This window comes from Rhinopithecus roxellana, chromosome 19, assembly GCF_007565055.1.
Source record: "Rhinopithecus roxellana isolate Shanxi Qingling chromosome 19, ASM756505v1, whole genome shotgun sequence".
Taxonomy (NCBI): domain Eukaryota; kingdom Metazoa; phylum Chordata; class Mammalia; order Primates; family Cercopithecidae; genus Rhinopithecus; species Rhinopithecus roxellana.
Window position 1 is genome coordinate 51,095,522 of NC_044567.1, and position 72,089 is coordinate 51,167,610.

General features: G+C 41.8%; 2 protein-coding genes across 7 annotated transcripts in view; both read left to right on the forward strand.

Annotated features, from left to right (window-relative positions):
• The first annotated feature begins 9,148 nt into the window (after positions 1–9,148).
• On the forward strand, positions 9,149–45,321 carry LOC104675111 (C-C motif chemokine 2). Of its 5 annotated transcripts, none has more exons than XM_030924010.1 (3): positions 9,149–9,411; positions 44,308–44,419; positions 44,795–45,321. In XM_030924010.1, the coding sequence occupies exons 1-3, from the start codon at positions 9,183–9,185 to the stop codon at positions 44,898–44,900; spliced, it is 447 nt and encodes a 148-aa protein (XP_030779870.1). In that variant the 5' UTR covers positions 9,149–9,182; the 3' UTR covers positions 44,901–45,321. The 5 variants fall into 5 exon arrangements, with proteins under 5 accessions (XP_030779870.1, XP_010377874.1, XP_010377871.1 ...); XM_010379572.2 differs by lacking the exons at positions 44,308–44,419; positions 44,795–45,321 and adding exons at positions 10,183–10,300; positions 10,693–11,175 and having other exon boundaries at positions 9,251–9,411; XM_010379569.1 differs by lacking the exons at positions 9,149–9,411; positions 44,308–44,419; positions 44,795–45,321 and adding exons at positions 25,117–25,222; positions 26,004–26,121; positions 26,543–26,661.
• Positions 45,322–70,936: 25,615 nt separating this feature from the next.
• Positions 70,937–72,089, forward strand: part of CCL8 (C-C motif chemokine ligand 8) — a 3,026-nt gene continuing 1,873 nt past the window's right edge. For both annotated transcript variants that reach the window (XR_004055143.1, XM_010379567.2), the window contains exons 1-2: positions 70,937–71,065; positions 71,757–71,874. Coding sequence is in view for 1 of the 2 variants with exons in the window: in XM_010379567.2 (XP_010377869.1) it covers positions 70,990–71,065; positions 71,757–71,874 (194 nt within the window). In the remaining variant the exon portion in view is untranslated. The remainder of the gene's footprint in view (positions 71,066–71,756; positions 71,875–72,089) is intronic.

The following is a 72,089-nucleotide window of genomic DNA, read 5'->3' on the forward strand; positions in this document are numbered from 1 at the left end:
ATGGAAAAGGCATGAAGATAAAGGAAAGTTCCAGTTTCTGAAAGAAGCAGCAGGAAATCAAGGATCTAGATTGAACCATGACCCTCAACAGGAGCGAGCAGCTCTTCTGAGTCAGGAAGGAAGAGCTGTGATCACGTGAAGATGGAGTTAAGTTTTGATATGAGCGTGGGATGGGCATGGAGAGAATTCTTATCTCACAGCCTCTGCCTTCACTGGGGAGGAGGCTGTCTCCTGAGAATGCTGAAGCCTGAGACAGGAGCCCAAGATGCTAGGGGAAGGGTGAAGGTGTGGAATGCCACTGTGGAGTATGGCAGGGCCAAAGAACTAGGGGCACTTTGCGGAACAGCGGCAGCACTGAGGAGTCTGTCGCATCTGCAGACCTCTTGTCCTCAAGGATATCCAGGCCTTCCAGCAAGTCCGACAGCCTGGGAGTGGTCAGGAATCAGGGGGAAGATGATCCGATGACCTGAGTTTGGGCACTGGCAGGTGGGGAGATAGAACTGTAGAAATGAGAGCATCTCTATGCTGGTAGGAGAGTGGTCAACACTGGGCTGGACTGGGGAGGAAAGGAAGCCAGGTAGGGGCCAAGGGACCTGGAGGAGCTGATGCAGTAGATTCAGAGTTGCTGAAGGGGAAGGAAGTAGAAGGCTGTGGTCAAAGGACTGGATTACTAAGTGGAACATTACAAAATAAAGAAGTTCAGGGAGATTACGAAGTCCAAAGGGTGGTCATGCAACAAGGCTGATATGAAGTGGTGATAAGTTCACTTGAAGGGGGACCCAGAGGAAATTAGAGAATTTATATTCCCTAAACATTTCCTTCCCTTAAACTTCCGCTCATTACCAAGCCTTCCATTTACAGCGTGGGTGGATTTGACCTTGAAAGGGGAGCCTTAAGATGAAAGGAAAGGAAAATAAGCAGGAGAAGAAAAAGCCCGGATTTCAAGGAAAAAAATACTTGGATGGTAGAGCATACAGAAGATTGGGCTTGGAGTGAGAACACATAAATTTAAATCCCAACCCCAATTTCTCTGTCTATAAAACAAGAAAATGACACCAGTGTCACCTACATGGCAATGCCCTATGGGAGTCACATGATTTAATGAATCATAGAGTACACATAAGGAGTTGTGGTTTTTGGCGTCTCATGACCCACAATTTTAAAATCTTTCCTTGTTAACTGCACAGGTGTTCTAGAAGATATTCAGTAAAGATTTAAAATTAATGTTTATTGTCATGAAATCAGAATTGCATAATGACAAGGCTGATGCTATAATTTTGGAATACAAATACATCCTAACCGCATTGGAAGCAGAACATGGGACAAACGTGGGCTAAGGTTATGCTACAGCAGTGAACTAGCCACAATAAATAAATACTTGTGTGCCACTGGTATAGTCCTTTTTGTCACCTCAGGGCCCAAATAGTTCATATCTCTCTCATTATGTTCATTTAATTCCCAGGTCTCTGGGTTGTCTGTATTAGGAGGAAGTCTAGTAATTCATGTTTAAGCCCCCTCCCAATATCCTTACAGTGCCCCAGAACCTTGAGGACCTATTCAGTCAAGCTGAGAAAGCTCTGCTGCTGAATTTCAAGCGAAGTGGAAGCTGGGTAACCTGACCCTCTTACCAGTGGCCAGGACTCCTGACTGTCATTGCTTCTGTCACTGTCCCTAGGGTACCTATGGATCACTGGCCTTACACCACCTAAAGATTTTCCTGTTCCTTGCTCTCATGGTACCTCCTCCAGCCTTGGCCCCAGTGTCATCCTTGGGCCTCTAGGTTTCAGCCTCTTCAGTTTGCACTTGCAGGTTTGACTGTTGCTCTCAAAGCAGGACTACTGCATCGACACGACAGGTGCAGAGGTCTTCTCGCCTCAATTGTCACCCACTGACTTCTCTGCTATGGCCTTGAACTCAGGCGACCAATCCAGTTGGAACTTCCCCAGACTCTCCGTGTCTCATAATTTTGGACTCAGAAGAAAAAGCCTAAATTTCTCTCCTCTCAAGAGATCTCTTGGTCCTTGAGCAAATGTATCCATTTCATCTCCTATCTCCAATCTTTAGGCCCCCAAAGGTTTTTTTCTTCCTTTCTCTAGGACAATGAGTGCCTATTTACAAGTGCCTGTTTCTCCTTGAATAAGGTTTCTATAAACTAAGAAGTGTTCCCTAGGGACAAAAGTAACTGGCACTCCTGTTGGAAAATGTTAAGATCTAGGTCACTAGACACTTCCCCCAACAGACACACACACACACACACACACACACACACACACACACACACACACACACACACACAGAGCTTGTCTGCATTCTAGCACTGGCATTGACACTAACTCTATAATCCTGGGCAACTTTATTTCCCCATCTTACATTAAGCAGTGGTGCAGGGATTTTCAACTCTGGGATCTCTATGACACCTCCCAGCTCTGATTGTTTCTTAATTGACAGTTATTGAGCACCTGATGCTAGGTGCTCATGCTGGTGATGCAGGAGGAAACTAGACAGACAAAAGTCCTTGCTCCACATTGTCTGACACCTACACGCCTGCTGTTCGGACTCCATTACAAACAGCTCCAAGGGGAACAGTGCACTTGTAAAGTTTCTCTGATTGCCGTGGTCACATCTGTGAGCAATAAATAAGTTGCAGAGTTGAATTATTTGGTAATGCTTTGTTTTGACTCCCTACACTTAAGTCAGAGATGTATATGCTTTGGAAAACTATTTCCCCTGACCCACCTCCCTCCCTAGACAAATACTATTTGCATTTTTATCCAGCTTCCCTCTTCAGACTCTAATTTACAGTAAAGGCAAGAGGATTTTTGAATGGAGCCAGTGCTTCGCAATGTGGGGCTCCACCAGCTAGCTGACTGAAATCTTTAATAAAGAAGCTTTTTAAGTGGCTGAAGTTTCCTCTTTTTGGCATGCAATATTTTGCAACCAAGAGGAAGAAACATCATCCCCAAGGAAGAATCCATGTGGCCCCTGAAAATCACTCTCTCTGCTAGAGGCTCCCCACTCCCCAGTGCTCCCCTCAGCCCTGCCACTATCACTCCTGCAGATGGAAAACGTGAGGACCTCAGAGAACCAAAAGTCTTGCTTCTTTACTAATTTCCCTGTCTGACGTTAACTCATCCTACAATTCAGATATCTAGGGGACATGACTTGAGATTCTTGAACTGTTAATAATTAATTTAAATTATATTTGTGAAGAACCTACTACGTGAAAGATTCTGTACCAGGTGCTGGGGTCCAGCATGGGCAAAGTCCTCAAGGTGGAATGGAGCTATGGTGTGTTCTAGAAGCAGAGAGTGGGGCTGAGGGTGACATGAGGTGAGGAGACAGGAGAGGGCCTGGCAGGGTGGGATCTTCTGGTGAGAGCTGGCTGCTGTGTGAGGAGCTGAGGCCCTGGCTTGATTCTGGGGTTACCTTCTTTGACCTTCACCTTTTTGTCATGGGCAGACAGAATGGGGATAAAGTTTAGGAAATGAAAACATCACTATGCATTGTATAATAAAGATGGCCAACACATTTTCATAGCAAGAAATAACAGCAGAAACTTGCAGTGGGCCTCAGGACTATAGGAATCCAATGCCCAGAACTGGTGTGTGCCCTGGGACATCCCCTGAGAAGGCATGCCACGAGCCCTCAGACTGACACAGCTCTTTACAAGTTGCTTACAGAGCACTCTTGGTTTATTAATTCATACAAGTCTTATGACAATGTCAGAAGCAGCTGTCTTACTAATCCCCTTTGACAGAAGAGGCCCAGAGAGGTCAAGGGACTTGCTCAAGGCCACACAGCTAGAAAGAGGCAGAGCCAGACCTCTGGCCCTGGTGTTCTGACACCACCCGGGGCTCCTTCTGTTATTTTAGGCTACCTCTTCTTTCTCTTCTGTCTTCTCTTCTCTTTCCCTTCCCTCTTATTTCTTTCTTCTTATCTGCCTGTACTTACTCCTGTTGGTGCCTCCCAGCTCAGCCAGCATAGCCCTCTCTTCAAATACCCTATGCTTCATTCTGGGGTCCCAAACACAGTCTGACAATCATCTGAGGGGGCTGTGGGAGGACATAGAAAAAAATACAGCTTTACATAGAAAAAAAATGCAGATTGTAGCCAGGCGCAGTGGCTCATGCCTGTAACCCCAGCACTTTGGGAGGCCAAGGCAGGCAGATCACCTGAGGTCAAGAGTCCGAGACCAGCCTGGCCAATGCAGTAAAACCCCGTCTCTACTAAAAATACAAAAATTAGCCAGGCGTGATGTCACGTGCCTGTAATCCCAGCTACTCGGGAGGCTGAGGCATGAGAACCTCTTGAATCCAGGAGGTGCAGGTTGCAGTGAGCAGAGATAGTGCCACTGCACTCCAGCCTGGATGACAGAGTGAAACTCTGTCTCAAAAAAATAAAATAAAATAAAAAATGCAGACTGTGATTCAGCAGGTCTGGGTTGAAGCCCAGAACTCTCTGATAAATTCAATGGCACTTATCTACTTGGAGGTCATGAATGCCTTTGCTAATCTAACAGAAGCTACAGACCCTCTCTCCAGAAAAATGCACAATAACATAAATGTGGAAGACAACTCCTGATGGATCTGGAAGCCTATCCAAGAGCCACAGACAAGAGTCCTGGTCTGGACAAAATGACCTGCTCACTATTTTCACACCTGGCCAGAATTTCCTATCCAAAGACAAATGTTAAGGTTGTTCTAACAGAGCCATGCACCAGCAGCCATAGCATCACCTGGGAACTGGTTAGCAATGCAGAACCTCAGGCCCACCCAAACCTACAGAGTCAGAATCTCTAGTTTAGCAAAATCCTAAGAAGATGGTAAGCATGTTACAGTTTGAAACCTATATAAGTTTGCCCAAAATGTGACCCCTCCTCCACCCAACAATCACCCGAGGTTCACAAATCTGCCCAACTCTTGAGCCCATCTTAAATGTACCAACACGAACCTTCCCTGGGCCCCTCAGCTGGGACTCTCACAGCTCTGTATCTTTCTGGTTAATGCAATTATTCTGTTCCTTCAGATGACCCCAGCACCAGTGCTAAAGGAGTCAACAAAAGGCTATTGTCAAAAAAAGTGTTTCTGTCTCCACTCCATCTGATCTCTGTTTCCCTAAGACCTGCCCGTCCCCCTGTCCCAGTTCGGCACCTTGACCCCTCATCACACTGCTCAGGCCACCTAGTACAATGCAAGCCCCAAATGAGGAAAGTATTTTCTTCCCCAATGTGTAACACAAAAGTGCTGTAGAGTGGCTCATGCTGCCTTTAGCCTAAGAAATTACTTAGCTCCTACCCACCACCCACATCAGCCTCCTCCACTAGGGCTCAGGTGCTAATCTGTGAGGGCTAGCTCAGAAGATAATCTAAAGAACAAGCCTCTTGCTTCCTCAGGCATCACTACTATTCACCACCATCACCCCCACTCACCAACTCAGGCCACTTCTCTTTCTGTTCCCATATGCTATGCCCATTGCCACCCCTATTCCCATGCTCAGGAATATTCTTGGCTACTGCATGCAGTTAGACCAGGGGCAGATCCAATCCAGAAAGCAAGAAATCTTAGATGCTGGAAGCTTGGGGTCAGATTTATTCCTAAATTCAGTCCTACTTTCCATGGATTCTTACTTTAGCATCTCTTCTGAAAAGGAAGCATCATGTCTGATTCACTTCTCCCTCCCTGTGCAATCCTCTACCTGGTGCTCTGCACAGGGTATGTGCCAACTGTATGAATGTTATAATAAAGAGACAGTGCAGTAGATGACAAAGGGCACTACACTGAGAGCCCAGAAATAAGCAAACCAGTACAAATATAGCCATTTGTCTTCTATCTCACCGTGGGCCTGCCACTACCCTGTTCATGGCCTCAGTCTCCCCACCAGAGAAACAGGTAGATGGTCTCTAAAGTCTCATTCATTTTCTGATATTCTGTGGAAAAATTAAAGAAGGATTTTCATCCTTGAAAGGAAAAGGATTACAGAGTAGCAGCCCTGGGAAAATGGGCTGTGTTCTACCTGGAGCTGAGCTAAGAGCGAACTTGGAGGAGAGGCCTTGAAGGGGGTTGTATAGAAAAGATGTGGTGAGTGCAGAGCTACGGTACATCTCTCTTGAAGGCTGAGCGAAGGGAGCAACAGCAAGGGAGCCTGCACTAAGTGGGGAGGGACAAGTGAACTGCAGACGTTGGTGGGGCCCAGGCAGTGGCTTCAGATCTTTCTAGAGAGCTCACTTTTACTTCCTGTTTTTTTCACCCCTGACATTGAGTGGGAGTCTGCAGCGATGACCAAAGTACATGCAGAGGATCCTGGTGGTGAGGTCAGACCCCGGGAGGAATGAAGAAAGCATTATTCACCAAGAGGAACTTTTCCATTCCTTATCTATGAGTTGATGGAGAGGAGGCCCTGGGGTAACTGGGGATTCTGGACAGCATCAGAGCATTGACCCTCACTTTCCCTGTAGCCCCTCTGGGGGCCTTTCCCTTGTGTGTCCCCAAGTGAGAGCCCAAACCAGACTTGTGCCAGAACCCAACCAGGCTTGTGCCGAGATGTTCCCAGCACAGCCCCACGTGAGAGCTCCCTGGCTCTGGGCCCAGCATCTGGAATGCAGGCTCCAGCCAATTGCATTCTTTTCTATGGGATTTGGGAACTTCCAAAGCTGCCTCAGAGTGGGAATTTCCACTCATTTCTCTCACCCTGGCACTGACCTCCCAGCTGGGGAGGGCATCTTTTCTTGACAGAACAGAAGTGGGAGGCAGACAGCTATCACTTTCCAGAAGACTTTCTTTTCTGATTCACACCCTTTCACCTTACATGTGTTCACTATCTGATATTTGCAAAGGCAAAGTCCCTTTCCAGAGACGACGACTCCTCCCTGAAGTAGGGACATGCTTCCAACACTCAGAAGCCTGTCTAAACACTCAGCCAGCAAAGCTGGGAAGTTTTTCTCTGTGACCACGGGCTAATTAGCCTCTTTCTCTGGATTGTGGCTTTGCCAGATAAAAAGAAGTGGCCATGCGACAGGATGTCTGTAAGCCCATTGATTCCGGAATTCTATGAGTGATGTTGATGTGGCTAAGTCAGGAGAGGCTTGTTTAAAGATCTCAGCGTCTTTCAGCTTGTTAACCTAGAGAAAACCTGAAGCATGATTGGATTTTAAAGGGAAATGGAATGCGGTCCACCAAGTTCATGGTAAAGGAGGCACTAACAGATTAGAGACAGGTTTCCTTTGATATGAGGAAAACTTCTTGGAAGATGAGGTGAGATGGTCTAGGAAGAAATTCCTACACAAAGCTGCACAGTCTCTAGTCCTGGAAACATTTTATTCATTGGATAAGAATGGATTGAGGCATGAGCAGAGGACTGAGCCAAACACAGAGACGTTTCAACACTGGTTGGGGAGAAAAGGGGTAACTAGTGAGATTCAGGCAGAATGAGAGTAAGGCTCCTCAAGAGGCACAAGCAAAGCAGGGTTCAAGTTGATTTATTCTGTCTTCATCCTGCCTTTTCGTAATTCGACCAGAGTCTGAAATGGCCACTCCATAGAGTCCTTGCTCTGGGATTCTCCAGGAAACCAATATCCATCATGAGCCATCAAGTGTAGTCCCAGGAAGAAGAGATTCTGGAATCGGAACGTCCTGGGTGGGAGTCTCAGCCACATCTACTATTCTGTCTGAGTTCCTGGACAAATAACTTCAGTTTTAACCTAACGAAAGTTGGGTTGGTTGGAGGACTAAGCAGGCAGTGCTGGAAAGTATGTCAGCACCATACCTGACTCCCGGAATGCACTCAACAATGCCATTACTGACCACTTACTAGGAATAAAACCATCATTTGTTGAATACAACCCATTTCTTTTTACAAGTGTAGTGACGAGTGTTTTCTTCCAAGAAACCCCATGCATTTATAGACATTGCCTCAGTGACCCATTATGAAACAACAGTCACTAGTCTTTGCATGCCCATTGGGTAAGGGCACTGCGAGGCTCAGGAGGAGGCAGTGGGCTGGGAGAATCGAGAGATCAGAATTTTAAACTCAGCTCAGCCATTAGCATGCCTCAAGTACTCCTATCACATTTGTAAGAAAAAAGATTTCACTGAAATGAATTCCAAGGTCTTTGGGTTTTTATTAGCATGCTTCTGTAGTTTCTGAGGAAATCTAAGGCAAAACTGAAGAACGAAGCCAGGCTTTCCAGTTCCCGAAATACTCCTCCTCTGCTTACTCATGTGCCCTGGAAATCAAGAAGGAAGCCGGGGGAACAGCTGCCATAACCAGGGATGAACTTCTTGTCCACTGCTGCCTGCTATGCTAGCAACAGCCTCGTAACTCATAATCACTTAGCCATGAGGAATGCTTCTAGACTCTCCTTTAGCTGTCTGCCCATTAGGAAGATGCTGAAGACAAAGAGAGGACCCAAGCAGGCAACTAGTTGGAGGACTTGTGCACGTTTCCTTCCGGCAGTATGTCACAGAGGTGGCAGCCCACTGGAGACAGGGCTGCCTGGGTTCTCCGCTCGAGGGCACCTTGAGCAGGCTATTTAATCTTTCCGTGCCTCGGTTGCCTGATCTTGCCTGATCTATAACATAGAAATTAGCAATCCCTACTAGATAAAGTTGGGAGATTTACAGACTTAATATTTGTAAAGGGCTAAGAATATTCCTGGCAGAGAAAGCACTCTGTGAGTATGACACCAGCATTTCTTCTGTAGCACTACATGATGTCTACGGTTTTGTCCAAGTCTGAAACCCTAGAACTCTTAGAATTCGGTTCAATGTTTACACAACCCTACAGTTCTGCTAGGCTTCTATTGTGCTACTATCCTGCATTTGAATGAGCAAATGGATTTAATGCATTGTCAGGGAGCCGGCCAAAGCTTGAGGGCTCCTTCCTGGCTGGGAGGCTCCTTGGACTGTGGCATGAAGGTAAGCTGGCAGCGAGCCGGACATGCTTTCATCTAGTTTCCTCGCTTCCTTCCTTTTCTGCAGTTTTCACTTCAGAGAAAGCGGAATCCTTAAAAATAGCCCTCTTAGTTCACATCTGTGGTCAGTCTGGGCTTAATGGTACCCCATCCTCCCAATTTGCTCATTTGGTCTCAGCAGTGAATGGAAAAAGTGTCTCGTCCCTTTCCTACTTCCTGGAAATCCCCAGGACGCTGCATTTGCTCAGCAGATTTAACAGCCCACTTATTATTCATGGAAGATCCCTCCTCCTGCTTGACTCCGCCCTCTCTCTCCCTCTGCCTGCTTTCAATAAAAGGCAGAGACAGCAGCTGGAGGAACAGAGAGGCTGAGACTAACCCAGAAACATCCAATTCTCAAACTGAAGCTTGCACTCTCACCTCCAGCATGAAAGTCTCTGCAGCACTTCTGTGCCTGCTGCTCATAGCAGCCACCTTCAGCCCCCAGGGGCTCGCTCAGCCAGGTAAGGCCCCCTCTTCTTCTCCTTGAACCACATTGTCCTCTCTCTGAGTTATCATGGACCATCCAAGCAGACGTGGTACCCACAGTCTTGCTTTAACGCTAGTTTTCCAAGATAAGGTGACTCAGAAAAGGACAAGGGGTGAGGCCAAACACACAGCTGCTGCTGGGCAGAGCCTGAACTAGAATTCCAGCTGTGAACCCCAAATCTAGCTCCTTCCAGGATTCCATCTCTGGGACACACTCAGCACAGTTACTCTCCCAGCTGCTTCCAGCAGAGTTTGGGGATGAGGGTAATCAAAGAGAGGGTGGATGTATAGGCTGTTTCCAGACATGCTGAAGACCCAGAATCTGGTCTGTGCTTCATTCACCTTAGCTTCCAGAGACAGTATCAGGGAAACTCATGAAGCGGTATAGACTATTCAGAGCCTAAATGGAGACTCATGGCGGTGCTCCCCAGCTGTTCTTCCCTGGCGCTGATCATCTGGATTATTGGTCTGTCTTAATGGCACTTGTAGGTATTATCTGGCTTTAACAGCCCCTCCTCTCTGTCCATTATCAATGTTATATATCCATTTTACATCATAGGAAACCAAGTCATTGGGTCAAAGATCACATTCTAGCTCTGAGGTATAGGCAGAAGCACTGGTATTTAATGAGCTCTTTCTCTTCTCCTGCCTTCCTTTTGCTTTTTCCTCAGGACTCTTTTCTGCTCTTAAGATCAGAATAATCCAGTTCATCCTAAAATGCTTTTTCTTTGTGGTTTATTTTCCAGATGCAATCAATGCCCCCGTCACCTGCTGCTATAACTTCACCAATAGGAAGATCTCAGTGCAGAGGCTGGCGAGCTATAGAAGAATCACCAGCAGCAAGTGTCCCAAAGAAGCTGTGATGTGAGTTCAGCACACCAACCTTCCCTGGCCTGAGGTTCTTCCTTGGGGAGCAAGGGACAAGCCTCATAAACCGAGAGTCAGAGAGTGCACTGTTTACCTTAATATACAAAGGTTCCCAATGGGAAAACTGAGGCACCAATTGAAAAAGGGAACCCCAACATCACTCTCCACCTGGGTGCCTATTCAGAACACCCCAATTTCTTTAGTTTGAAGTCAGGATGGCTCCACCTGGACACCTATAGGAGCCTATAGGAGCAGTTTGCCCTGGGTTCCCTCCTTCCACCTGCCTTCCTCCTCTAGTTCCCATGGCAGCCCATTGGTGCAGAATGGGATGCAACTCTAGGCCAAAATTGCAGAGGAACTTCATCTAACTCTGTCCTCCCTCCCCACAGCTTCAAGACCATTGTGGCCAAGGAGATCTGTGCTGACCCCAAGCAGAAGTGGGTTCAGGATTCCATGGACCACCTGGACAAGCAAATCCAAACTCCGAAGCCTTGAACACTCACTCCATAACCCAAGAATCTGCAGCTAATTTATTTTTCCCTAGTTTTCCCCAGATACCCTGTTTTATTTTATTATAATGAATTTTGTTTGTTGATATGAAACATTATGCCTTAAGTAATGTTAATCTTATTTAAGTTATTGATGTTTTTATTTTCTCTTTCATGGTACTAGTGTTTTCTAGATACGGAGACTTGGGGAAATTGCTTTTCCTCTTGAACCACAGTTCTATCCCTGGGATGTTTTGAGGGTCTTTGCAAGAATCATTAATACAAAGAATTTTTGTTTTAACATTCCAATGCATTGCTAAAATATTATTGTGGAAATGAATATTACGTAACTATTACACAAAATAAATATATTTTTGTACAAAACCTGACTTCCAGTGTTTTCTTAAAGGAAATTACAAAGCTGAGAGTATGAGCTTGGTGGCGACAAAGGAACATGATTTCAGAGGGTAGGGCTCACATTTTGAAGGAGTGGGAATGTGGATTGGCCCCGGTCTTCTCCACTGGGTGGTCTCCTCTGAGCATCCATAAAAGAATCTTTATGTCAGGCCAGTTAGGCATTAAAACACCACCCTTCCAGTCTTCAACATCAAATGCCCAGATCCCAATGACCCTGGTCACCCATTTAGCGAGAGCCCAAACCCCATTCCTTTTCTCACAGACCCAGACCCCTGCATGCAATTCTTATCACCATAGATAAGATGATTAGATTGAAGTTTCATAGAGATGATGAGACGAACTCATTCTTTGTGAATGAATAAGGCTTTTCCAGAAAAATTGTAGGATCATTAAGAAAGGAAAAAGAAGAGTGGGAGCAAATACCTGGCAGTAGAAATGGTGATGATGTATACATCAAGGAGGGAGAACACCAATGAATCAGATGGGAATTTGGGCCCATACCAGCGTCAAGGGATGACACGTTAGAAAGGAAGGTTGAGTCAAGGGATTTGAATGTTAGGGTGAAGAGTTAGTACTCAACTTTGTTGGTTTAAAGGAAACGTTGAGAATCTTCAGTCCAATGAGGAGGTATGTGCCATGTTTAGAGATGCAGAGATAAGTTTCAGGAAATATAACTTGTTGATTTTACACATACACAGAGAAATAGGGACTAGTGAGAAGCTATTGCCATGGTCCAAGCAAGAGATGATGAAGGCCTAAATATGGAGCCCAAGAAGCAGCACTGGAGAATAATGAACCATGCAGGGTGAAATGCTGCATGTTGTAAATGGAGGAGAAAGACCTGTGACTTCAGACATGAAAACCTCATCTTCAAACCACATTTTAAGGCGGCAGCTTCCCTGAAACCAGAATGTGTTTCCCTCCATTACTATCCCCCCCATCCCAATCTCAGGAGCCTAGAATCATCCATTTAAACAGATGAGCCTCCTATTCCTAACTATCCACTTAATGTGTTTACTCCTTTGCATGATATTTGTCCCACCTGTGAAGCATTTGGCCTGTTTGGGCACCCACACCATCCCAACACTCAGGAAAGCAGATGTCTTGCTCTATTGAATAAACTGCATGGTTGTCAACTTCCCAATCTGATGGGGAAATGACCACTGTGTCAAGCTAGAGCAGACAGTGCTTTTGGCAGCATGAGGTGCTGGGGACAACTTTGACTGGCAAGAAGCACACTCAGGTTCTCACCCCAGATCCAGCACTGACTCGCTTTGTCAGTCAGGACAGGTCAGATATTCTGAGCCTACATCGATAACACAGGGATGATAATGTGTTACAAACAGGAACCTAGAGGAAGTTAGGTTCCCTTCTGGATCTGGGAGCACATCTCTTGGAAAAGTTCCATTTCTACTAACTGGAGTTGCAGAGGGAGAAAGGGGATTCTGCTTCTACATTCCTGGGCCAGTCCAGGGTCACTGAATCAGACTATGGAATCCCTTCAAAGCTCCAAGTACCCTGATACATCAGTCAGCAGACAATTTATTGGCAGCTATTTAGAAAACTCACTGACCCTCGCTCCAGGTCAAGCAGGCTTCCCTGCCTCTCCTCTACCCCTACATTCCCTGGCCTTGATCATCAATCAGGAGTGAAATCCCAAATTGCAGTAGATGCCAAGAGGCGAAAAGAGAATAGAATGCAAACAAGTGAGACCTCATCATATGGCTTCTGAGCAGCAGCCCTGTGACACCAGGCAGATTTGATGCAGACAGTCTGGAAGGAGAGGAGGCAGACGAAGAGGGGATCCACGTGCTCAAACCCCAAATCAATCTGCTTACATTCCCCTTGCAGGTCACATCTCTTCATTTTCAGGAAATCTTGACTCCTACTCTTTTCCACCCAAGCATGGAATTCCTTGCTCCTTGCATGATGAAACTGAACACAGGGCATTGGCAGTGGTGAGACTCTGTTTTAGAAGAGAGTGCCAAGTGCAATGCATTCCTTTCCTGTTGCCGCCGACAGTCAGTTCCAGGAAATCTATGGTTTTTATGTCATGCTCAAAATTCTCCCAGCTTCTGCTCATTATTCAGATCCAAAGCCATGTCCACATCTATAGGTGTTAGTTACAGAAGCACCATATTTCCAGGTACCAAAATCTGTATTAGTTTCTTACTGTTACTATAACAAATTACCATAAGCTTAATGGCTTAACACAACAAAAAATACATTGTCTTATAGTTCTGGAGGTCAGAAGTGATAATGGGTCCATAGGGCTATATTCATTCCTTCCAGAGGTTCTAGGGGAGAATCCATTTTCTTGCCTTTTTCCAACTGCTAGAGGCTACCTGAATTCCTCAACTCATGTCTCTTCCTGTATCTTCAAAATCTCTCTCTCGCTCTCTCTCTCTCTCTCTCTCACTCCTTTTCTTTCATAGTCACATCTTGTCTCTGACTCTGACCTTCCTGCCTTCATCATAAAAGGTGATTATATTGTGGTTATGCTGAGCCCATCTGGATAATCCAGGATAACATCTTCATCTCAAGATTCTTAAGTTAATCACATTTATAAAATTTATGTTGCTATGTCAGGTAGCATACTTATAGAGCATAGGGATTCTATTAGGATGTAGGCTTTTTTTTTTGGAAATGGAGTCTCGCTCTATTGCCCAGGCTGGAGTACAGTAGCACAATCTCAGCTCACTGCAACCTCTGCCTCCTGGGTTCAAATGATTCTCCTGCCTCAGCCTCCCAAGTAACTGGGATTACAGATGTGCACTATCGCATCTGGCTAATTTTTGTATTTTTAGTACACATGAGGTTTTACCGTGTTGGCCAGGCTGGTCTCAGGTGATCCACTTGCCTCAGACTCCGAAAGTGCTGGGATTACAGGTGTGAGCCACCTCGCCCGGCCACAAGGATGTGAGCATCTTTGGGAGGGGGACACTACTGAGACAATCACAGCCAGGAACCAGGTGAAGATTTACAATAGGTAGTTGGACGCTGTGACCTGGGCTTTGAGATCTGTATCTGGTTTGGTAACTAGATTGTTAGGTAAACTTTTGCAAGTCACCTTTTATCTGTGGGTTCATAGGCTGTGGATTTAATTTGTGCATTAAATGCTTCCTAAGTGACCTAAGGTACTTTAGAGTCACCTGAGGTCTTTCCAAAACATCATGACATCCTCAAAGATTCTGATTTTGAATGTTACAATCGGGGGAAGGTTCCTCTTCCCATTGGTGTATTTTACGAGTTCCTTAGAAGATGGATACTGGTGCACAGATGAGTTTGATGCGATGTGCTCCTCAGTTCTCTCATATTCAGGTCATTAGAGCTGACAGCCAGTCCTGCTAACCTCTGACTTGTGTTTTCATAGTGTCCTCTGTTCTGACCTAGCCTTGGACCAATTTCCAATCAGGAACAAAAGGGAGCATAGAGTCCAGACATTTAGGACATTGTAAAGTTTGAAATACATCTGCTTCACCATCCCAGGCAGTGGGATGGAATTTTTAAAAATGATTTGAACAACAAAATATCCATAAAACCTTTCAGTTGGACAGAGTGGCTTCAGGAAGAGAGTGGGTTAACAATGTGGCATTCCCATCCTAGCCTGGGAGCCTGATCCTAAAAGACAGTTATGGATCGGGTGTGGAGGAAGCACAGAAATATGCCAATCTCTATGAGTAGAAAGAGATTTTACATGTCTTTACTGGTAGATTGGAACAGTGCTAGTAATTTTTTGAGAAAATTATGTTGCCAGGAAAATCAGAAGCCAAGACTGAAAAAGCCTTTGACTATTCTGTCTATAAAACAACTTCTGAATCTTCCATGAGGTAGAAACAAGCCATGATGGCCACTGAATGAGGGCATGTCCACTGAGTTCCATGTACAGTGTGGCCAAGGAGAAGAAATGTACAAGCAAAGGCCTCACAGAAGGTGGATCTGGGGACCTGGACAAGGAAGCCCTTCCTGCAAGTGAGATCAGAGCCCCTGTTCCTGTTCCAGCAAGAGGCCCTTTTGATGTCTACCAAGCAGTATATCAGAATTGCTACAAATCAGTCATTGCTGGGTGTCTTCCAGACTTCCTTGTCCAATGAGAATGCTTATTTTAAGCATCTTCTTCCTATTCCACCTTGTAAATGAGTATTTAAATTGAGCAGATAAATTGTTCATTTTAAAAAAGTACTGCCAATGTTTCATTTGGAGGCTATAAAATTCATTTCCATAAGATATCATTATCTCTTTTTTAAAGTTTTTAATTTTGAAAAATTTTGATTAAAAAACGCATACCATGAAATGTATCATATTTACCATTTTTAAGTGTATACTTCAGTATTGTTAATGTTAATATACTTAACATTGTTGTACAACAGATTCCCAGAATGTTTTCATCTTGTAAAACTGAAACTGCATACCCATTAAACAATACATGCTCATTTCCTCCGCTGCCCAGCCACTGGCAACCACCATTCTACTTTCTTCTTCTATGAAATTAACTTACACAATATGTGTCTTTTGGTGAACGGTTATTTTATTTAGCACAATGTTCTCAAGGTTCATTCATCTAGTTAAGGCATGTGTCAACATTCCCTTACTTTTTAAGGTTGAATACTATTCCACTGCGTGTATATACCACATTGTGTTTATCCATTCATTCAGTGATGGACAGCTGGGTTGTTTCCATCTTGTGGTTATTGTGTATGATGCTGTTCTGAATGTGGATATGCAAATGTCTCTTCCAGATTCTGCTTTCAGTTCCTTTGGATATATACCCACAAGTGGGATTGCTGCATCATTTGGTAATCCTATTTTTATTTTTTAAAAGATCTACCGTACTGTTTCCATAGTAGCTGCACCATTTTACATTTCCACTAACAGTAAACAAAGGTTCCAGTTTTTTCACATCCTTGTCTTCGCTTGTTATTTTCTGTCTTTTTGATACTAGCCATCCTAATGGAGGTGAGGAGATATCTCCCTATGGTTTTGATTTGCATGTTTCTAGTATTATTGAGTATCTTTTCAGATGCATGTTGGTCATTTGTATATCATCTTTGGAAAATGTATATTGAAATCCTTTGCCTATTTTTAACTGGGTTATTTGTTTTTTATTGTCGATGCTGCAGAAGTTCTTTTTCTTCTTTTGAGAAAGAGTTTCACTTTGTTGCCCAGGATGGAGTGCAGTGGTGTGATCTCAGCTCACTGCAACCTCCACCTGCTGGGTTCAATCAATTCTCATACCTCAGCCTTCTGTGTAGCTGAGGTTACAGACATGCACCATCATACCCAGCTAACTTTGATTTTTAGTAGAGACTGGGTTTCACCACTTTGGCCAGGCAGGTCTCTAACTCCTAGCCTCAAGTGATCTGCCTGCCTCCCAAAGTGTTGAGATTACAGGCATCAGTCACTGTGCCCAACCTGAAATTATTTATATATTCTAATGTTAACCCCTTATCAGTTACATGATTTGTAAATATTTTCTCTCATTTCATAGATTGACTTATCATTCTGCTCATCGTGCCCTTCAATACACAAAAGTAAACACTTTTTTGATGTAATTCCATTTATCTATTTTTGCTTTGGTTGCCTGTGCTTTTGGTGTTATATCAAAAAAAACCAGCTGGGCGTGGTGGCTCACGCTTGAAATCCCAGCACTATTGGAGGCTGAGGCAGGCAGATCACTTGAGGCCAGGAGTTCGAGACCAGCCTGGCCAACATGGTGAAGCCCCGTTTCCACTAAAAATACAAAATTAGCCAGGCATGGTGGTGCATACCTGTAATCCCAGCTACTTGGGAGGCTGAGGGAGGAGAGTCACTTGAACCTGGGAAGCAGAGGTTGCAGTGAGCCAAGATCGTGCCATCGCACTCCAGCCTGGGCAAAAAGAGTGAAACTCCATTTCAAAAAAATTGTCAAATCCAATATCATAAAGATTTCCCCCTATTTTCTTCTAGGGGGTTTATAATTTTACATCTTGCAGTTAGGTCTTTCATCCATTTTGAGTTGAATTTTGTGTATGATATAATGTAAGGCTCCAGTTTTGTTTTTGTTTTTTGTTTTTTTTTTGTTTTGTTTTGGAGACAGAGTTTTACTCTTGTTGCCCAAACTAGAGTGCAATGACGTGATCTTGGCTCACTATAACCTCCGTCTCCCGGGTTCAAGCGATTCTCCTGCCTCAGCCTCCTGAGTAGCTGGGATTACAGGCATGCGCCACCACCCCAGCTAATTCTGTATTTTTAGTAGAGATGGGATTTCTCCATGTTGGTCAGGCTGGTCTTGAACTCCAGACCTCAGTTGATCCACCCCCCTCGGCCTCCCAAAATGCTGGGATTGCAGGTGTGAGCCACCATGCCCAGCAAGGGTCCAGCTTTAATCTTTTCATTTGGATATCTAGTTTTCCCAGTATCATCTGTTTAGGAGACTGACCTTTCCTTACTGAGTGGTCTTGATATCCTTGTCAAAGATCATTTGACCATATACAAGAGATTTTATTTCTGGGCTCTCTATTCTATTCTATTGGTCTATATGTCTGTCTTCATGCCAGTAACACATTATTTTCATTACTGTAGCTTTGTAATATGTTTTGAAATTGATAAGATGAGACCTTCAAGTTTGTTTCTCTTTTTCAAAATTGTTTTTTACTATTTGGAATGATTTGATATTCTATGTGAATTTTAAGATGGATTTTTTTTTTTTTTTTTTTTTTTTTTTTTTTTTTTTTTTTTGAGACAGAATCTCGCTCTGCCTCCCAGTCTGGAGTGCAGTGGCCGGATCTCAGCTCACTGCAAGCTCCGCCTCCCGGGTTTACGCCATTCTCCTGCCTCAGCCTCCCGAGTAGCTGGGACTACAGGTGCCCGCCACCTCGCCTGGCTAATTTTTTGTATTTTTTAGTAGAGACAGGGTTTCACCGTGTTAGCTAGGATGGTCTCGATCTCCTGACCTCGTGATCCGCCCATCTCGGCCTCCCAAAGTGCTGGGATTACAGGTTTGAGCCACTGCGCCCGGCCTAAGATGGATTTTTCTATTTCTGCAAAAATACCACTGGGATTCTGGTAGGATTCCATTGAATCTGTAGATTACTTGAGTAGCATTGTTAAGTTGTCAATATTAACAATATTAATTCTTCCAATTCATAAACCTAGGATGTCTTCTCATTTATTTGTATCTTCTTTAATTTTGGGCAATATTTTGTAGTTTTTGTTGTTCAAGTTTTTATTTCTAAATATTGGTTAATCCCTAATATTTTATTCTTTTCAATGCTATTGTAAATGGAATTGTTTTATTAATTTTCTTTTCAAACTGTTTATTGTTCATGTATATAAAATGTCTGATTTTTGTGTGTTGATTTGTTGTGTTGTATTTGTACTTTGCTGAATTCCTTTATCAGTTGTAACAGTTCTTTTGCATGTGTGAAATTTTCAGGGTTTTCTACACATAAAGTCATATCTTCTGGAAAGAAATAATTTTACTTCTTCCTTTCCAATTTAGATGACTTTTTTTTCTTGTTTGGTTCAGATGGGTCCCATTCCAGTGCTATATTTGGCAGAAACAACAAAAGCAAGAAAATGCTTTCAGTCTTTTTCTACTGCATATGATTTTAACTGTGGGCTTTTCATACATGGACTTTACTATATTGAGGTGGTTTCTATTTCCACACTATTTTCCTAGTTTGTTGAGTATTCTTATCATGAAAAGATGTCGAATTTTGTCAAATGCTTTTTTGTCATGAATTGAGATTGTAATGTAATTTTTGTTCTTCATTCTGTTAATGTGGCATATTTCACTGATTGGTTTTTGTATGTTGAATTATCCTTCCATTACAGAAATAAATCCTACTTAGTGATAGTATATAATCCTTTTAATATGCTTTTGAATTCGGCTTGCTAGTATTTTGTTGAGGATTTTTGCATTAATATTCATCAGGGATATTTGCTGATAGTTTTCCTTTCTTGCAGTGCCTTTGTTCAACTTTGGTATCAGGGTAATCCCTGCCTTATATAGTAAGTTTGGAAGTGTTTCCTTCTCTTCAATATCTTGGAAGAGCTTGAGGAGTATTGGTATTAAATCTTCCTTAAATATGTGGTAGAATTCTCTAGAGAAGCCATCTGATCTTGAACTTTTCTTGCTCGAGAGATTTTCGATTACTGTTATAATCTTTTCACTAGTTATAAGTCTGTTCATATTTTCTGTTTCTTAATAACCATGTGTTTCTAGGAATTTATCCATTTATTACAGGTTATTCAATCAGTTGGCATACAATTATTCATAGTATTCTCTAATAATCCTTTTTATTTCTGGGGCATCAATTGTGATTACATCAATGAAAGATGTAATCACATCTTTCAATTGTGATTTTCATTTGTGATTTTAGTTGAGTCTTCTCTCTTTTCTTCTTACTTAATCTAGCTAAGGATTTGCCATTTTTGTTGATCTTTTCAAAACAACAATTCTTAGTGTTGTTGATTTTTTTCTTCTGTCTCGTTTATCCCTCCTCCATTCTCTATTATTTTCTTCTTTCTGCTAGCTTTGGGTTTAGTTTGTTCTTTTTCTAGGTTCCTCAAGGTATAAAGGTAGTTTGTTGATTTCAGATCTTTCTTATTTTTTAATGTAAGCACTTACAGCTATACATTCCTTCTTAGCATTGCTTTCTCTGCACTACGTAAGTTTTGTTATATCATGTTTTTAACTTTTTATTCTGAACAAATTTTAGGCTTACAGAAAAGTTGCAAAAATAATACAGAGAGTTTCCTTATATTCCTTGCTCAGCTCCCCCGACACTAACCTCATATTTTCTTCATGTCTTGTAAACTTTGCTGTGTCTCTGTTCTATATATATTATGCAGTATGGCATCTGAGTCAAAGGGGCAACCTCATTTGAGTCATGTCATCCTCATAGTTGAGGGATGGTGGAGGAATTCATGAGAATATTAACTTCCGCTCAGAGATGACATATATGACTTCTGCTTACACCCAATAGGGCAAAGTTAAATTACTGGTTGCACACAGAGAATGTCCTCACTGGGCTGAATGACCAAAATCCCACTGAGACCCAGAATAATTCTCATCTCAAGTTCTTGCAGGACTTCTAGGACTTTACCTAGGTCCCTTCTTTCTAAGATACTCATCTCCTTTCCTTATATCCAGTGCAGTATTTCCTGAAAGTCAATCCCCCTTTCAATGTCTCAGTTTTGAAAAAACAAGACAGATTTAGGAACAACTTGTTCAGGAAGCTATCAGTATCAGTCTGAGTCCCTCCCTAGTATTTCTTCATCTACTACCCATCCTTATTTCCTAATGTTAATAATAATGACAGCTAGCACTTACTGAGCACTAACTGCACTCTGATTATTTTCATTTAACTTTTCATTTATTAACTCTTTCTTCACAACAACCAAGAAAAGAAGTTACTTTTATTGTCTCTACTGTTATAGATGTGGAAACTGAATAACAGATAGAATAAGCAGTTTGACCATGATTATGCAGGAAAACCAGGCAATGATGCAGGCAACCATTTCTTTTTTTTTTTTTAAGAATATAATTTTGAGTTTATTTAAGGCATGACATTTCCATTCCCCACATTTGTGCAGCCTCCCAATTTCTACATGTCCAGCGCCAACCCCTCTGAAGCCATCTGTGATGATGACCCTCAAGTGGCCAGTGATCTTGCCTTCCTGAATGTCCCTTAGACTAAGTAGTCTCCACCATCATATCTAGAACTTGTATTTTTCTTTTTTCATTACACATTTAATAATTGGCCAACACAGCACTTTACATAATGAGAAAGTATTTTCTTATTTTATCTGATTGAAAGCTTCCATCACCTTTGGAAGGGAAATATGGCAGTTGAACATGGACCAAAATGTCGCAGGAAATAGGAGGCAGAGAAAGGCATTTGCTGCTCAGTTCCAGGAGTGGCAGCTGAACGACATGCTTAAGAAATGGTTGCCTAACCAGTTGAACATGGACCAAAATGTCGCAGGAAATAGGAGGCAGAGAAAGGCATTTGCTGCTCAGTTCCAGGAGTGGCAGCTGAACAACATGCTTAAGAAATGGTTGCCTAACCAGTTGAACATGGACCAAAATGCCTAACCTAGGCAACCATTTCTTAAGCATGTCGTTCAGCTGCCTCTCCTGGAACTGAGCAGCAAATGCCTTTCTCTGCCTCCCATTTCCTGCGACATTTTGGTCCATGTTCAGATAACATAGAACAATGTGGCTCAAAGGAAACCTCAGCCTATCAAATTAACACCTGGCAAATGTAAGGTATGCATGGGACCATTACCTGAATCTGTGCTCATGGCAAACATTGCATTCCAGTCACAGCACCATGAACTCAAACTCAAAGCAAGCCCTCACAATGCTCTCCAAGACATCTCTTTGGGCTGCCCTCACTAGTCAAAAGAGTTGATATCTGAGTAGCACCCTATAAAGTGTATTGTCTATGGTACACATAACAAAATAGAATAGTGGTTACCTCCTGGCCCCTGGTGACCACTGTTCTATTTTCTGCTTCTATGAGTCTATTTTACGTACCTCATATAAGTGGAATCATTCAATATTTGTCCCTTTGCCACTGACTAATTTCACTTAGCATAGTGTCCTCAAGGTTCATCCACTTTGTCACAAATGGAAGGATTCCTTCTTTTTAAGGCTGAATAATATCCCATCGTGTGTATATACCATATATTCTTTATCCACTCATCTATTGATGGACACTTATGTTGTTTTTATAACTTGACTGTTTTGAATAATGTAATCATAAACAGGGAATGTAGTGGCATGCCATATTAAAAACAGTGAAAGAAAAAATCAATCAACAATTCTAGATAAGGCAAAGCTACCCTTTTCAAAAGTAAATAAGAAATGAAGACATTTCAGCCTTCCAAAAAATACTAAAGGGAGTTCTTCAGGCTGTAGCAAAAGTAATTCAAAGAAATAAAGAGCACTGGTAAAAGTAACTACATAAGTAAATATAAAAGACAGTATAAATACTTTTGTTTATTTGTTTAAAATTATTTTTTTCTTGTATCTTATTTAAAAGGCACATGCATAAAGCACTAGTTATAAATCTCTATTTAGGGGCACACAATGTATAAAGGTGTAATTTGTGACCATAACAATGTTAAGATGAGGACTGGGATGGAGCTATATAGGATCAAGTTTTATACACTATTGAAATTAAAATATTAATCTGAAATAGGTTGTTATAAATTATGATGTTAATGATAGTCCCCAGGGTAGCCATTAAGAAAATAACTCAAACATATATAATAAAAATGGGAAATACAATGGTACAGTAGAAAATATTTATGGTTCATAAAGTAAAGTAGTAATTAAAAAGTGAGGAACAACAGAGACATAAATATATTAAAAAGGGAAAATATCAGATGGTAATCCTGCTTCATCAGTAATTACACTAATGTGAAAGGATTAAAATCCCCAACTAAAAAGCAAAGGTTGAGTAAATGAATTTTTAAAATAAACCAACTACATGCTATCTATAAGACACATGTTGTAAATTTGAAATCTCAGATAATTTGAAAGTAAAGATATGGGAAAAGACACCCCATGGAAATGATAATCAAAAAAGAGCTAGTGGCTATACTGTTAATAATATCAGACAAATAAATTTTAAGACAAAAATTGTTACTAGAGACAACGAAGGACATTCTTTTGTGACTGAGGGTTAAAAAAATATATTTTTTAATCTGGAAGGAAATTAACTGCTTACATCTTCTGATGTTGATAATGTACAATAATTTGGTTGTTTTATAAGTGTTTCTAATTTTGCCATATTTTTACAACCAGCTGATATTGTCTTTAAATTATTTTAAAGTTTTTACAAAATTCTGCAACAATTCAACAGTCTCTCATTTTTACCATTCCCAGGTCTTGTGGGTGATAGGTACAGGCCTTTCCATTATAAACATATAATTTCCATTATAAACATATAAGCAGGCATTTTCTCTGGGATCTTAAGCAGGAACATCTTGGGGCACTTCACTTAAGGATTTTCTGAAGGAGAAAGGTTTAACCAACTGGAACCCATGAGTACTTCCTTGAGCTGCTGACCAGACAGATCCAGGAAAGGTAACTTCTGGGCAGGACCTCTATGTTCTACTACAACTTTGTGGATCATTCAGCAGGTTATCCATGATAGTTGTCTTCCAAAATAAAAGAAAAAGGAAGAAAAGTCAAAGGAAAGGGTTCTGATTTATAGAAGCATCAAGTGGATGGAACATACACCCTGGGTTAGAAAATATGCTGTTCTAATGTGTTACATTAGAGTGAGCTGGGAAGACTCCATAAATAAGGAGATAGAAAGTAGGTCAACTATTCACCAATTTCTGGAGCTGGGAGTAATAACAATTTGAAAAAGAGCTAATTGAGGGAATGAGTAGTCTGAGCAAAGTCATAGGGGTAAGATAAAATGACGTAAAGTTAAAACCAGAATCAAAGCCTTGCATTGCTCCCAAATTAATATTCAAGGCTGTATAATGCTCAATTTTCCCATTGAATAATTTTCCTCTTTTGCATTCCATGTCCATGATGCATGGCCCAGTTAAAGGCATGAGGACCCCACACATGGTCCCTCATCAAACCCCTTTTCACTGATATCAAAGGCGATTAGTTGGTGACTTTGTAATGTGTATGTGAGATGAGGAGCTGGATTAGTGTTTTCTTTGTATTCCGGAGATATGTGTGTGGGAAGAAGGACAAGAAGTCTCTCATCTCTGATTCAAATTGAAGGTTTCTGATTTTGTCCATAAATTTGCCTTCCCTGTATTCTTTTTTTTTTTTTTTTTTTTTTTTTATTATACTTTAAGTTCTAGGGTACATGTGCATAACGTGCAGGTTTGTTACATATGTATACTTATGCCATGTTGGTGTGCTGCACCCATCAACTCGTCAGCACCCATCAATTCATCATTTATATCATGTATAACTCCCCATCTGTTCACAGTTAATCGGATATTTTAGAAACACAGTATTCTAAGATCTTTATATGCTGTGCAGTTCTGATAGCCTATAAAGCAAATAGTGGCTTTAAAACACATCCTCAAATTCTTTTATACTCCTCCCATTAAGAGGTGTGACTATGATCCCAACCCTTGCACCTGGGATCCTTAAGCCATCATGCACAATATCTAACCATGTGGAGGGACCACTGGAAAGATCACACAGAGAGAGAGAGAGAGAGAGAGAGACAGCTGTTGAAGTCCTCCCAGCCCAGACCCCAGACATTGAATGAAGACCTTGTGATATATTCAAGAGAAAAAAAAAAAAAAAAAAAAACGCAGAAAATTGTTACTGTTTTAAGTCACTGTTTTCAGATAGATTGTTATGCAGCAATAGATTACTAAAATAGACACTACTTTTAGGTACTATTATTCTAAGAATACTGAATTCTATTTTTCTGCTAATGTTCTATTATTTTACTTTTCTCTGGGTTTCAGAAAGCCACCAGGATTTAAGCCATGAAGAATCTTTGAGTCCTTTGTGGAGTTGAGTCAAAGTCTGAGTGTCCTTTTGTGGACTCATGTCCTAGGGATGCTGCTCCAAAGGGAAAAGGATAACATCCCTTGTATATCTCTGACTTCGGTATCCCTGATTCCTTCCTTTTTCTGTAGAATGTGTCTCATTTCAGAGAAACTGGTCTCTTAATAACAGCCGTAGTTACATACTGCAGTCGGCCTGGACATAGACCCTACCTTACCTACCACTGCTGGTCTTAGCTGAAAAACAGGCTAACCTCGACTCATACTCTCAATTCCTATCCTCCCACTGAAGTGCAATGACTCAGCAGATTTTTTACTCCACCCTAGGATCCATCCTCTCTGCTTCCTATAAAAGGCAGAGACAGAGCCGCTAGAGGAGCAGAGGGGCTGAGACCAATCCAGAAATCTCCAGTTCTCATGGGGAAGCCCATGCCCTCATCCTCCAACATGAAAACCTCTGCAGCACTTCTGTGTCTGCTGCTCACAGCAGCTGCCTTCAGCCCCCAGGGTCTTGCTCAGCCAGGTAAGGTCCCTCTCTCCTTCTCCTTGAAGCACGTTTCACCTTCTCTGGGTTATCATGGACCAGTCAAGAAGACATGCTACCCACGGTCTCACTTTAACAGCTACTTTTCCAAGATAAGGTAACTCAGAAAAAGAACAAGGGGTGAGCCCAACCACACAGCTGCTGCTGGGTACAGCCTGAACTAGAATTCCGACTGTGAACCCCAAATCCAGCTCCTTCCAGGACTCCAGCTCTGGGAACACCCTCAGTGCAATTACCACCCGAGTTGCTTCCAGTAGAGTTTTGGATCGGGTGATCAAAGACAGGGGGCTTCTGGGGATGAATGTGCAGGCTGTTTCCAGATACCGGGAGTCCCAGAATCTGGTCTGTGTTTCATTCAGCCCAGCTTCCAGAGACTGCAGCTCCGCAGAGGTGGTAGGTATCAGAGAAACTCATGACCAAGCATAGAATGCTCAGAGCCTAAAAGGGGATCCATAGTTGGGGTACCCTTGCTCTAAGGAATTGGATTATCATATTAGCCCCTCCTAACAATGCCCAGAGTAGTCATCAATTCCTCTTCCACCTGTCAACTGGTGATGGTGCATCACTATTTCATAGTCCACAAAAGTGAAAGGGAGTTTATGAAATGCCTTAAAGGGCAAAGACACTGGACTTGGGATGGGCAGCTTTTGCCTCTACCTCCTTTCTCTCTGACTCTTTCTTCTTGCCATTCCCTATTTTACAAACAGAAAGACCCAGGACACACCCTCAATGGCCTTTTTTTCTTGTTGTTTCATTGCAGATGGGATTAATACTTCAACTACCTGCTGCTACAGATTTATCAATAAGAAAATCCCGAAGCAGAGGCTGCAGAGCTACAGAAGGATCACCAGCAGCCACTGTCCCCAGGAAGCTGTAATGTGTGTGGATGATGACCACCCACCCCTCATACCTCAGTCCTAGGTTCTTCCCTGGGCAGCGAATAGGACTAGTATCAAAATGAGTTGGAATCAAATATTGTGATGCAAACAGCATCTCTAATCTTATCCCAGACATTTTCCAGTGGGAAACAATTCAAGAAAAGAAAGTGGCTTCTCACTCTCAGCTCCCTTTCTAGCTATCACTTCAGACCTCAGTTCCTTTATCCTGGAACCAAGAGGGATTCACTTGGGCTAGCAAAAAGAGCTGCTTCTCTGAGGCCCCTTCCTTTAGTTTACCTTCTTCCTCCTCCATCCCTGAGGCACCTCCATCAGCCAGGCTGATGAGCTAGACAGCGTTGGTCACACTCCCAGGCTGAACCCTCAAGATGTTCCATCTAACTGTCTCCTTTCTCCTCCACAGCTTCAAGACCAGACTGGGCAAGAAGATCTGTGCTGACCCCACACAGAAGTGGGTCCAGGAATTTATGAAGCACCTGGACGGGAAAACCCAAACTCCAAAGCTTTGAACATTCATGACTGAACTGAAACCAAGCCATGACTTGAGAAACAAATAATTTATTTATTTATTTATTTATTTATTTATTTTTATTTTTTTAATTTTTTTTATTATACTTTAAGTTCTAGGGTACATGTGCATAACGTGCAGGTTTGTTACATATGTGTATTTGTGACATGTTGGTGTGCTGCACCCATCAACTCCTCAGCACCCATCTATTCATCATTTATATCATGTATAACTCCCCAATGCAATCCCTCCCCCCTCCCCCCTCCCCATGATAGGCCCCAGTGTGTGATGTTCCCCTTCCCGAGTCCAAGTGATCTCATTGTTCAGTTCCCACCTATGAGTGAGAACATGCGGTGTTTGGTTTTCTGTTCTTGTGATAGTTTGCTAAGAATGATGGTTTCCAGCTGCATCCATGTCCCTACAAAGGATGCAAACTCATCCTTTTTTATGGCTGCATAGTGTTCCATGGTGTATATGTGCCACATTTTCTTAATCCAGTCTGTCACTGATGGACATTTGGGTTGATTCCAAGTCTTTGCTATTGTGAATAGTGCTGCAATAAACATATGTGTGCATGTGTCTTTGTAGTAGAATAATTTATAATCCTTTGGGTATATAACCAGTAGTGGGATGGCTGGGTCATATGGTACATCTAGTTCTAGATCCTTGAGGAATTGCCATACTGTTTTCCATAATGGTTGAATTAGTTTACAATCCCACCAACAGTGTAAAAGTGTTCCTATTTCTCCACATCCTCTCCAACAACTGTTGTTTCCTGATTTTTTAATGATTGCCATTCTAACTGGTGTGAGATGGTATCTCATTGTGGTTTTGATTTGCATTTCTCTGATGGCAAGTGATGATGAGCATTTTTTCATGTGTCTGTTGGCTGCATGAATGCCTTCTTTTGAGAAATGTCTGTTCATATCCTTTGCCCACTTTTTGATGGGGTTGTTTGTTTTTTTCTTGTATATTTGTTTGAGTTCTTTATAGATTCTGGATATTAGCCCTTTGTCAGATGAGTAGATTGCAAAAATTTTCTCCCATTCTGTAGGTTGCCTGTTCACTCTGATGGTAGTTTCTTTTGCTGTGCAGAAGCTCTTTAGTTTAATTAGATCCCATTTGTCAATTTTGGCTTTTGCTGCCGTTGCTTTTGGTGTTTTAGACATGAAGTCCTTGCCCATGCCTATGTCCTGAATGGTACTACCTAGATTTTCTTCTAGGGTTTTTACGGTATTAGGTCTAACATTTAAGTCTCTAATCCATCTTGAATTAATCTTCGTATAAGGAGTAAGGAAAGGATCCAGTTTCAGCTTTCTACTTATGGCTAGCCAATTTTCCCAGCACCATTTATTAAATAGGGAATCCTTTCCCCATTTCTTGTTTCTCTCAGGTTTGTCAAAGATCAGATAGCTGTAGATGCGTGGTATTATTTCTGAGGACTCTGTTCTGTTCCATTGGTCTATAGCTCTGTTTTGGTACCAGTACCATGCTGTTTTGGTGACTGTAGCCTTGTAGTATAGTTTGAAGTCAGGTAGCGTGACGCCTCCAGCTTTGTCCTTTTGACTTAGGATTGTCTTGGCAATGCGGGCTCTTTTTTGGTTCCATATGAACTTTAAAGCAGTTTTTTCCAATTCTGTGAAGAAACTCATTGGTAGCTTGATGGGGATGGCATTGAATCTATAAATGACCTTGGGCAGTATGGCCATTTTCACAATATTGATTCTTCCTATCCATGAGCATGGTATGTTCTTCCATTTGTTTGTGTCCTCTTTGATTTCACTGAGCAGCGGTTTGTAGTTCTCCTTGAAGAGGTCCTTTACATCCCTTGTAAGTTGGATTCCTAGGTATTTTATTCTCTTTGAAGCAATTGTGAATGGAAGTTCATTCCTGATTTGGCTCTCTGTTTGTCTGTTACTGGTGTATAAGAATGCTTGTGATTTTTGCACATTAATTTTGTATCCTGAGACTTTGCTGAAGTTGCTAATCAGCTTAAGGAGATTTTGGGCTGAGACTATGGGGTTTTCTAAATATACAATCATGTCATCTGCAAACAGGGACAATTTGATTTCTTCTTTTCCTAACTGAATACCCTTGATTTCTTTCTCTTGCCTGATTGCCCTAGCCAGAACTTCCAACACTATGTTGAATAGGAGTGGTGAGAGAGGGCATCCCTGTCTGAGAAACAAATAATTTATATACCCTGTCCTTTCTCAGAGTGGTTCTGAGATTATTTTATTCTAATTCTAAGGAATATGAGCTTTATGTAATAATGTGAATCATGGTTTTTCTTACATAGTTTTAAAAAGTTATTAATATTTTAATTTAATCTTCCATGGATTTTGGTGGATTTTGAACGTAAAGCCTTGCATGCATATGTCATCTCAGTCCTGTAAAAACTGTGGCATGCTCCTCCCTTCTCTACCTCACGGTGGTATTGTATAAGTCCTTGCAAGAGTCAATGCAAAGATTTGTTTTAATTGTTAAGATATGATGCCCCTATGGAAGCATAATGTTATTATAGAATTACATATTTGCATATGTGTGACTCCCAAATTTTCACATAAAATATATTTTTGTATAACAGCTGACATTCATTGCTTTTTAAAAAGATAAAGTAATAAAGCTGGTGGGGGTAACAGGGTAACAAGGTGAAGGGCATGGTTGCAGAGGTCGGGCTCACATTGTGGGGAAATGAGCACATAATGGACTCTGGGCTTTCCCCCAGGCCAGACTTATCTGCATCTTAGGGAGAGGCAGCCGCAGGCTGGGGCGAGATGAACCCACCCCTCAGTTCCAGATCTGACATCCCCTTCAGCCACTTGTTCAAATACCTTCCTTCCCTCTCAAACTCATTCTTTTTCTCACCATCCCACACTCTACCCAAAGGCCTCTCCTCTCTTCCATTATATCAGCCTTGTAACTGGCTGGTTTTCCGCCTTCCAATCAATTCTCTAGTCTCGTATAACACAAATGTCACTTTCATTAAAAAATCGAGTAGGAGAGCAACAGATGATTGATTTCTGCCACCACTGGTGTTCAGACCAAGTCCAACATTCCTTTCTACCCCTTCTTCAGCCCACCAGTTCTCACCCCCAAACACCAAAGTCAACATTAACAATGAGATTCAGAAAATGTGAATAATTATTGAGTTCATTCAAGGACAAAGCTTGAGGGTGGCCACTTGGAAAAGCATCAACTCCAAACAAATGGAAAGGTTTCAATTACATAGGTAAAGACAGAAGTTCCAGCTGGATTACAACATTTTTTGTACTAGACAAGGTGCATACGCCACAGTGATTTGATTGGTTACAGGTTACTATGTTCCAAGGAAGATGATTTACTATTCCTTGAGGAGAGGTAGTGATCTGAGGGGTCTTACTTCTGCCATGGCTCAGTCTTCTTAATTGTTTACAGGAAAAAGCAAAAGGCAAAAGTTGTAGGTGCATGCTGCACGACTCAGATTGCATAGCCACATTCCTCTCAAGGCTCAGAATAATTAAAGTCCTAATAGCTTTAAGTTTAAATTATCTGAAGTTTGAGTTATTTAATTTCACACCAATAAGGAGGGTAATCTTAAATTCCAGCAGAGAACAACCGGCAGGCAGACTAGAAGTAGGAGTGAATGAATAGATGCTGTGAGACACAGTGAGCCCTCTGATAAATGCGGATGTTAAGCAGAGTGTCTGATGGTAGGACAGGAAAGGAGAGAAGGGCTACATGTGCTCAAGGCCAAACAGACTCTGCTGAAACTTCATTTTTGAAAAGTTATAAAATCATGTGTTTTCATGCAGACCTTGTACTCTTGGGCAGAGAATTAGAAAGAACAGGAACAGAGATGCTGGTATGTAACTGGGTATTGAGTTCAATGGGATTCAAAGATTAGGCTAGTTACACCAGTAATGTGCCTAGTAAATTTAGGCAAGTTACTTTACCTGACCAAGCCTCCATAGATTGAGATGTAGAGTAGATCAATGAGTCATATTCGCATCAACATCACTTAGATACTAATTAAAAAAAAAAAAACAGATTTCCAGGTACCATTAGTAAAGACTCTGATATGGATTGTTGGGTGGGGAAAGTGTCCCTTACACATTTTTAACTATTTCTTAGTCATGTCTTGGGATCAGTGAGTTTCCCTGATGCTATGTCTTTCAGATCAATGTAGTCTCCAGGCTTGACCTGTGAATTCTGGCTTAGGCATAAGGAGTGTTTTTTGCTGGAACTTTCCCACCTCCTAGACTTTGCTGCTGGACATGTGCCAGTCCTAAGTAGCAGAGACTGCAAATGCCCCCCAGATATCTGTGGGCTCTTCTATATTCTCCAGCCTAAATTGCATTTACCCAGGGGCTGTGTGATTGAATTCTAACTAGTTGGGTGAGGGCTAAAATGATATAAGCCACTTTCAGACCGTGTCCCTATAAACAGCTCTCTCTTCCTCTGTTGTGGTAATGTTAAGGATAACGTGTCCCGTATAGCTCAATTTCAAGATGGAAGCAGTCTGTATCCCCAAGTAACAGGTCAACTGGCCTACCTTGAACTGTGACATGAAAAAGAAATAAACATTTGCTGTGTTAAGCCACTAAGGCTACTTTGGAGCCTAGTTTAACCCTGATTAATAGAGGAATTAATAGCACAATCATGTGCTACCATTAAGAACGTGAAATGTGTAGCATTAACTAGATATTTAGTAGCAAGCAGTGAGGAAGCTGATGTCACAGTTTGAAGAAAATAAGAGATTCATGTTACAAAGTGTCAAACCTGTCAGGTGCTCTCTGCTAAAATAGTAGCTCTAAGGGGAAAGTTTAATAAAGATACATTAGTAGCATGTTGTTTCTTTTTGTCTTCTTTTTTGAAGGGATTCCAAGAAAGAGATGAGCTCAGAAAAAAGAAAAATCAACTGGTCATAAGGTAGAAATGAAAGATAATAAAATACACAAATTCAGGACCTTATGTTGTTGGAAAAGCCATCTGTTTCTAGGTGCCAAATATTAAGAGAAGGTATTTAAGGAAGAAAAAAAAATCAGCAATAAAAGTCTTTTGGGAAAAAAAATCTCTTAGCTGAATGAAATAACATAAAGCAAAAATCAGATTGAAGTTGTAGCCTTACCATTCGAGCCTCACAGCCTTCCTCATTAAGAGGAGAGGGAGAAGGAGAAGGAGAAGAAGAAGGAGAGGCAGAGGGAGAGGAAGAGGGAGAGGGAGGGGGAGAGAGAGAGAGAGAGAGAATAATTGCGGAATTATATCAAGAAAGAAACTTGGACTGTGGCTGCTGGCATATGGAATTGACTGAGAGTGAAGAGATCAGAAGCCCACTGTTATTACCAGAGCTGTACTATACTGTCAGTGAAACCGTAAGTGATCCTGAAAAGTTCAAAAAGAAGACAAACTCCAGACCCTACAGTACAGCTTGCAGTCCTCAAAGGCTGCAGAGTCCCCAAGAAGACCATGTCTCTCTTCAATACTCCCTTCAGAGGTGCCCAAACGGGAATAATGGAAAAGGAGGGAACTCACAAAGGAAACCAGAAACCAGGATCAAAAAGACAACAGAGCTCCCCCAGAGAGAGAGAAGCAGCCTAATCAAGGATGGGGGACTTTTTTCTCTTTTTATTATACTTTAAGTTCTAGGGTACATGTGCACAACGTGCAGGTTTGCTACATAGGTATACACGTGCCATGCTGATTTGCTGCACCTGTCAACTCATCATTTACAGTAGGTATTTCTCCTAATGCTATCTCTCCCCCAGCCCCCCACCCCCCGACAGGACTCGGTGTGTGATGCTCTGGATGGGAGACTTTTATAACATCTGTCTGAAGGATTTTAGGTTTGGCATGGTGCATTGGCCATTGATGAATGCCATCTTTCTTTCCATAAATGACAGTGTTGATTGCAAGTACCCTGTCCTTTTCAAACTTGAAACATTAGGTAAGTGGCAAATTATTTGTCTTTTTAGTTCATAAGTCACTGGACAAAGTAGATCCATAATCTCAGCTGATGGAGATAACTAACCATCATCAAGAGATCTTGTCCATTTAGGTTAGTGCAATGACTAAATGGCACCTTGAGTTGTTTCTCTTGCAGGTGGATTATTTGTGTACTCTACGTGTGAGAAGAATTAAGTAAAAGACAGATTCTAATGGAAACTATTAGTCTTCACCAAATATCCATGTGATCCTCTTCATATCTCAGCTTGTCTGCAGTTATTCTGGAGTTGCATGATGAGTGAAGGCCAATGTGAGGTAGGCAGAAGTGATGTAAGCAGCTTTTATGTCTGGTTCTTTAAAACATCCTACACAATCTATCAACCATCTCTCCACTCACATCTGGGAACTTGGAGGCCACACGTTCCGTATGAAAGCTGTAATTGGCAAACAGCCTGAATCTGTGAGTCATTCCTAAAAGAGAGCACTTTTTGAGAGCTGCCTAACCAACATCAGGTTACAATTCAAACAAAAAGTATATATCAAAAAGTAAATATTGCAGTAAGCCACTGAGGTTGTTGTTATAGAAGCCTAGGCTAGCATTACTATGACCAGTTAGCCCTGGAAAATAGCTACAATATTCTGTGCCTCGGTTTTCTACCTCTGTACAAAAGAGTAAAGTTAATTGCCCTAAGAGGATTATAACAAAAAGAACATTTTAGGGCAGGTACTATGTCTCACTCCTGTAATCCCAGCACTTTGAGAAACCAAGGTGGAGGATACTTGAAGCAAGGAGTTCAAGACCAGTCTAGGCAACAAAGCATTTCTACAAAAAATGATAATAGACAGATGTGGTAGCATACCTATAGTCCTAGCTACTCTGGAGGCTGAAGCAAGAGGATCACTTGAGGCCCAGGAGTTCAAGGCTACAGTGAGCTGTGATGGTGCCACTGCACTCCAGCCTGGATAAAAGAGGGAGACATCATCTCTAATAAAATAAAATATTTTTAAATTTTTTAAAAAAATATTTTAAATAAAAAAGCTTTGGAAAACCTCAAGGCAACTCTGGGAAACAGGCTTCACTTTTGTAAATGATTTCACAGAAGAGGAAGACAGTTCACTTCTCTAAGTCTCCTTTTTCTCATCTTTAAAATGGACTTAATTAGAATAGGTTTGTTGGGAGGATTAAATAAATCATCTCATGTGAAATGAAGTAAGATAGAGCCTTGCATAGATTGCATAGATTAGCATTGCCATTGATAACTTACTATCTGCTGAACACATTGTTAGCATTTTTACACTAACATCAAGTTTGGTGTAATTCTCTTCCAAAAGAGATAAGAAACTGCAGAAATAAGTTCAGCGATGCTTGAGAAGAAGGAGTAATGAACCCTAATTGGTCCTGTTTTACACAAAGGGAGATTGAGACTAAGAGTTACGACACATTTCAGAAGACAGGAAGTCAACAAACAGGGGCTCTAGAATCGGCTCAGCCTAAAGCACACAGTTCCCTTAAGGATTTTTTCACTGGTCTCCAAGCCTTTGGTGTCTATTCTTTTATTTTTATTTTTTAAAGAGAAGGTTGGAATAAAATCAATGTCAATGTCTCTTTCCAGTTTGTCTATAACTTTGCAATATTAAAGGAGTGTCTATAACTTTGCAATATTAAAGGAGATCTAGAACACAGCTACAGAACAAAGTCAAGAGTCCTGATTCCTGGGATCCTTGTCTGCTGATCACTGATCACTCACCTCTCTCTGAAAAATTCCCTTTTTTCTTTTTTTCCTTTCCTTTCCTTTCTCTTTTCCCTTCCCTTCCCTTCCCTTCCCTTCCCTTCCCTTCCCTTCCCTTCCCTTCCCTTCCCTTCCCTTCCCTTCCCTTCCCTTCCCTTCCCTTCCCTTCCCTTCCCTTCCCTTCCCTTCTCTTCTCTTCTCTTCTCTTCTCTTCTTTTCTTTTCTTTTCTTTTCTTTTCTTTTCTTTTCTTTTCTTTTCTTTTCTTTTCTTTTCCCGAATCTCCCTCTGTTGCCCAGACTGGAATGCACTAGTGTGATCTCACTTCACTGCAAACTTCGCCTCCCAGGTTCAAGCGATTCTCCTGTCTCAGCCTCCCAAGCAGCTGGGATTACAGGCACGTGCCACCACACTCACCTAATTTTTGTATTTTTAGTAAAGACAGGGTTTCACCATGTTGGTTAAGCTGGTCTTGAACTCCTAACCTCAAGTGATCCATCTGCCTCAGCCTCCCAAGGTGCTGGGATTACAGGTGTGACTCACCATGCACACCCTGAAAAACTCTTCAGAAGTTGGCTTGGAAGTTCATACTGGGCAGAACCCACAGCAGCGCAGCAAAACCTCTATAGCCTGACTGCCTCTCTTGATTCCTCTGGGCAGGGTATCTCTGAAAGAAAGGCAGCAGCCTTGGTTAGAGGCTTAAAACTCCCATCTCCCTGGGACCAAGCATCTGAGGGAAGGGTTGGCAGTGGGCACAGCTTCAGCAGACTTAAAGGTTCCTGCAGACCAGCTCTGAAGAGAGCAGACGGTCTCCTAGCACAGTACACGACCTCTGTTAAGGGACCGACTGCCTCCTTAAATGGGTCACTGACCTCAGTGCCTCCTGACTGGGAGACACCTCCCAGCAGGGGTCAACAGACACGGGACACAGGAAAGCTCTGGCTGGCATCTGTCAGGTGCCCCTCTGGAATGAAGTTTCCAGAGAAAGGAACAGGCAGCAATCTTTGCTGTTCTGCAGCATCTGCTGGTAATACCCAGGCAAATACGTCTGGAGAGGACCTCCAGCAAACTCCAGCAGACCTACAGAAGAGGGGCCTGACTGTTGGAAGGAAAACTAACAAACAGAAAGCAATAACATCAACATCAACTAAAAGGATGCCTATGCAAAAACCTCATCCAAAGGTCATCAGCATCAAAGATCAAAGGTAGATAAATCACAAAGATGAGAAAAAAACTGAGCAAAAATGCTGAAAATTCCAAAAAACAGAATGCCTCTTCTCCTCCAAAGGATCACAAGCCCTTGCCATCAAGGAAGCAAAACTGGACAGAGAATGAGTTTGATGAACTAACAGAAGTAGGTTTCAGAAGGTGGGTAATAACAAACTCCTTCGAGCTAAAGAAGCATGTTCTAAGCCAATGCAAGTAAGCTAAGAACCTCGATAAAAGGTTATAGGAACTGCTAACTAGAATAACCAATTTAGAGAAGAACATAAATGACCTGATGGAGATGAAAAACAAAGCATGAGAACTTTGTGAAGCATACACAACTATCAATAGCCAAATTGATCAAGTGGAAGAAAGGATATGAAAGATTGAAGATCAACTTAATGAAATAAAGCATGAAGACAAGATTAGAGAAAAAAAAGAGTGAAAAAGAATGAACAAAGCCTCCAAGAAATATGGGACTATGTGAAAAGATCAAACCTGTGATTAACTGGTGTACCTGAAGGTAATGGGGAGAATGGAACCAAGTTAGAAAACACACTTCAGGGTATTATCCAGAAGAATTTTCCCAACTAGCAAGACAGGACAACATTCAAATTCAGGAAATACAGAGAACACCACTAAGGTACTCCTCAAGAAGAGCAACCCCATGACACATAATCATCAGATTCACCAAGGTTGAAATGAAGAAAAAAATGTTAAGGGCAGCCAGAGAGATAGATCGGGTTACCCACAAAGGGAAGCCCATCAGACTAACAGTGGATCTCTCTGCAGAAACCCTATAAGCCAGAAGAGAGTGGGGGCCAATTCAACATTCTTAAAGAAAATAATTTTCAACCCAGAATTTCATATCCAGCCAAACTAAGCTCCATAAGCAAAGGAGAAATAAAATCCTTTACAGACAAGCAAATGCCAAGAGATTTTTTTTCACCACCAGGCCCCCTGAAAGAAACACTAAATATGGAAAGGAAAAACTGACACAAGCCACTGCAAAAACATACCAAAATGTAAAGACCAATGACACTGTGAAGAAACTACATCATGATGACAGGGTCATACTCACACATAACAATATTAACCTTAAATGTAAATGGGCTAAAGGCCCCAATTAAGAGACACAGACTGGCAAATTGGATAAAGAGTCAAGACCCGTTGGTGTGCTGTATTCAGGAGACTTATCTCACATGTAAAGACACACATAGGCTCAAAATAAAGGGATGGAGGAATATTTACCAAGCAATTGGAAAGCAAAAACAAACAAACAAACAAACAAAAAAACAGGGATTGCAATCCTAGTCTCTGATAAAAGAGACTTTAAGCCAACAAAGATCAAAAAAGAACACTCCTCAGCAAATGCAAAAAAATGGAGATCATAACAAACAGTCTCTCAGACCACAGTGCAATCAAATTAAACTCAGGATTAAGAAACTCATTCAAAACTGCACAACTACATGGAAACTGAACAACCTGCTCCTGAATAACTCCTGGGTAAATAACAAAATTAAGGCAGATATAAATAAGTTATTTGAAACCAATAAGAACAAACACACAATGCACCTGAATTCCTGAGACACAGCTAAAACTTCAGAGGGAAATTTATAGCACTGAATACCCACATGAAAGAGCTGGAAAGATCTAAAATTAGCACCATAATATGACAGTTAAAAGAACTAGAGAAGCAAGAGCAAACAAATTCAAAAGCTAGCAGAAGACAAGAAATAACTAAGATCAGAGCAGAACTGAAGGAGATAGAGACATGAAAAACCCTTCAAAAACTCAATGAATCCAGGAACTGTTTTTTATTTTTTGAAAAGATTAACAAAATACATAGATTGCTAGCCAGACTAATAAAGAAGAGAAAAGAATCAAATAGACACAACAAGAAATGAAAAAGGGGAGATCACCACTCATCCCACAGAAATACAAACTACCATCAGAGAATACTATAAACACCCTTACACAAATAAACTAGAAAACCTAAAAGAAATGGATACATTCATAGATACATACACCCTCCCAAGACTAAACCAGGAAGAAGTCAAATCCCTGAATAGACCAATAGCAAGTTCTGAAATGGAGGCAGTAATTAATAGCCTACCAACCAAAAAAAGGCCAGGACCAGACGAATTTACAGCTGAAATCTACCAGAGATACAAAGAGAAGCAGGTACCATTCTTTCTGAAACTATTCCAAACAATATAAAAAGAGGGACTCCACCCTAACTCATTTTATGAGGCCAGCATCATCCTGATACCAAAACCTGGCAGAGACACAACAGAAAAAGAAAATTTCAGGCCAATATCCCTGATGAACATTGATGCGAAAATCCTCAATAAAATACTGACAAATCGAATCCAGCAGCACATCAAAGAGGTTATCAGCCACAATTGAGTCAACTTCCTCCCTGGAATGCAAGTCTGTTTCAACATACACAAATTAAGAAACATAATACATCACAGAAACAGAACCAATGACAAAAACCACATGATTATCTCAATAGATGCAGAAAAGGCCTTCAATAAAATTCGACACCCCTTTATGTTAAAAACACTCAATAAACTAGGTGTTGATGGAACATATCTCAAAATTATAAGAGCTATTTATGACAAACTCACAGCCAATATCATACTGAATAGGCAAAACCTGGAAGCATTCCCTTTGAAAACCAGCACAAGACAAGGATGTTCTCTCTCACCACTCCTACTCAACATTGTATTGGAAGTTCTGGTGAGGGCAATCAAGCAAGAGAGAGAAATAAAGGTATTCAAATCGGAAGAGAGGAAGCCAAATTGTCTCTCTTTGCAGTTGACATGATTGTATATTTAGAAAACCCCATCGTCTCAGCCCAAAAACTCCTTAAGCTCATAAGCAACTTCAGCAAAGTCTCAGGATACAACATCAATGTGCAAAAGTCACAGGCATTCCTATACACCAGTAATAGGCAAACAGAGAGCCAAATCATGAGTGAACTCCCACTCACAATTGCTACAAAGAGAATAAAATACCTGGGAATACAACTTACAACAAGAGATGTGAAGGACTGCTTCAAGGAGAACTACAAACCACTGCTCAAGGAAATAAGAGAGGACACAAATGGAAACACATTCCATGCTCATGGATAGGGAGAATTAATATTGCAAAAATGGCCATACAGCCCAAAGTAATTTACAGATTCAGTGCTATTCCCATCAAGCTACCACTGACTTTCTTCACAGAATTAGAAAAAACAACTTTAAATTTCATATGAAACCAAAAAAGAGTCCATATAGCCAAGACAATCCTAAGCAAAAAGATGAAAGCTGGAGGCATCATGCTACCTGACTTCAAACTATACTACAAGGCTACAGTAACAAAAACAGCATGGTACTGGTACCAAAACAGATATATAGACCAATGGAACAGAACAGAGGCCTCAGATATAACACCACAAATCTACAACCATCTGATCTTTGACAAATCTGACAAAAACAAGCAATGGGGAAAGGGCTCCCTATTTAATAAATAGTGTTGGGAAAACTGGCTAGCAATACACAGAAAACTGAAACTGGACCCCTTCCTTACACCTTAGACAAAAATTAACTCAAGATGGATTAAAGACTTAAAGGTAAGACATAAAATCATAAAAACCCTAGAATAAAACCTAGGCAATAACATTCAAGATATAGGCATGGGCAAAGTCTTCATAACTAAAACACCAAAAGCAATGGCAACAAAAGCCTAAATTGACTAGTGGGATCTAATTAAACTAAAGAACTTCTGCACAGCAAAAGAAAGTATCATCAGAGAGAAAAGGCAACCTACAGAATGGGAGAAAATTTTTGCAATCTATCCACCCAAAAAAGGGCCAATATCCAGAATCTATAAGGAACTTAAAAAAATTTACAAGAAAAAAACAAACAACCCCATCAAAAATTGGGCAAAGGCTATGAACAGACACTTCTCAAAAGAAGATATTTATGTGATCAACAAACGTATGAAAAAACGCTCATCATCACTGATCATTACAGAAATGCAAATCAAAACCACAATGAGATACCATCTCATACCAGTTAGAATGGCGATCATTAAAAAGTCAGGAAACAACAGATGCTGGAGAGGATGTGGAGAAATAGGAACACTTTTACACTGTTGGTGGGAGTGTAAATTAGTTCAACCATTGTGGAAGACAGTGTGGCAATTCCTCAGGGATCTAAAACCAGAAATACCATTTGACCCAGCAATCCCATTACCGGGTATATACCAAAGGATTATAAATCATTCTACTATAAAGAAACATGCACACATATGTTTATTGCAGCACTGTTTACAATAGCAAAGCCTTCAACCCAAATGGCCATCAATAACAGACTGGATAAAGAAAATGTGGCACATATACACCATGGAGTACTATGCAGCTATACAAAAGACTGAGTTCATGTCCTTTGCAGGGACATGGATGAAGCTGGAAACCATCACTCTCAGCAAACTAACACAGGAACAGAAAACCAAACACCACATGATCTCACTCATAAGTGGGAGTTGAACAATCAGAACACATGTACACAGGGAGGGGAACATCAAACACCAGGGCTTGTCGGTGCATGGCAGGCAAGGGGAGGGATAGCATTAGGACAAATACCTAATGTAGATGACGAGTTGACGGGTGCAGCAAACCACTGTGGCACATGTACACCTATGTAACAAACCTGCACTTTCTGTACATGTATCCCAGAACTAACAAACCTGCACGTTATGCACATGTACCCTAGAACTTAAAGTATAATAATAATAAAAAAATTAAAAAATAAAAATAAAAATAAAAAAAATAATAAAAATAAAAGATACCTTTTCCAATAAAAAAAAGAAAAAGAAAAACTCTTTAGAAGTCAAGATTTTGTTTTCACAAGGGGGATCCATTTCCTGCCCATCACTCAGGATCATTCCTGATCAAGGCCCCTCATGCATCAGGCACCAAATCACAGGCAAGAAATGGATTTACTCTAGGTCCCTGCTGAAAAGGAAGCCTCCAAGAAAGGAAGAGAAAAAGCCCTTGGAGCTGCCCCTCCTTGCTAGAGACGGTCAGTGAGCTGGATGAAACAGCTGCACAGCTTGGATGTCTAAAGATTGATTTTATTTATTTCCACTGAGCCACTGAGGTTTTTCAGGTTCAGAGTAAATCCAAAGCCCATTAACTCCAAAGCCATTTTTTGAGGAAAACACAAAAATGAATAATCGATTGCTAATAAAGTCCTTTAAATAAAGTCCTTTAAATTCCCACCAGAGTTATGAAATTGTTCTTACTACAGAAACAATCATTGAACCACGTCAGACAAACTCCTCTGAGGTCAAGAATACTCCAAATTTATTCTGTTGACACATTTTTAAAAACCTCATATCTGACACATGTGCAGCTCAGGCATTCTTGGAAACCATCCCTGGGGTAGCCTGCTTTTACTTGGAAGCAGTGGGAAAACTTGGAAGAATATTTGGAGAAATATCCAGACTCTGAGGTCTTTCCAGCATTCCCAATCTGCCCTTCTTTATTTTATTTTATTTTATTTTATTTTTTTATTTTATTATTTTATTTTATTTTGAGATGGAGTCTCACTCTGTTGCCCAGGTTGGAGTGCAGTAGCATGATCTCTGCCCACTGCAACCTTCATCTCCTGTGTTCAAGCAATTCTCGTGCCTCAGCTTCCTGAGTAGCTGAGACTACAGGCACCTTCCACCATGCCCAGGTAATTTTTTGTATTTTTGGTAGAGACAGGTTTTCACCATGTTGGCCAGGCTGGTCTTGAACTCCTGACCTCAAGTGATCTGCCCGCCTCAGTCTCCCAAAGTGCTGGAATTACAAGTGTGAGCCACTGTACCCAGGCCTATTTCCTAATAATAAAAAATAGTAACTTCTACTCACTGAATATCTATAGTGATCTAATCATTCTTCTAAGCACTTTAGATCCATGCACTCATTTAATTCACACTACAATTCCCTAAAGTACACATGATTAGTATCCTGCTCTTACCCTAGCAGAGACTGGTTAAGTAAGTTGTCCATGGTATCACAGCTAGTCGGTCACAGAGCCGTCATCCAAACGCAGACATCCTGGATTCAGACTCTACATTAGACTAACCCATCTGGAATAGAGTAGGAAAGAACAAGGAAGACTCAACATTTTTGGCCTCTATTTGGTAATTATAGTTACGTTTTTAGGTAATTATAGACCCATTATCCTGGATGGGCACTTAGAGACTTTGTGGAACAGCAAGATCCCTCTCTCATCCTGTGCCCATGACAGACATCACCAGTCAACCACAACACAGTATTTAACTAACGCAAGGCAACTCCTCAGAATCTTTAACATTCTTGTTTGTGCTCCTGTACCAATCAATCATTTTGATATGAGAGTGTGCAGGAAAAAACAGGAAACAGGTTTGCAGTACCTCCACACCAGTATTCAATGCTGTAATCCACTGCAGTGGCTCCATTAAAGACTATGCCTCCCTTATACCCTCTCCAACTAGGGTGCCTAGTGTTATGAACAAAGGGATAGGTATGGGTTCTTGTGTCCCCTCAATTTTTGATATTTTTAGCCATCAGATACCTTGTCTGCAATGTGTGCTCAGAGAGCAAGGGGGAAACTAGATAATTGATTTTCCAAATGTGTTCCCTAAATGTGTTCCCTGGGAAATAAGGGCACAGAAGGCTGCCTATTCTGTTTCAAACAAATCCCCTTCACTACAGTGTATTTGATGAGTTGGGGTTTGTTGATGAAAAGGGCTTCAGCAGCTAAGCAAATGGTTTAAAAGTGCCCCAGAAGTCAAGATTAACAGAAACTATCCAGTTCTGATGTCTTGTCAAGCTAAAATTGCAGGGCACTAAGATTCTATGATCACTCCATTAAAACACAGCATCTAAGCTGTGGTGTGTTGTCCTTCCTGGTTCAGAGATGCAACCATGTGCAGGGCTACTGAGCTCTCTTTGCATCTGGGTGGGAGCCTAATGGAAGTTTTGGGGCTCCTTACTGGTCTCCAAAATCCTCAAGACCATGTGAATACAGGAATCAAGGAAGGTTCTTAGATCAACACATCCCCCAGGCCCTTGGTTTTCTTGCTCCTTTCCCCCACTACAGGTGTTTAATTTCAACTTATCCCCCCGGCCCTTGGTTTTCTTGCTCCCTTCCCTCAATACAGATGTGTAACTTCATTTCATAATCACATATTCCCCTCCTTTCCAGCAGCAAGATCCAGATGGATTAAAAAATGTACCAAGTCCCTCCCACTAGCTTGCCTCTCTTCTGTTCTGCATGACCTCCTAGGATCTGGAATTTGGTCAGCAATTCAGAAACTCCTTCATCATGACCCTGCATAGGCAAAGACTTCCCTGGAAGCTCCCTCACAGTCTGCTCCCTATAAAAGGCAGGGAGATGAGCCAGAGGAGCAGAGAGGCTGAGACCAGCCCAGAAACCACCACTTCTCACGCCGAATCTCATACCCTCGGCCTCCAACATGAAGGTCTCCGTGACACTTCTGTGGCTGCTGCTCATAGCAGCTGCCTTCAGCCCCCAGGGGCTCACTGGGCCAGGTAAGCCCCCCAACTCCTTACAGGAAAGGTAACCACCTTTAGAGCTACCAGGTCAGCAAGAATCTTTAGAGACTCACTGCAAATTCTCCATCCAAAAAATAGGTAAACGGGTTTTGTGGGTGGACAAGAAATGGCTCATCCTCACATCCAGTCACTGGAAGAGCCAGAACTAGAAGCCCAGGCTCCCAAGGCTGTTCCCCACATTCAAGAGGGATGCTGGTTGCATCCATATCCAGCTATCCTTACAGTGTTTGGGAATGGGGCACTCTAAAGAAGGGCTCTTTCCTACTGTGGACATGGTGGGCATTTTTGCAGTGGGGGAGAAGGAAAATCTGTTGATTAGAAGCTCAATATGTTAATTCGACTCCAGGACAGATTTCAGAGCCAGTGCCTAAGAGAAGAACGAGGTCCCGGGGGATCTCTTGAGGTGACTTATTTTGACACTGTTTGGGAAAGTTATCTAGGAGATTTGTTCCATAACTCATTTTCCCATACTCTGGTGACAAATTTACTGAGTGTATCAGTCCCCCTGAGCCAGTGCATGGCATGGTAACAAACAGTTCTAAATTATCAATGACTTAACAGAATTAACTAAATTAACAAAAGTTACCTTCTCACTTCTACTAAATATCTATAATGTATGGACTCAGGCTTCTGCATTTTATACTCAGGATTCTAGACTGATGGAGAAGTTGCCCACGACAGGGAACATTGATGGATACTGTGATTAAGCAAAAGGAAGCTCTCAGGAGTCTTGCATACATAGGCAATGCACTGTGGCTCAAAAATGACACCCATCACTTTGTCTCCTCCCTTATTGATCAAAATGAATTAATGCCTCCAACAAACAAAAGTGGTCAAGAAATGCGAGTCTACCTTGTGTCTCAAAACTAAGGATGGAGAATATTTGGTGAAAATTACCATGACCATCACCTGGCCACGTAGGTCTTTATAATGACAGAGCTAGCATTTGTCACATTGACCAAGCTTTTTCCATACCCTCAAGAGTAATGATGAGTCCTCAATGCACAGGGGAGGATGCTGAAGACACAGGACAGCATCCGCCAGACACATAGGACTTCGGAGCAGAGGGATTCTCCCTCCACCTCTCGCAATTTCTAGCTTTCTCCTAACTTCCTTTACAAATTCATGCTTGGAAATGTCTGTGTATCATCATGTGGCTCATTTTTTTCTCTGTTCATTTTTTTCCCCCAAAATTCAGCTTCTGTTGCAACCACCTGCTGCTTTACCCTGACCAATAAGAAGATACCCCTTCAGCGACTGGAGAGCTACAGAAGAATCACCAGTGGCAAATGTCCCCAGAAAGCTGTGATGTAAGTAAATAAAGCTCACCCTCCCTTAGACAAAAAATTAATGTCTAGGTTACAGAGTCAAGAACTGTGTCACAGTTGCTGGGAGTCATAGACTCTGATAGTTTGACCTCTGGTCCAATTCATTAATTTTCACAAGTGAATGTTCACTCCCAGCTCCCTGCCTGGGAGCTTGCTGTGGTCACATCAATTTCTTCAAGTTAAGAACAAAGATGGTTTTACTGGGCCTTCAAGAGCAGCAACTAACCCAGGAGTCTCATCCTTCCTCCTCTCCATGGCAACCCTTTGTCGAGTGGCAAATGGTCCTTAAACATTTAGGGTCAAATGGGCAGAATTTTCAAAAACAATCCTTCCAATTGCATCCTCTGTCTCCCACAGCTTCAAGACCAAACTGGCCAAGGATATCTGTGCCGACCCCAAGAAGAAGTGGGTGCAGGATTCCGTGAAGTATCTGGACCAAAAATCTCCAACTCCAAAGCCATAAATAATCACCATTTTTGAAACCAAACCAGAGGCTGTTGCCTAATTTGTTTTCCCTTCGTACAATGCATTCTGACGTAACCTCATTATCAGTCCAAAGGGCATGGGTTTTATTTAATATATATATATATTTAAAAACCTATTGCATTTAATTTATTGAGGCTTTAAAATGTATCCTCCATGAATATCAGTTATTTTTAAACTGTAAAGCTTTGTGCAGATTCTTTATCCTGTGGAACCGCCAATTCGATCCCCTGCCACAAGTGGGCAATGTTCCCCCTCTCCTCTCTTCCTGCCTGGAATCTTGTAAAGATCCTGGCAAAGATGATTAGTATAAAAATGTCATTGTTCTTGTGAACCCAAAGCGTCACTCATTAAATGGAAGTAAATGTTGTTTTAGGAATACAAAAAGTATGTGCGTATTTTATTATAGTCACTAGATGTAATTTTTTTGCAGGAAATCCACACTGAGCTGAGGGGGACAAAGGTGATTGTGGCTGGGAGGGGCTTGGTTATGGGGGTGGGAACTGTGTCCCTGGGAAATGACCTTTTGGCTTAGCTCGTCTTCATTGAAATGCAGGGTAAAACTGACAAACCCATTTCAGCCTTCTATTCCCATTTTCAACAGTATTTCCCAGACCCCAACACTTCAGCCATGAAAATATCAGGAGCTTTGCCACCATTCCTTTTCTCCCCACCCCATGCTTGCCTCTCCTGGGACTTATTTTAACAGCCCTGTCATATCTCCCTCTACCTGACCCTGTTCGTCGGTCTTCCAATCCAGACTAGGCAGACATGACAGACATTGGGAAATCAGAGGAAGGCTAGATGACCCTTTACCAGAGGGTTGGGGGTGCAGGCTTTACAGGTGTGGTGGAGCTTAAAGTAGGTCTTGGTGCATGCACAAAGTGAACAGGCCTTGCTGGAGATAATTCAGTCTAGGTAGAGGAGAAGAGGTGTTGCTTGAGCAAAATCCAAGAAGTAGGAATGATCATGGTGCATTTACCCAGTTGGGTGGGGGCCCATCAAAAGGTGTCAGTGTTCGAGTGTGTGTGAAATGGTGGGGAAATTTGGAAAGAAGTTTGAGGCCAGGCTGTCTAGGTGGGGAGTTTGTGCTTCATGTAAGGTGAACATATGATTCTTCCCAGTCAAGTCAGGATGCTTTTGAGAGCAGAAAACTGGTATTATTCATAAGTATTCTGGAACAACAGATATAAATTAACACTGTCCTAAGTAAACTGGAGCATGTGGTCACTCTAGGAATAGAAGGCATTGCAAGTTTTGATTCAGTGGAGAGAAGTGCCGTGACCACACTATGAGGGGGTTCAGGAAGGGCAACCAGGTGGCCATGGGCTGAACTGGGAGGAGAAAAGCGAAGCACTTAGCTCACTATTGCAGTGTATGGAGGGTATGGAACCAGGGCATTGGTAGATGGAAAGGGAGAAGATAATTGCAAGAATGGCTGAGGCAGGGTGGAATGCCTAATTTTGTAGATGAAAAAGTAGAACCAGTAACATGGAAACTTTCTCAATGCCAAAGCTGCAATTAAAGGTTAGCTTCTTACACCCAGAAAATTAACTTCTCTCTCTCACTGTTTACTCACACCTTAACTTTACCGGCTTGAGAACTTCCAGTCAAATGGACAGGACCTCATCTTCCTGTATAAGCAACTTAAATCAGGATTCCCTTTCAGCATACACAATCAGCTTGCATTTCCATTGGTTACATTACCCATGTACCTGAATGCAGAGACCAACTATGTCCCCAAGGGTAGAAAAGGGTCACAGGGGCCCTGCTGGTGTAACTCTGCATGGTCTAAGGCCATTGATCTGAAGGGCCAATGGCCTACTGTGTCATGTATGCCCAGCAGGGCCACTGCATGCAAAGCTCCCAGGGGCACCATTCATAAGGCCGTCCCCCTTGGACTGTGTGGTGGCAATGGCACAAGGCAATATGAAGAACAGAGTGAGACATTAGGAAGGGCACTGATCTAGGAGGCAAATGACTTCAGTTTCATCCCAAACAGAGAACTGGTCTCTGTCACTGTGTTACTTTTGGCTTTAGTTACCCCATCCATAATAGGGGTATATTAATAGCTTTTAAGCAATCTGACCAATGACCCACCAAGATCTCCTATTCTGAGGGCACTACTTCTTGGAAAGCATCACTAGCTCCACCCATGGAGGGAAGGAATGTTGTCAGAGGGTTCTACACTCATAAGCCCAAGTCAGACAGGCGCCAGGCTAACTGGCACACTGACTCTATTTCTGGAAGATTTCTCTATGAGGCCCTCGAAAAGAAGCACAGATCCCCAGAACCATCAGAGAACTTTTTGTATCTACTACAGAAGGGCTCCCACTCAGAGCAATCACTGGCCCTCACTCTGAGTACAAACAACCTCTCTGCCTCTCCTATAGCCTAGCGGACTGCAGCCCTAAACCTCAATCAGGATGTACCTCCAGAGGTCAGCATGTCCAGGAGGCATGGGATGGCCACAGAATAGCTCACTGGGATCACAGATCCTCAGGTTTCAGGTCAATCTTGATGAGGAGATTAAGAAGGGGAGTAGAGGGAAGAGGTGCCCTCTGTTTGTGAATGACTGAACAGAATTTGCTCATATCCCCTACTGCTCTCTCAAGGAATCCTGAACAAAATTCCCCTCCAATTGGGAATAGCCTCAACAGGGCCTTGAGTATAAAACTATGGGCACAAAATATTGGATGTGTTTAAGTTTTCTGATGGCACTCATATCTTAACCAGGAATCAGGGATGTCACCAACTGATTTCTCTGGAAAGCATACTCTTAGACGAAGATGTTCATGCAGAGTTCACTGAGAGTACGGGGAAGCTGAACTAATGAGAGGGAGAATTGATACTGTGATGCAATCACAGCCCAGGTCTCAGCAATCCCACAGGGAACTTTAGAACTGGGATAGCACAAATGAGGTCAAGGGCCGGGCTTTTATACCCCTATCTGAACCAGTCCTGGCTGCAGGGTGCTCCTGGAAGAGGACACAACTCTGGGCAAGGCAGCTGTTTTTTGCTGAGGGCAGGCCTCAGAGAGGAAATTCAGCTGAAAGCCATTGGCTGCCAACACTTCTACCAGCTGGGGAAGAAGCACTTTAGACCTGGGAGGGAAAAACTTGGGCAGCACACTATGATCTCCACCATGAGCCACCCCTTGTGCCATTCAAATCCACTTGCTTATATACAAAGTTCTGGAAAACTCATCCAGAAATCTGTTGAGCCTCATTTCTTTAGGAAACTTGCAAGAAGGTTGGTGGCACGAACAGTAGCCACCCCCAACAGCTGCAACTGGTCTTGAGGTTATAAATGATGCTTATCACCCCACTCCTAGAACACTCATTCCAGATTTTCCTCAACCTCAGCCCATGCCTCTGCTGGCCTAAGTGGCTTGCCTTCAGGATTCATCCTGACCCTCATCCCTGAGAGGTTCAGGCCCTGGTCTTCATACTCCTCTCAGGACAAGGATATGGCTGCTACTGTTGTCCATTTGCCATTTAAATGGGTCAAGAGACACCCAAAAGGGTCACCCAGGTGCCAAACATATTCTTATCTATCCCCATTAAGCAAAAGCAGCTCCATCCACTTCTGTTGACCAGGCCCCATTACCCTGACCTGGATGGTGATCTCTTCCTCTCTTTGCCTGTTAGTTTCTCAGCCTGCAAGTCTAAAGATATAGATTGCAGCTGAGGATTAATGAGACTCCCTCTAGGAACCAAGGGGTAAGCATTCTTCCTCTGGGAAACAGTATTTCTAAATCCATACAGCCCTGATGTGCACAAATCCCCCAAAGTGGGTCACTAGGAGTAACGGTAAGTGGGGCAACTTTTACTTCCACCTTTGACCTGGATCTATGAATTTTACCTATTGGGAATACAGCATCACTTATTATTTGCTTTAGGGTCTATATTGAATCCTAGATGATAATATTTCTTCCTTGTAGGATATTCTTTCCAAACTGGTGCCTTAACTGTGCCTTCAGCAGGCCATTCCATTACTCTATCAGCCTGGAAGCCTGTGGATAACACAGGTAGATAGTAGGATAGGATCAGTGCTGCACCTCATTTCCTGTAGTGTGTCTTCCAGTCTATAGTGATGTTATGTGGCAACTCGTGCCAGTGAACACTCTGTAAGCTCTCAAATAATGGTGCTGTCTAAGGTACTGGAGACAGAAATACCTGGAAAGTGTGTCTACTCCAGTTGAGGTGAGTCATTGCCCTTTTCAGAGTAGAATAGGTGCAATGTAATCAAACATGTACTTTCCACCAAATGGCTGGTTAGTCTCCAGTATGGATGGATGATGCCATAGCCGGGGATCAACAAGGTGCTATGTTACTGGCAGGTTGGACATTCAGCTACAGGGCCATGTGTCATCTAAACTCCTACTACCATAATGACTTTGTTCATATTCTCACTGTCCCAGAACTGTGGTGACAAATAACAGAAGCTGGCTGATGCCAACTGGCTGAGTCATCTTGTTACTTAGTCATTCTTTATGTCCAAATTCCCTGATGGGATTAGCACCACATCTTTACATACTCTGCCCTGCCTCATAGGTTCATACACATGCCTCTCTCCCAGAACCCCTTTCTCCCAGAAATTTTTACCTTTGTTTTTCCAGACCCCTGCCCAATGATGCAGACCATTCAACACCATCTATGAGTCCATATATATTTTAACCTCAGGCCACCTCTCTGTGTATACAAGTCGATGACTAGTTTGAGGAAACTGCTCAAACTCTATCCATTGAGAGGATTTCCCCTCACTTCTCCTTTTCAAGGCCATCCCTGAGTTGACCTGTAGAGCAATTGGCATCCGTTTTTCGTTTGTATCCACATGCAGAGCTGAACCATCTGTGAACCATGCTCAGCCTTTTTCTTCCTCCATCAGCTTGTCACGAGTGACTCCCAGGCAGCCATGGGTATGAAGTGAGCAAATGGCATGCAGTATGGATGATATGGGGGTCTGAGCCATCTGCTCATATGGTTTACTGTGCAATGCCCTTTGGCAAATGCACCGCCTCAATCTTACCACTGGGCCCACCTGGCATTATGATTTGGTAGGTTTGATTGAACACAGATCATGGGGAGCAAAGTCTGCAAAATTCTGGCTACAAATATAATTTGATTTCCCATGGCCAGACTTTCTATCTCTACAAGAGTTCAGTAGCACACCAGGAACTTTTTTTCAAAAGATACAAGTTCTCCTCTTCAGACAGCTGACTTTTCTCCAAAACTCCAGGTTCTTCTACTAAAGCACAGATTTCACAGGGCCCAGTGGGCCTCTTTTCCCATCCCAGTATGGTAACTCTAATATCATAAGATCTGCCTGGTTTATGACCCAAGCCACAGGATCTCTTGTGCCACAGCCTGGACCCATTGCAGAACCCATTCCTGCTCAGCATCCCAGTCACTACTGGTAACCTTCTGTGTATGCGAGTCAGAGTAGCCCTCCCTCCTAAGTGGAGGTAAGCTACCTACTGGGCACTGCACTTCTTTTTAAATGGTAGAGGCATGAGATGCAATTATTAGTCTTTTACTTTTGAGGAAGTGTCCCTGTATGCCCCTAGACTCATCATATGGGGTATTCTGGAGCTGAAATGACCCTTCAGAATTGAACAGGCCCAATTTAGGAGACAGGCAGCAGGAGTTTCTATACCTACATCAACCAATCATTACATACGGACTACCCCCAGAAATGGGGATGTAACCTTGAGGAAGGCAGTTCTCTGCAGCTGAGAGCAACTCACAGAGAAGCACTCAGCAGAGACTTATTGACCACTGACGCTGCAGAAGCCAACAGAATGACTACCTCGGTCCAGGCAGGTGGGTGGGGCTCTAGGTAAAGCAACATAGCAACTACTATGTGATGCAGGGCCTGGGCCTCCTGCATGATCTATGGCTCCTGGCTTTGCTGTGTAGCCACCTTGTAAGGTAACTTTGGGAAACTTCTGTTTTCTCACTGGGCATTAGTTTATCCAACCATAAAACAGATTCTTAAACTAGATATATGGCTTCTAACTGGCTGTGAATTAAAATCACCAGGGACTTGTTTAAAAACACAGATTCTAAATTATTTTCTCCAAAGATTCTAGTTCAATGTATTAGAGTAGGGATGGGGTTAGTGGACCCTATTCCACCTCCTGGATTTGCTCCAGCTGTGGTGTGCCCCCAACGCACTTAATTTCCCTGGTAAAGTTTGGGTAAAGACACCTGCCACAGGAGGATTATGTGAAATAACAGGCAAATAGCACTATAAACAAAGGCATGTAGTTGCATGCTCAGCATAGTTAAAGAGTGTGTTCATGGGCCTTGTGAGTAAGATACTTGGCTTCTCTAAACTTCCGTTCTTTTATCTTCATAACAAGCACCATAAAAACTTACTTCAGAGTCAATCAGAAGGATTAAATTAGATGACACACATAAATTCGGTAGCTCCTGGCCTGGATAACAAATTCAACACAAGTAGCCATCATTATTTATTGAGTTTCTACTGCATGTCAGTTGCATCACTAAATGCTATGCAAATTAGTTTACGGAATGTTTCTTCCAAGAACCTCCAAGCAACCTTGGGAAAGGCTAGTAGCAAATACCAGCTGATTCTGTTTTGTGGAAGGGATAAATGAGGCCCAGGACGAGAGAGTACACTGTAGTAAAACACTCGTGGGATATATCCAGGACCTGAGCACTGAGACATCTGGGCCTATTAACAGGGATATTAATCCTGTACGACTTTAAGGATTTTGTTTCTGTCCTCAGGTCTCAGTTTTGCTGAGAAAGGACGGGGTGGAAAACAACAGTTCTCAGGTCCTATTTAATTCTTCCTCTACTTGTGTAGTCTCAGAGGGAATCTGAGAAAAAGAACAAAGCTGGGAGTCCATGTTTTCAGGTTTACTTCCACCAAATGGTTCTGTATTCCTAGGGACCAGGTAGGAAGCCAGGAGATCTGTTTTCACCACAAGTGACTCATTTTCAGCCCCCATTAGGAGTTATTTCTGACCACAGGTTTCTCATTCCCCAGCAGCAGAAAATGCGAATTGAATCCACTTTAGATGGCTGCTGTCAAGGAGTCACCAAAAACGAGAAATAGAAAGAAGCTGGACAGCCACCCACTCTCTGCAGAACACAGCTGAGCTGGGGAGAATAGCTGAATCCAGATGGTCTGAAATGCTGGCTTAACATTCCCATACTCAACTTCTGCAGGTAGCATCAAGTTGAAGTCTGGGAAGGTAATCTGCAAAATGAAAATAGCAGACAAACTGCCTGTTGTCACTGAAGTCCTGCCCAATTATGACACTGATATCACTCAGAAGCTGCTGTTCCTGGACCACATTAGCCACATGCCTCTGAAGCCTGGAGTACTCCCAACACTTGATCCTTGGCAAGATATCTGGGACCTCTTCCCTTTCTCTGGTATTCCTTATCATTTCTTTTCCACAACACAAGTAATTCCTCGGAAAACCATGCCCACTGCAACATGTTTCAATTTGGAGGCATGAGCCTCTGTTTGGGAGAAACCATGAGAATGTTATCATCTTACACTTTGATTCCCTTCCTAGAATTCCTAGCATTTCCTAGCCATACTTCTTCTGAAGTTCCTAAAAGTAATGACAGTTACGCTTACTGAGAACTTAACTATGTGCTTGTCACTGTTTAAAGCACTTTTCATTTGTCAATTAATCTAACCTTTATAACACTATAACCCCACTATTTCCAGAAGTATAAACTGAGATACAGCTTCTTAGTTTCCATCCTTTGCCACATCCAGTGATTGATGAGCATAGGGAATCAGTCTAATAGATACAAGTGGGCATTTTCCCTGGCCTCGGGACAAGTATAACCTAAGGCTTTACCTAGAGGAAGTTAAGTTGAAGGTTATAGCTCTTGACTTTTCCTTGACCCAACATCCAAAAGAGAATGCTGATCCCCTCTGAGCCTCTGGGCAAGGCTCCTGTGCCTTCTTCTATGCCCATATGTCATTCGCAGGTTTTCAGTGAAGACTGCTGGTCTGCAGAGGGCCTAAGGAAAACTTCCTCTTTTGATTAAAAAAGAAAACACAGGCCTGGCATGGCAGGTTTACTGTCAAATAAATGAAATGTACAACTCAGGCATAGAAAGAGTGTTGTCTAATGAAATCTGAGCAGTCTAGTAGGACTACATGGAGGAGGGAGGGTGAAAGTCAAGTTAGCAATAATTTCTAGAATTTGGAATAATAGAGGAAGAAAAAGACAAGAATTCAAGGAGTTAATGGTGAGTATCTGCATGAGCAAGATGGAGACAGGGATGAGTGTGCAGTGCAGGGATAACTACACAAACATCCATGACATGCTTCCAAGCATTTGATGCAGCTATGATACTGAATTTCTCAGCCCTGCACCAACCACCCACTGGAGCAAGTAGAAGCTATGTCAGTTTGTCTACTAATATTGCATCAGATACCTTGCCTTGATATGCATTTTTGGGAGCGAGAGCTTTAATGGATAAGTCTGTCCCACACTTTGTTTTTCCCTGGAGCTGAGTGTGAGGGACAGGGGCCTCCAGCTCCTGCATCACACAGACCACTCCACTGGCCCTGGTGATATATTGGAATTCCCCTTTGATTTTACTTGGGGAGAGACTTTGACAGCTAAAGCAACGTTTGAAAACCATAGTACTCCAAGATCTTCATGTGCTACCCAGCATCACATATCCTCTGATACTAAGAAAAAGATAAGATAAAGCTTTTGTTTCTGTCCTCAGGTCTCAGTTTTTCTGAGAAAGGACAGGGTGGAAGACAACAGTTCTCAGGTCCTATCTAATTCTTCCTCTAATTGTGCTGTCTCAGAGGGAATCTAAAACAAAGAACAAAGCTGGGAGTCCATGTTTTTGGGTTTACTCCCATCAAATGGTTCTGTGTTCCTGGGGAATATAAGATAGCTTTATATCTGTAGGATTCCTGGAGTCCCTCTTTCAGCCAAAGTTCTAATTAATATCACCTTGGGTTGTGAAGAGTGGTATCACTTAGAACCCAGCTAGCAAGGTTTAGAAATACACAGGTTTTTCTAATCTCTGGTTGGAATCTCAGCCATGGTTTAAGTCCACGACGAAGATGCTGACAGAGTTGAGGATAGTGCAAATTTTGGATCTACTCACCTCTCTGATGACCACAATTTACTTTCTTCCTCTCTTTTCTACAGAAAACACTTAAGTGCAAAGGAAGTGCAGCCCATGAGATGATCCAACTTGGAGCACTTCCTCTTTTCAGGCTGGGCATAACTGCACCTCCCTTTCCTATTCCATCCCCATTAGTCTTAGCAATGGATGGAAAATGTGCCCAGTCCCAGCCCACTGCTTCCCTTTTCCATTTCTTGGAAACCTCCCCAGGACCCAATGCCTACTCTGCAGATTTTGGATCTCATCTCATAATTCTTTGACAATAATTCTGCCAAGGAATTCCCTCTCTTCTCCCTAATTCTTTATGTCCTATAAAATAACATCATGATTTGGTTTAAAAAATTAAGTAAAGCAGCCAAAGAAGCAGAGAGGCCAAGAAAATCCCAGAAACCTCCAACTCTTGCCCTCTAACATGAAGGTCTCCCCAGCTCTTCTGTGCCGGCTGCCACCATGAGTTCTCAGGTGTTTGCTGAGCCAGGCGAGGCCTCTCTCTCCTTTCAGGAAAGTTAACAACCTCCAGGACAATCTGATCAATGAGGGCCCTTAGAATGTCACTGCAATAAGAGCCTTCAGAATTTAGGGGAAATTTTTATTCCCTAAAAAATGGGAATGTTTCAAGAGAAACCAGATTGGTACAAGCCAGAACTGGAATTCTAGGCCACCAAAGCCAGTCTCTGGGCTCTTTCCAGGACACCAGTTTTGGGAAGAGGTCTACTCTATCGTATAGCTCTGGGATTTTCAAGAAAACATTTTGTTTATAAAATTAGACAGTTGGTCCAGCACTCTGGCTCACATCTGTAATCCACCATTTTAGGAGCCCAAGGCGGGTGGATCGCTTGAACCCGGGAGTTTGAGATGAGCCTGGGCAACATGGCACAGCCCTCTCTCTATAAAAAATACAAAAATTAGCCGAGCATGGTGACACACACCTGTATTCCCAGCTTCTAGGGAGGCTGAGGGGGGAGGATTGCTTGAGCCAGGAGATTGAGGCTGCAGTGTGCTGTGAGCATGCCATAGCATTCCAGCCTGGGGAACAAAGTAAGACCTTCTGCCAAGACCAGCTTGGGCATGGAGACCCCAGCCCAGTGGTGCTAGAGGAATTGAAGATAAAGACACAGAAACAGAATCAGGGGGCTGACAGTCTTCAGAGCTGAGAGCCACAAACAGAGTTTGACCCACATATTTATTGACAGTAAGCCAGTGATAAACATTGTTCCCATAGGTTATAGATTAGCTAAAAGCATTCCTCACGGGAAACAAAGCATTCTTACCAAGGAGTAGAGAAATAGGCTGTGGCTGATTCTCTGCAGCAAAAAACATGTTGTTAAAGCACAGGCCGCTCATGCTATTGCTTGTGTTGTGAGCAGTTTTCCGCTCCAGGCAGGCCAGGCATTCCTTGCCCTGCTCCAGTAAACCAACAACTTCAAGGAGTGTGCTATTGCTTGTGGTTTGAGCAGTTTTCCGCTCCAGGCAGGCCAGGCATTCCTTGCCCTGCTCCAGTAAACCAACAACTTCAAGGAGTGTGCCATTGCTTGTGGTTTGAGCAGTTTTCCGCTCCAGGCGGGTCAGGCATTCCTTGCCCTGCTCCAGTAAACCAACAACTTCTAGCAGTATGCATCATAGCCATCATGAGCACGTCACATTTTTGCAGAAATCCTGTTTATGGCCAGTTTCTTTAAGGCCTGTTTATGACAGGCTTAGGTCTGGTTCCCAAAAACCTTCTCTAATAAATAAGTATAAATGCATAAAAATAAAACTGGGCAGTTATATTTTCTTTCTGAAAAAGATGAAGCTGGAAGAATGAAGCTGGGGGTAAGGGCATGACTTTAGGAAGTGGAGGCCATGATCCCAAAGAACGGTCTTTTGACTTGGCTGGTCTCCATGCAGGTTCAAGACAGACAAGACTGCTCTGGCACTGTGATTCTAGACCCTAATTCCAACCTCCTGGGACCAAGGACTGTGGTCACTTGTTCAGCATCAGCCCACAGCCATTTGTTTCCTCTCCTGCCTACCACACCTTCTTTCCTACCAGGGGAACTTTCCCACCCAATCTATAGCAATAGCCTCTGAAATATTCTCCCTGGCTGCAGTCAGTCCCATTCAACCTATCCTCAACTTCAGAGGAATACCAATGGTGAATTGAAACCTCAGAGGAAGAGCAGGTGGCAATAGATTCAGTGGTCAGGTTACACTTCTCAGTGAAGAAGAGGCATAAGCAGAACCTCTTTTAAATGATGGGGTGAGATCAAAGGAGAGGTTTGACTGAGCTAATTTAGGGTGGACAGAAGAGTAGGAAAGAAGTAGAACTCTTGTCTAGCTGGAATTTGGTCCAATAACAGGAAAAACATTTTAAAATTTTAGAATGCAAGCTTGGAGCTACATTTTGGAGGATCTTGAATGTCAGCATGGAGAGTCGGGTTCAGTTCTGAAGGTCATAGGAAGACACTGAAGGTGTGCGAATTAGTGAGGAAGAGACGCAGCCTAATCAGAGGTATGCATGAGGAAGACAGAGCTTCTGGCTGCATCAGGATGGAATGTGGAAAGGAGGACCTGAAAGCAGGTATCTGCAATAATCTAGGCAAGAAGCGATGGTAGGGGTGGAGGAGAGGCGGCCACTCATAGGAAGAATGGGGTCAGCTGGAGCTTACTGAAGATATTTGGTCAAGAAGGCAGAGTGGGAGGCCCAGGGACCCAGCTCCTAGACCCCACTACCAAAATATCACAAGGCAGTATTCAGAGGCATGCCTACCCTGAGCCCCAAGTTCACTTTCCTCTCTCACTAGCCCTGTAAGCCCCAACTACAGAGCTTTTTAAACATGGATTCAAAAAGACAGGGCCTCCTCTTCCTGGATAACCCCAAGATTCTACTGCAGTCTATGAGTTTGGCCAGCTCCTTTTTCCAAAAAGGGACCCACTTGTGTGGAAATTAGCTATAATTTTACTTCCTCATCAACAGTAAAAACCAATAGCAGGGCCAATACCTGCCAGTCTTAGGGAGAGAACGATAGCTTCTGTAGAAAGCAGAGCACTCAGAAGCATGGAGCACTGGAAAATCTCGCCCTGGGAAGCAGGAGATATTGATGCTGATTCCAGGAGTGGCACTGACTCCCTGGGCATTGTGACATATCAAGTTCTCCTTCAGTTTTCCTCTCCATTAAATGGGGATAATGCTGTGTTACAGGAAGCAAGTGAGGGAATCTGGCAGATGATCTCACATATTTTCCCAGCCCTAGGAACCATGTCTTGGCAAACATCATCACATGCACTGGCTAGCGAAGAGTTGGAAAGGAAAGTATTTCAAATCTGTCTTCATGTGCCAACCAGGAACCTGGATTACTGTGAACCCACTCCTAGCTCAGGCATTGCCTGCCTAGACACAGATTTTTCATTAAGTCTCCCCATTCCCACCCCCAAATTCAACAAAAGTCTTGGGAGCAATTATCAACCAGACAACTTCATTCATCCTCATGCCAGATCCAGTCATTCTGTATACTTCTCCTGCCACCAAGATCTCATCTCCAAACACCAATCAGGAGTGAACTCTAAAACTCTAATCAAGTGTATAAGCACGTAGTGAGTTGGAATAAAAATAACTAAAATATCACCATATGCATTGATACTCAGTAGACCCTCTGGCACTCAGCAAGGCTTGGGCAGAAGGCAGTAGAAAATGGTAAGTGCTGTAGGTCTCTATGTTGAAGAAGTTCTCAGGCTGTTTTCCTCCAACTCCCATAGCATGAACCTGTAAACTCAAAGGACTGGAGATGCTGGGGCCTCTAATACAGCAGTTCCCAGCAGGGAACAGCAACCAAACTGGTATGCATTGCACATCATTGAGCATTGCATCCTCAGCTCTTTCTTTAGGCCGTGTGTCAGGTAAGTCTGTACAAATCATTTTTTCTTCCACGAGACCCAGCTTACCTTTTGCACTAGACTGAAAGTTTCCAAATTGACTGTGAATCAGAATCACCAGGACTACTTCTGAAAATACAGATTTCCTGGCCTTATCCCAAGATTCTGAGTCAGGACATTGGGTTGTGGAACAGTGCCCCCATCAGGATTTTAACCAGTTTTCCTGGGGATACAAAGGTATAGCTCAGTCTAGCACTAGAACACTGATGCTCTCTGAGGTTCCTTTGTTCTCTCACACGTGACTTCGGGCCCCACTGCCTTGAACTTGCATGGCAGTCTTTGGAATGACCTGCCCAAGTCCTGTGTGACCTTTCACTTCCTCTCCAGTCCTGGATCATCATAAACCAGCTGTGTGATTTGCGGTGACGCACTTCATCTTTCCCTTCTAGTGCCCCTTTCTATTATTTCTATGACCCTTGTGATCGCTGAATAAATCTGAGATGAAGCTGAAGAATGTAGCCATTCTTCAGAACTTGTGATTCGCAGGACATGCTTCTACCTGGCCCTGCTGTGTTCCTTGGGAATCACTTAAGACAGAGAACAGCTTCCATTGCAGGAGATTCGTTTCTTTTCCAATGCTAATTGATCCCTGTCTACTACTAACCTATGGTCTAGACCAGGGTCTCACCATTCACCAACTCCTAAACTATGAGCAAGTTTTTGCATCTGCTTCAGATAATGGCTAACTAGGAAGGAGTTAGAGAAAATGACGAGAGAGAAAAAAAGGAGAATGGCCACCTCCCCGGGGAATGCATTCAGGCTGCTGGACCGAACAGCTGCAGGACTTGGGCAGTCTTAAGTTTCATTTTAGCTTTTCATGATAAGGTTTTTGAAATCCACATTAAAACCAAAACCAAAGGAAGGGAAATTGCAAAACACAGGGACTTTCCGACTGTAGGCTCTGAACCATCTGCAGAACTTGGGCATGGTGTCTCTGGGTATGTGTTACACCTGGGATCTTTCTCCTATTCCTTCTGTGGTCCAGAGCATCCTGCTCCTCAGGTTCATGTGAAGATCCTGGGGTCTCTTGCTTCCCTGTTTCTGGGAGACTCTTTTTACTTCCTCATGTACAGCGCAGGCATTCCTGAAGTTCCATCTCTATCACATGTCTTCATCTGGACACATGAAGACAATTAAGGGAATCCTTCTTCAATAGTCCACATCCTGGGTCTCTGCCTAGCGTCCTGTGATCACTATATTCTCACTATCAATATATGTAACAATGAATTTATTAAATACTTACCATATGCTAACACCTCACTTTTCAATGCCCTTTTCCTGTGTCAACTAGTTTAATTCACACCCATTTTGCTGATGGGAAAACAGCGGCACAGGGACCTGAAATAAGCTTTCAAAACACCCAGGCATCCAAATCCTGGCAATATGGCTCCAGAGTCTGTTGTTTTAACCACTATCCTGCCTGTCCTAGAGCTAAACAACAAAGAACACTTCTTTGCTGATTCCTAATGCTCTAAGTGTCCAGGTCTCAGATTAGACTCATTTCAAGATGATAATCATGGGAAAATCAAACAGAGAGGAACACAGATAATCTCCTAGTCCAGAAATGGCCAACATGTCCCAGAATTGGGCTCCTCCCTGATTTTGTACCGATGGAGAATATCAGTAAGAATCACATCACTATTTCTCATAGTCCACATAAGGCCTCACTATCTTTTTCAATAAACCTCTCGAGTTGACACTTGCATTGAAAACCTATTTGCCATCCTTGATCTTGTATATCTCCACATTTGATACACGAAGCAGGTGGACCTAATAATAATATCTAAATAGGTCCCATCGCTACTAAGCAGGCAAGCTGGGATTAGGTACTTGACATAAATGCCCTGCACTCTGCTAACCCACTTTACTTTCTTATAATTGACTTCTACCACTATATTCATTTCTTACCTCTGGATGCACCTTTGTGTCAAGCCACATAACTGGAGAATAAAAACTTTCTGAGCTTATTTTGTGTGACACTTGCCTTGCATGTGGACTGGGGATTTATATAAACTTAATTCCTAAAGAAAACTTGACTCTGTATCGGTGTTATATGAGGCAATTGGCAGGGACAGTCCCAGATGCTTTTTTGTAACAGTGTAATTTCCCTCTTGCAAGAGGAAATCCTGAGGTTAGGGACATGTTTCAAGTTCTGGAACTTCAGCATTGTTAAAAGATGATCCTAGAGTATTTTTTTTTTTTTTTAATAATCAGATAAACAAGAAGTAGAAGATTTAAGGTCTCTTATAAATAAATTTAAAAAAAAAATTGAACTCTTAAGCTAAGAATACTGTCAGATAATTCATCAAAAACATAAACCATTGAACATGTACACAAAAATACCAACCAATAAACACAAATTTAAACAAGCTCATACTGAAATAGTTTCTTTCTGCTAACTTTTAAATTGGGGCAATGGTTTCCTACAATAAAGTTCAAAGAAGTTAAATCAATTTTACATACATACGCCCCAGGAATCACCACCCAGATCAATATTTGAAGAACATTTCTAAACCCCAAAGTCTCCCTCACATTCCCTGCCAGTCAATACCCTCCAACAAGAACATCTAGTCTCAATGCTACCACTATAGGTTAGTTTTGCCTATATATAAAATAATATTTTTATTAATGAAGTAGTGTATACTTTCAATTAATAATGTATTAGTTTTCTATTTCTGCAGTAATAAATTACCACAAAATTAGTGGCTTAAACAATATAAATGTATTATGTTACAATTCTGGAGGTCAGAAGTTGAACATAGGTCTCAGCAGGCTAAAACCAAGGTATTATCAGGAATGTGCTTCTGTCTAGAAGTTCTGGGGAAGGATCCATTTTTTCAATTGCTCTGGGCATTGGCAGAATTCAGTTCCTTTGGGTTATTGGGTTATTGACCCGAGATGTTCATTTTCCTGATGGCTGTCAGCCAAGAACTTTTCCCAGTTTCTAGAAGCCTCTGTATTCTGTGGCCCAGAGCCCACCTCCCCATCTTCAGAGTCAGCAACAGTGGGTCAAGTCCCTTTCATAGTATGCATTTCTTCTTCCATCTCCTCTCTCTGGTGAGATTCAGAAAGGAGTCTCCACTTTCAAGGACTCATGGTATTAGATTGAGCCCACCTGGATAATCTCTCCATCTCAAGGTCTGTACCCTGGATCCCATCCACAAAGATCCTTAGTGTGAAAAGTGAAAATGAAACTTAGGACTGCCCAAGTCCTGTAGACGTTTGGTCTAGCAACCTGAATGCATTCCCCAGAGAGAGAGCCATTCTGCCTTTTCTCTCTTGTTCTCTAACTCCTTCCCAGTTAGCCGTTATCTAAAGCAGATATGATAAAAATTCACCCCCTCATTCCTGGTAACAGAGTCACAGGTTCCAGCGATCAGGGAGTGAGCTTTTAGGGATTACTTATTTATTGAGACAAAGTCTCACTCTGCTGTCCAGGCAGGAGTGCAGTGGCGCGATCTCAGCTCACTGCAACCTCCACCTCCTGGGTTCAAACAATTCTCCTGTCTCAGCCTCCCAAGTAGCTGGGATTACAAGCATGTGCCACCACGGCAGGCTAATTATTGTATTTTTAGTAGAGACAGGGTTTCACCATGTAGGCCAGACTGGTCTCGAACTCCTGACCTCAAGCGATCCACCTACCTTCACCTCCCAAAGTGCTGGGATTAAAGACGTGAGCCACCGTGCCTGGCCAAAGGGGTACTTTATTTGCCTACTACAGCTAATAAATGTTGTCCTGAGTAAAAACTTTATATAAAGCAATATGGCAATGTCTACTAAAGCTTCACATTTCAACAGCGGTAAAGATATGGGGGAGGATTTTTAAACTTGGGTTTTCAAAATAATGTTAATTAAAATTATTTTTAAATGAAAATATAAATTATATATGCCTAATCATAATGAAATGCTTTAATTATGTATGACATATTTTTATAATGAAGCAGTATGAAGTCACTAAATTCAAGCAATTGAAGAATATTTAATGACTTGAGAGAGTGTATGACTCATATTAAGTATATTAAGTGAAAAAAGCTGTAAATATAATCACATGTACATTATGTCCATGTATGTGTGTATTTATATACATGCATATGTGGATGTGTATATGTTTGTATATTTATATGTGCATACCTATGTACATATATATGCACACATATGTGTATACACACCCATATACACACAGAGTGAGATGAAGAGAGAGGAAAGGGAGAAAATAAATAAACATAGCAGCCAGATCCAATCTTAGTGTTTAAAGCACAGATACAGTGACCAACTGTCCTGATTTGCCCAGAACTGAGAGGTTTCTTGGGACACTGGACTTTCACTGCTAAAACCAAGAGGGTCCAGGCAGAAGCAGAATGAATTGACTACCATAAATGCAGATACATGTTTGTCCTTTCATTTAGGGAACAATATATTTTATGTTTTCTACAAGAGAAATGCAACCAATTAAAATTTATTACAAGTTCTTCAGGTACTTCATTCTGTGTTGGGGGCAATGCCAGAAACATTTCAGAAGCTGTTTTTAGCAATAGCACACATCCTGGAAATACTTCAGGTAAGTGATGGAAGCATAGTACCCTCCACCAATGAAATAGAAACCTCTTGACTTTTGAAGGCAAATTCTTGAAGAGACACAGTATTTCTGCAGATTGCAGCAGCCACATTTCAATTAAAAAAGACTTTATCTCCTTTAGTTATGTATGATTAGACCAATCTCAGAAATTAGAATGGGAACAGCAGTGAAATTTAAAACCACAAAGCTGGAGCTGGGCACAGTAGTGGGTGCCTGTAATCCCAGCACTTTGGGAGGCTGAGGTAGGAGGATCACTTGAACCCAGTAGTTCGAGATCAGTCGGGCAACATAGCAAGACTCCGACTCTAAAATTAATTAATTAATTAAAACCACACAGCTAAAATTGGGCTACTTGGAAGCTTCAAGTTGCAATTTCTTCTTGAAGATTCCTCTTGCAGGAATGGCTCTGTCATGGACTCTGCAGGCAAGTGTTGGACGCACACGTGGGAGCAGGCACCACGCTACAGCCGTCCATCGCTACACGCCAATGTTGGCAGGTGCCTTGAGAGAGATGTTTTGCATTTTTTTAACTAGTTCATGTAGTCTAAAACACACTAATGTTTATTATACTGACCTAAAGACTCTACAATTGACTTCATATTGTACTTTCTTATCTTTAAAAACATAGAATAGAAATGAACTGTTAATTTTCACACAAAGAAAATGAAACACTATTTGACTCAGAATGCTACTCTGGAGTATAATGCATATTAATCATATTAATAAATCAAGTAGACTACTTGGTTTCAGTTTCTAAAAAACAGTGATATAAACAAAACCGACTATTTTGTATGTGATGTGGAACATTTATTTGCGCAATGACTCCTTCACAGTGCCTAACAGATATTAACCTAGAGGCTGTTAGCCTTGATGAGCTTAATTGTGATCTTAATAAATAATGAAGTAAAAATACCACCACCCTGAGTACTAATTAACACCTTGTCATTGAGGGCTTTATAATAATTTCCCACTTTATTGAGTTGATATGAATAACTTGTGGAATCATTAATACTATTCTCTGACATTTAGATAAAAGTCAATTGTGGGTTTGGTTTTTATGTTGACAAAATTAATGTTTTATTTAGAATGCTGTGGAGTGCACTAAATATTATGAAATGCTTTAGACCCATCACCCTGCCTCATTTTTGATAAATGAGTTGGACTATTTGAATGTGAAGCATGAGAAATTGTTTAGCCAAGAACATCACAAGGCTTAAAAGTTACTAAACTGACATGGATAACATGGAACATCTGGTAGTGATTAGAGATGTCTGATATTTCCAGTTCTTACTCTTCTGTGCACAGGTCAGGGTTGCACTTCCAGGCCATCTTGAAAACCAACGACCTGTGTGGTCCACTCTGGGCAATAAAATGTGAGCAGAAGTGGCATGTGTCCCTCCAGGCAGATGCATTTAAGAGCTGGGACAAGAGTCCATGTCTCTTTCACCTGCCAATGACCAGGGATGGTCCAGTGATAAAGACACCAGCAGCCCAAGTAAGGAGAAAGTAGAGTAGAACCTTCTATTCTGCAACTGGTGAGGAAACTCTTGAAATCTGGATAAGAGGCAGCCCACATTATGCTGTGTCAAACCATACCACACTGTTCCAGGCATTACACTCGAAACCAGGGGGACTGGGAAGAGCTTGGCCTGGACAACGAGACCCCTGTGTGCTCTGTTTCACCTCTAGCATAGCAATTCCCTAATCTCATCCTCAGCTGCTCCATCAATAAAGTTGAGATGATAATCTGTATATTTAGGAAATGAGGAGATTCAACGAATTCCATTTTCACCCCTAGTCCTTAAATGTGTGTCTTGGACCACATCACCATGGCCACCAGCAGAGACAGAGCAAGGGAAGACAGTAACCAGAATCTACACTACCAAGCCAGCCAGGAACCCAGGATTATGCAATATTTGCCCAAATAACCATCAGAGCAGGCCAGGAGACTTCTACATACATGCCGATAACACTCCCAAAGCCCCAGGGGCAACTGGACAGTTCACTGTCATCAAGACAATTTCTTAGTTCTTATAATAAAACAGTTCTGCCCACCTCTCCTTCTTACGTCCAGCCGCATACCAAAACTTCATTCAAGAGTTTATCCTAAAATTCCAGTTGATTCCAGAGAGTTACAAAGGAGAAGAATAGACATCCCTGTACAGTTTATTGGGTCTCAGAAGGTCCCCTGTGCCAAGCAAATATTAGGCATTGAGTGGGGACTGGTGATGCAAGAGCTTGAAATAGTAAATTCTGTGTTCCCAAGTCCGGGCAGAATCTGTTCATCCTCCTTTGTTGGGACATATTAAGTACCCCTCCTTGAAATTATTCATCTGTATTCCAGCTGGGCCTGGGATTGCTTATCCTTGTAACATGAACTTACAGAGGCAAAACAATAAAGATTCTGGAGCCTCCATTACAATGAAGACCATACCAGTTACCACGGACCAAACAAGGTAGTCCAATATGTAACTGAGCATGGTGACCCCGTTGCTGAGTTCTGGTTTTGATTCCTTACTAAATTGTCAAAGTGACTTTGGGGAAATCATTTTCCCACTCTGTGCCTCAGTTTATACATCTGTAAATGAGGCATTTGAACTAGATTAATGACTCCCAAAATGGCTTTGGTTAAACATTACCTGGTCACCTAGAACACTTCAGAAACAGAGAATTCGAGGCTTCATCTCTGAAGATTCTGACTCTGTGTTTGGGTGTGGGTTAAGACATCTCTTCTGTGTTATTAATAATTGCCCCAGGCTTCTGGATATTCCAGGAGGCAGGTCTGAAGAGGCCAGCGCATGGAGAGTCTCTAAGGTTTCTGGGCACCTCACTACAGGTTTTCTGCCTGGTTCTTGCCCTCTAATTGGAATTGCGTGGTGGCTTTTGTTCTGACATTCCTACTTGCCAGTGCTAGTTTGTCATGAAGTAGTTGCACAACCTACAACAAATCATTCCACTTCTGTTATTGCTTCATTTGTAAAGGGAAATGCTTGAATAAATTAAATACGACTTCTTCTTTCAACTCATTCTATAATATTGTGATCATTAAGGACAGTTGGAGCAGAGCTGAAAAATGAAAGCAGAAATTCTGCTTCCCAGGATGTTCTCACACCTAATTTCACTCCTTGAGAACTAGGTAAGAATCTAGAAGGTCTGGTTCCATAGCAAGGTATACATTTCCTACCCTTCATTCACAGACAGTTGTTTCTGATCTCAGGCTCTGTACCATTAGCCACTGAGCCACAGACATATTTGTCCTATATGTCCTATTTGATATAGTTGTCAAGTCTGCCTTAGAAAACTGCTTATGGGGAAGCCATCAAAGAGAAAAGAAACAGGAAAGGCAGAGGGACCACTTCTCTGAACAACACAGCCAGGCCACTGGACAGAACAGCTGCTGATTTTGCATGCTCTAAAGTTTCATTTTAACTTTTTACATAAGGATTTCTCCAATTCAGTTTAAAAATAAAACAAGAGAGGGAAATTGCATAATCAAAGTGGCTTGCCAACTGAGATTCCTAAACTCCCCGCAGAATTAGAATTCTGATGCCCCTTGGCATCTGTTAGCACTGATCTGACTTTCATTCCCTCTGAGTTCCCAGAGCCCGTCCAGTATTTTGGTTCATGGCAGGATCCCAGGATCTCACTTTGCTCCCGTTCCTGGGAGACACATTTTTTGTCTTCATCCACAGCACAAATATTCCCCAAGGCCCATCCCTATAACACATCTATATCCACTTATCTTCTGGACACTACACCCACCTTACTTAACTATTGATTACGGTTAGTTTATTGATCACTTACCATATGCTACTTACTCTTCAAAGCAAGTTTTGGGTATCAGATAATATTCATAAAATGCCTAAAAATAAATATTCATTTCCACACAAGAAAATTAAAGAATAGGTAGGAAATTGGAATATAAAGAAGTTAAATAATCTGAGCCTTCTCTGACAAAGATATTAACCAGTGTTCCCAGTATCCAAATGAAGACTTTTAACCATCATGCTATTCTGCCTGTCCTAGACTGACAGCCAAGAATGCTTCTCTGACATTTCCTAGCATCCGAGCCTCTCTGCTTTCTGATTTGATTCTTTGCAGACAATCACAAATAAATCAAGTTAGAGAAGAGCTTAAGTACTATTTAATTCTGGAATAGGTTACGTAGATAGTACCACTTATTATTACTGTAGTAATAGCACACATCACTAATCAATCACAGCATTATATTCAAAAACCCAAGGTAACGCCTCATTGTTTTATTTTCACAACAAAACTTTCTAGTCATCTATCACCAATTCATAAAGTTGGCACATAATCAAAAACTACTTGTCATCACAAAACTTGTCAAAACCCCATACTTCACAGATGAGGATAGTGAATCTCCAAGTCAATAAGACTTGCCCAAGGCCACTTTGGGCAGGTTTTTGGTCAAATCAAGACTAGACCCAAGTTCCTTGACACTTAATTCCCTTTATTTTTACTAGCCTTTTTTGATTCTCAATAATTATAATTTTCACGACTATTTCTGTTGTTTGTGCGTGGATGCACTTTTCATATGAAGTCAGCTCAGAGGAGAAATTAACAAAGTCCTCAGGATATTAAGTAAGATAATGGCTTTATTGTTGCTTGAAAAATGTACACAAACTCCACCCCCAAACCAATACTCCCACCCCGTGCACACACTCATATCAGTGCCACACAGTACACCTGGCAGAGAACCATCCCCTAAAATGATTAAAAAGTTGCCATCCTGGAGAAACTCAGTTTCCTTTCTGATTAAAGGAAATCCTAATGACACACATGTTCCATATTCTGTAAATTCTTTACTGTTAAAAGCTCACATAGTAATTGTAATAAATGAAAAATGCACGAGGTACATGTTTAAAAATCTCTTCTGAATCAAAGCAGTAAAAAGTCACCTGATTTTAGAACAGGAGTATATTAATCACAAGAAAAAATAAAGCAACTGACCTACACATTAAAAAGCAAATAAAGTAAAATGTAAGCAAAATGATGGTGAGCGTTTTTTTTAGATTTACTTTATATTGAAGTATAATTCAACGTACTGTGCAGTAAAGCACAGATATTTTAATGTAGAGTTTTATGGATTTTACATGTGTGGCTAACCATTCAGCTACCAACTCTGACCAAAATGTAGAACATTCCTGGTTTCCAGAAGGCTCCCTCATGATGCCCATACCTGCAAAGGAACCACTATTCTATCACTATAGGTTTCTTTTGTCTTTTAACAAGACAAATGTCTTCTTCTTAGCAATTATAAAATGTTTTTAAGAATAACAGACTCATATTTAAGTGAAGGGGCAAATTGTCCAGCAATGTGTTCGTTTGATTAAAAGCCTTAACAACATCCACGTATTTTGATTTATTAATTCTTTGGCTATAAAATTAAAGGAAGACATTAATAATAATGTTATAGTATATCAGCTTTTCCACAAGTATTGTTTAAAACCATAAAAATGGAAATGGTATGATTCCCAACTATGGAGAAATAAATTCTTAAGTTAATTATGGTGCAGTGATAGATATGAACTCCTATAGAGCTTTTAAAGTTCAAGATTATTGGGGAATAATTACTGTCTTGTGAGAAATCTAAAGACATTAATTGAAAAGGCAGTATTCAATCTTGAATTTGGTGGTGAAATTTTAGATATACACCCTATAGTTCTACAACACATTGCCAATTACTAACCCATGTTATTTCTATAAACCAATGAGAATTCCTGAGGAACAAATTTTGTAATTGTCCCCTCTCCTCCCTTGTTAATTCATTCTATGAGTCCAGAATTACCCTAACATCATCTAAAGACATTATCTAAAGACATTACAATGAAAGCAAACTACAAACCAACAGAAATCTATAAACCAAACTCATGAACAAAATTCTCAACTATTAGCAAATAAAATCCAACAATGTAAAAAAGAATTATAAGGTACAACCAAGTGGAATTTATTCCAGGTATGCAAGGCTGATCCAGCATTCAAAAACTGGTTGATATAACCCATCAGATCAACTTTCTAAAGAAGAAAAATCTTACTATAATATCAATAGGTGAAAAAAAATTTTTGACACAAATCAACAGCCGTTCATGATTTTTAAAAAAACTCTCAGCAAATGAGAAATAGAGGGGTTCTTCCTCAACTTTATAGAGTGCACCAAAAAAGACCTAGAGCTAATTTCATACTTAATGGTGAGAAACTAGAAATTTTTTCTCCCAAGACTGAGTATAAGGCAAGGATATTTCTTCTCACCACTCCAATTCAACATAATACTGGAAAGCCTAGCTAACACAGTGGCACAAGACGAGAAAATAAAAATACATACAGATTAGAAATAAATAAATAAAACTGTCTTTATTTGCAGAAGACATGATTGTCTGTGTAGAAAATCACAAAGAATCAGCAACAAAAAATCATGCCACTATTAAGCAATTTAACTACAGGATACAAGGTTAATAGATAAAATCCAATAACTCCCTGTATATCAGCAATGAACAACTAGAATTTGAAATTAATATACAATACTATTTACACTAGCACGAATAAAAGGAAGTATTTAGAAATTAGTCTGAGATGTATAATATATTTGAGGGAAACTACAAACTTCTGATGAAAGATTAAAGACGATCTAAGTAAATGAAGCATTTCATGTGTATGGATAGGTGGAGTTAATGCTGTCAGCATGTCGGTTCTTCCCAACTTGATCTCTACCTTCAACACAATCCCAGTCCAAATCCCAGCAGGTTATTTTTTGGATTTTACACACAGATTTTAATGTTTATATGGAAAGGTTAAAGATCCAGAATAGCTAACAGAGCACCTAAAAAGAATAGTCAGAGGACTAACATTACTCGACTTCAAGATATACTATTAAGAAACATTAATCAAGACAATGTGGTATTGGTGAAAGAATAGACAAATGGGTCAATGGAACAGAATAGAGAACTCTCGACAGATGAATGGATACATAAAATGTACTTTATGCATACAAGGTAATATTACTCAGCCTTAAGGATATGTAGCATATCATATGCTACCACATAGATGAACCTTGAGATCATTATGCTAAATCACATAAGCCAGTCACAAAAGAAAAATACTATATGATTTCACTCACATGAGGTAGTTAGAGTAGTCAAAATCAGAAACAGTAAGTAGAAATGGTGGGCTTGGGGGAGGGGAAAATGGAGATCAATAGGTATAGCATTTCTGTTTACAAGATGAAAAGAGTTATTGAGACTGTTGCACAACAGTGTGAATGTTCTTAATGCCACTAAACTATGCACTTAAAAATGGTTAAGATGGTAAATTTCAAGGTACGTGCATTTTTACCACAGTAAAAATAATAAATGAATAAAGAAGAAAGGAAGAAATTAGCTATCAAACCACAGCAAGGCACGGAGAAACCTTAAATGCACATTGCTTGGTGAAAGAAGCCCGTCGGAAAAGGCTACCTACCATAGGATTCCAACTACGTATATGACATTTGGGAAAAGACAAGCTCACAGAGATAGTAAAAAGATCAGTGGTAGCCAGAGATTTTTGTAGAGAAAAAAGGATGAGTAGAAGAATACAGTGAATTCTTAGAGCAGGAAAACTTTCATCTGATATTGTAATGATGGATAGATCAGGCCTGCAGGGGTAGTACATAAGGTCAGTGGTTTACAAGCCTGGTTCCTTCTTGTCACGCCCCATCCACGGCCCCACTCTGTGTGAACCAAAAGAGTTGGAAGGCCTTCTGCAAATGGACCCATTCCACCTGAATCTCCATGACATATGGGACTTCTCCATATAATTTCATTTGGAAAGAAACTTGAGCCTCTAAATAAAATGTTTGGAAACCACCACGCTACGAGACCAACATGTGCTGTCTAGTTCTTATGCTCTACAACAGTAAGATTTCGGGGCATTAAGACTTTGTTCCAGGATTCTGTCATTCTGCCGAGGTTCTGTGGCTGGGTTCTAAAGGAGCTTGCCTGGCTTAGAACTGCAAGTGACTCAAGTGTCATGGAGAGCACCAGCAAAGCCTTAGGGCCCATCCCTGGCCTCCTGGGTTCTCTTCCACTATGATGTCAGCTTCTGTTCTTCCTTTCTTATAGATAATTTTACATTTCAAGGAAATCAGAGCCCTTAATAGTTCAATGAGGTCACTTTGCTGAGCACAATCCCAAACCCTGCAGCCTCTGCTCCACAGAGCCTAAGCAAAAGATAGAAACTCACAACTTCCTTCTTTTGTTATCTGGAAATTATCCCAGGATCTGGTGCCTACTCAGCATATTCAAGGAAGGTCTTACTTCATGCTTCCTTGACTGTGACCCTGCCCAGGCTCTCTGTTCCCTACAAAAGGCAGGCAGAGCTACCAGAGGAACAGAGAGGTTGAAAACGACCCAGAAACCTTGCCCTCCAACATGAAGGTTTCTGCAGCACTTCTGTGCCTGCTGCTCATGGCAGCCACTTTCAGCCCACAGGGACTTGCTCAGCCAGGTAAGACCTCTCCCTCCTTAAGGGGAGACCAAAAGAGGAATTAAGAAGAGCCATTATGCCACAGCTCATTAGGAATAGAACCAGAACTAAAGGCTCAAGTCACTGAGGCTGGTTCCATTGATCTTTCCTGACCCCAGTTTTGGGAGGAGAGAGTGGAGTCACTACAGCAACAACCCTCCTATTGTTTGGGGAAATGATGCAGGAGGAAGAACTGTTTCTCACTGTGGGTTTGAAGGACATTTCAGGCAGTAGTTGAGAGGAAGAAACTGTTGCTTGAAGCTTCAAATTTTGGTCATGGTTCAGTGTACCTTCCAGAACAGTGGCTGTGTAAAGAGGGTAAGGACCCAGAGGAATCTCAGCATATGGCATAGACTAGTTCTAAATCCCATGAGGATGAAGGACTGGGAAGCAAGGTGTTGGAACTTATGTTCCCAGTGTCAGAAGTGTTGGGTTAGTAGACAAGGACTAGCTTGTTGCTCAAAATGTTTCCATACCCAGTCAACAATGAGGGGCCCCACAGTTCAATAGAGGAAAGAGACTCACAGGTAACATTTTATCTCTGGGATCTGGACTAAGACACTGAACTTAGGATGGTGATTTCTTGGTCTTCTCCTTCCTTCTCCTCTTTTCCTTACAAATGCACAGTTACAGTGAGTCCTAAATGTCTCATTTTTTGCAAAATTTCTTTCAGATTCAGTTTCCATTCCAATCACCTGCTGCTTTAATGTGATCAATAGGAAAATTCCTATCCAGAGGCTGCAGAGCTACACAAGAATCACCAACATCCAGTGTCCCAAGGAAGCTGTGATGTGAGTGGACAGTGCCTGGCACCCCCATTCAAAAGTTCTGATGGACAACATAGAGAAGTCAGGATTCATGTCCACATGAGTCAGATGCATATAACATCTATCCAAAGGACCCCTCTACCCCATAGAGAAACTCAGCCCATGAGAAGGAGTCCATAACTGCTCTAGGATTCCCTTCTAGGGGCTTGGTGAAACTATCCCAATACCTTTAGCCAGGA

What these genes read in the sequence shown, in the direction of transcription:
- LOC104675111 (XM_030924010.1), top strand. Translation starts at nt 9,183, where the DNA reads ATGGAAGATCCCTCCTCCTGCTTGACTCCGCCCTCTCTCTCCCTCTGC. An exon ending in CCAGGGGCTCGCTCAGCCAG is followed by an intron (nt 9,412 to 44,307) that starts GTAAGGCCCCCT and finishes CCCAAAATTCAG; the next exon opens with CTTCTGTTGCAACCACCTGC. An exon ending in TGTCCCCAGAAAGCTGTGAT is followed by an intron (nt 44,420 to 44,794) that starts GTAAGTAAATAA and finishes TGTCTCCCACAG; the next exon opens with CTTCAAGACCAAACTGGCCA.